The sequence below is a fragment of the Phoxinus phoxinus genome (genome assembly GCF_949152265.1).
Source record: "Phoxinus phoxinus genome assembly, contig: scaffold_60, whole genome shotgun sequence".
Taxonomy (NCBI): Eukaryota; Metazoa; Chordata; class Actinopteri; order Cypriniformes; family Leuciscidae; genus Phoxinus; species Phoxinus phoxinus.
The window spans coordinates 22,043-94,131 of NW_027639374.1; the positions used below are offsets into that span (position 1 = coordinate 22,043).

The 72,089-nt window shown below is 39.8% G+C and overlaps 1 protein-coding gene across 2 annotated transcripts; it reads right to left on the minus strand.

The window, feature by feature from the left end:
- Positions 1 to 5,127: 5,127 nt before the first annotated feature.
- Positions 5,128 to 55,047, minus strand: LOC306994288 (hydroperoxide isomerase ALOXE3-like). Of its 2 annotated transcripts, XM_079639898.1 has the most exons (16): positions 54,943 to 55,047; positions 54,790 to 54,835; positions 54,519 to 54,669; positions 54,052 to 54,253; positions 46,376 to 46,457; positions 46,132 to 46,254; positions 35,875 to 35,972; positions 35,183 to 35,352; positions 34,927 to 35,070; positions 32,814 to 33,017; positions 22,612 to 22,698; positions 22,089 to 22,258; positions 21,465 to 21,607; positions 19,196 to 19,296; positions 6,794 to 6,964; positions 5,128 to 6,443 (listed from the first exon to the last, which is right to left on the minus strand). In XM_079639898.1, the coding sequence occupies exons 3-16, from the start codon at positions 54,660 to 54,662 to the stop codon at positions 6,264 to 6,266; spliced, it is 2,019 nt and encodes a 672-aa protein (XP_079496024.1). In that variant the 5' UTR covers positions 54,663 to 54,669; positions 54,790 to 54,835; positions 54,943 to 55,047; the 3' UTR covers positions 5,128 to 6,263. The 2 variants fall into 2 exon arrangements, with proteins under 2 accessions (XP_079496024.1, XP_079496025.1); XM_079639899.1 differs by lacking the exon at positions 54,790 to 54,835 and having other exon boundaries at positions 54,943 to 54,986.
- Between the last annotated feature and the right edge of the window lie 17,042 nt (positions 55,048 to 72,089).

The following is a 72,089-nucleotide window of genomic DNA, read 5'->3' on the forward strand; positions in this document are numbered from 1 at the left end:
TTCTTTGGCAATTTACAGATTTGCTATGGCGGGTATCAATGTCAGTCATCTCAATTTCGTGGATCACAAAACAATAATTTAGCAGATTAAAGATAGCTTCGTCATTTTCATTTTCTGACGATCGGCTGATAATCTTCCTTCATCAGGTTTTGTCGTCTGTGCAGCGGCTCTACTCGTATGTACCAAATGTATGTTGAAATGTGCCATTGATAATTAAACAAAACGCTTGACTTCAATAAACAGTTACCTATCTAAGCATCAAGAATGGTAAAACATTTAACGCTGTCAGCCAAAGCTAGAGAGATTCGATCTCGCATCGCTTGAAGCTCCGTGAAGCTCGTGCTGTTGCGTTGTCCACTGCGCTATCGTCGGTCCGCTGATAAGATTACACTCTTGCAAAGCCTCATTGATGTAGCCTAATATTTTTCTATTGCAATGTTTTGTGTTGAAATGTTTTCATTATTTATTAAATGTATTACATTGCAATCACTCTCAATGAGCCGCGGCAGATTACGCAATAGAGAGAATGAACTGACACTTTTCAAAGTCTGCGATTGTAGCGCCTCTTAGCGGTCAAAGGCAGCAAATACACACCCGCAATTTTACCGCCGCTGTAAAAGTATTATTCTGGTTGAGTACCATCTGTAGGTGTGTAAATGTAGAATTCTGTATTCGTTAGTCTCATTTTATTAAATACTTTGTGCATTGATTGACTGTGACTACGTTTACATGCAGCCAATAACCCGTTCAAAACCGGGATATTAGCAATAACCCGGTCGCGCACGGCCATGTAAACACCGGCAAAAACCCGGATATGCTCATATCCCGGTTTTTAAAAAACGGGATATTATACCTGGGGTACCCCTTTTCTAACCCGAATATTTGGTCTTGTAAACGCGTTTCGGCATATCCCCATCAAAATGTGTGTTCTGTGCATGTTCTATTCGCAAGGAATCTTGGTCTTTTGAGTAGAGACGGCGCATAAACAACCCCGCGTGCAGTAACTGTTATAGCGGAAGTAAACAAGTCGAGGTTAACATGGCGAGACGCAGCACAGCACAACACTTTTGGAGCGAGGAGGAGACCAATTTCTTTATATGTGTGGCACAGCTCCAGCTACATTTCCCATCTCTTGCTCAATTTCTCTCCTTCTATTAATAAAGACCATGAGGCACAGTAGTGTCAGTGCTGCTGGTGGATCAGTACCAGCGCCAAAGCGCAAACAAAGACTATCGCTATCTGCCCCAAACTATTCATTATCCGCCTGCTGCTGCTGTTGTTGTTGTTGTCTTTGGATACAGGAAGAAGAATCGGAAATGACGCATATTGCGTCTTAATGTTGTCCGTACGTCCAGACGCTAACCGTGCGTCGCCGTTTTCATCGGGATATTGGCGACTGATTACACATTCCATGTATACAGGAGTAACTCTCTCTGCTCACGCATGTAAACGGGTTATCCCGAATGTTTCAGAAACCCGAATAGTGACCTTAACCCGACCATAAGGATGCCAATAACAATAAACATACGGAGGAAACCCAAAACAAATTTGCTAATCCAAGCTCATTAATGAAAACAAACAAATAAACCAATCAAACTCCAACCCAACATAATGTAACAGTACTATCTAAACACTGCAACACAAATAAACCAAAACAAGCAAAATGAGGTATGGAGATGTAACTGCAATATGAGGAAAGAAATACAGTCTGTAATGCAAATCTTCTTATCTGAATCGTCGAAAGTCCCAGTCTTTGAAATGTCCCAGCGAGCAGTGAAGATGTGCACCAACTTCAAATAATTCCACCGGCGTAATCCAACACAGGTAACATAATCCAACACAGGTAGAAGTAGATATCATTACACCTCTTGTTTTCTCCTAAAGCCCCATTATAGAGTCCTCCTTGAGCTTCCATGCAAAACATCATTAAACCCCCATCACCATGCTTTCATCTCTCTTCCTCTATGCTACCTCAACATTAAATACATCTCCTCTCTTTATTGCCCTCTTGAGGCCATGATGAACAATTTCACCCTTGTAACAGGGTAAACTGTTACAAGCTTTACAGATTACTATCGTAATATAAATTTTATAAGGACAGAAAAGTTATTTTTCGTTGCCAGAAAAGTTACTCTTTCTTGTGTTTATAAGGAGGTTGATTTTTCTTGAGAATTGATAGAAGTAGTCGTACATCTGTTTGCTGGACAAACAATGGTTCGATAATTAAATTAATTCCAATAAAAGTTACCTCATATGATCGATCTGTAAATGGGACTATTAATATATTAATGACGAACAATAATTTATTGGGGTGATCATTCCTATATAATCGACCTATTTCCAGCTTCGATAATTTAATGTAACATTAATATGCGATATATATTAATCATATTTCTGATTAAAATATATATATAATTCCCCTCATGTATTATTAAATGTATGTTAATCTGATTGTTACATCTATTATAATTCATCTTCCAGAATCTGACAGTAAGTTTTGGGAGTTCATTTTTTGTCCATCTCTGCAAAACGGACTTCAGGGTAGGAGATGGACTAACATTAAACTCCTGAAACTTATTAAAATGTATTCTGGAAGATGAATTCTTCAAACAGTGGTAGAAGAGGATTTGGTGCTGGTCCTTCAAGAGTAACTCTCAATCTGTCTGTCTATTAAGGCTATAAAAAAACAGTCTTCATGTATTTTACTACACTTCAGCTTGTGATTCTTATTAAGTGGGGGTCATTTTTTAGGATTCTTTACCACTTCTGGAGACTCCAGGTAGGTTGGAGTTCTGGAAAATGGTGGCTCTGGAGGCTAAAGGGTTCCTGATGGTTTCACACTTAATTCTTCACCTTAATTCTTCACCTTAATTCTTCATTCTTTTGCAGTTAACATGTGTCTTTTCTTCTCCACCTGTTTTTGTCTGACCCTGCTGACCCAATGAGCATGCCTAAACTGTAATTTCTAGTAATTTCTTCTCATGTGTTTGGAATTGGTAAAATGTGCCTGGAAAAAGAATATGATCAGAAACTCAACGTACCTAATAATTCTGCACGCACTAATATATATATATATATTTATATATATATATAGTACATTTTAAATAGCAATTTTAACCAGAAAAATCTCAAATGTATTCCCAAAATCGTGCAGCCCTATAGTTTCTCTTAATATCAGCATGTTTACAGTTTTATTGTGTTTTTTTACAGGAACCAGATGCCACTGATGAGTCCTGCTGACTTCAATATTGACATGAGTCTCTGTACATGAACATGGTAAAGAGAAAAGTCAAAAACCTTGGAAATGACAGGTATGTACTATGTTTCAGGAATGGCACAAATGTGTGTGACTGGTTAAGTCTCTGTCTTTAGTTCAGTGTGTTAACCCTCTGGGGTCTGAGGTGTTTTCTGGGTCCTGGAGGTGTTCTGACATGCTCTAACATTTGTGCTTATTTCTGTTACTTGTGACATTTTCATGACTAAAGTATTATTACACTGCATTCATCACAAACTCTGCTACAATAATATGTCAGCAGCATGTATGTAAAAGTTTGTAGTTTTGAGATAATAACATTTATGCGTGGTTTGTGAAAATGACCAAAAAAAAAGTCACTGAAATAATGTCATGAAACACAAACTAATTATTTATTCGCAAGGCTTTTGAAAATTGTATCACGTAGCCTAGAATATTTGCTCCAAAACTATGTGAAAATCATCCTGAATACTCATTCAGATAAGACAATATATTGATTTAAAATGTGTAAGACATGTCTTGTGTAAGAAAGCTTTATGCGAGGAGGCGTTAACCATCATGAATATTGAGTGTTTCACACCTGAGAGAGACAAAGAGCCTCCCATAATGGCCCTGTTAGCTCTCAGGCACTATCATTACATTACCTTGCACAAAGAATGAGGAGATTTAAAAAAAACGGCTTTTTGATTGTTTGAATTTATTTACAACACAACATCATCCAAAGATACACAACAAATGGCAAAAAAGCACATTATTTAACACACTGAACTAAAGACAGAGACTTAACCAGTCACACACCTTTCCTTTCCTGAAACATAGTGCATACCTGTCATTTCCCAGGTGTTTGATTTTTCACTTTACCTCCTCATGCTCATGTTGAAGTCAGCAGGACGGGTAGCTACCTAAAAAAAAATATATATATATATATAAAAAAGCTGTGAACATGCTGATATCAAAAAGAAACCAGGGCTGCATGATTGTGGGAATCCATTTTAGATTTCTGGTGAAAATTCCTTTTTAAAATACACACACACACACACACACACACACACACACACACACATATATATATATATATATATATATATATATATATATATATATATATTTGTTGTGCCTTGTAGGCATATACCTGCAGGGCTGAATCAAATAATAAGAACAATAGTATAGCAGGCATAGTTAAAAAGGAACACTTCAGTAACACTACACTAGAGAAAAATATATTGATTATCATATGTTACTTCAAATGTTTACATCGATATGACGTTATGTAATGAGATTGGAGTAAAATCATGGTGCGTTTTGCTTTTCAAACGCACGTCGCGCGACTGCGTTTTCAAACTCTCACAGCGCGTGCAGGGAACATTCACTGAAGCATCGAGCAACAGTTCAATGGCAATATGAAGTTTATGCAACAATAACACTAACTAATATAATTCAGGATTATTTCTTACCTCAAAATCGTTCTTGTCTTCAAATCGCGATCTTCTTCTTCAGATGTAAACCCAATAATCTCACAGCATGTCTTCCAAACTCGACGACAGCAGAGGACTGATAAAGTTTGCCGCTTTGTTGTTGAGGTAATGGGGGCGTTCGCGCGACACATGGACGATTTGCATCTCTATATGTTTTGCGCGTGTGGGTGTGGTCACATTAAAACTAATGAGGAAGGGTTAGAGAAACTGAATATCTTGTTGGTTTTATACAAATTACTTAAACAGATAATATTTGTTTTCGTTTTGAATCAGATAATTTAAAACTACACACTTAAATGTTTATAAAGATATAGAGCTCATAAATGTGTGACAAGTATTCGCTGAGTTTTTTAAATGTTTAGAGACGTGCTCAAGAAAAAAAAGTTCACGAGACGGAGAGGCAGAAAGCACACCCTGTTTAATTTCTTTATTTTACAAAAGCACAACGTTTTGTTTTGATTGTAAGTGGACACATACAAAAGTAGACATCTCACAGATTATTTTTTCATTTTTATTAAGTCTGTATGACCACAAATGACGGAGTATTTTAAGTTTATTCAGCTGCTATTTGAAAAAAAACGCGCAAATCACGCCGGGACCCCAGGGGGTTAAATAATGTGCTTTTTTTGCCATTTGTTGTGCATCTTTGGATTATGTTGTGTTGTAAATAAATCCAAACAATCAAAAAGCCATTCTTTTTTAAATCTCCTCATTCTTTGTTCAAAGTTCCTCATAATAATAGGGCCTTATCAGCACCTGATAGGGACATTATGGGAGGGTCTTTGTCTTTCTCAGTGAAACACATCAATATTCATGATGATTCACGCCTCCTCGTTTTACAAATTTTAAATTATCATATTGTCTGATCTGAATGAGTATGCAGGATGATTTTCACATAGTTTTAAAGCAAATATTCTAGGCTATGTGATACAATTTTCAAAAGTCTTGTGAATAAATAATCAGAATGGGTTTCATGACCTTATTTCAGTGACAATTTTTATTTATTTATTTTTTCACAAACCACGCATTTACGTCATTATCTCAAAACTACAAACTTTTACATACATGCTGCTGATATACTATTGTATCAGAGTTTGTGCTGAATGCAGTGTAATAAGACTTTAGCCATGAAAATATCACAAGTAACAGAAATAAGCACAAATGTCAGAGCATGTCAGAACACCTCCAGGACCCAGAAAACACCTCAGACCCCAGAGGGTTAAGTATAGTTCTGGGGTAAATTTTTCCCCATTACCTGACGACCCTGCCACATATGCAATGTTTAATATTGCAGGATTGTATTGATTAATGTCACTAGATAGCAGCACAGCTGTAAAAACGTATCACAGAACCCACAAGTAAAAAAAAAAACCAAAAAACACACATTAAGCAGTGCCTTTCACATTATTTATCTCATTCTCCCTGAAAGGCAACATCCATGGATCACTTTTATTTATTTTTGCTTTGGTCTTTATTTTTATTGACAAAGCTATTAATAGAAAGAAAAATGTATTAAGAAAGACTACTGTATCCTTTCAAATGGCTACACTGTTGTCCACATTTTTTGGGTTCAGGTAGGTGTAGGGAAGCTCCAACTTCTTGTTCCGATGCTCGATTGAATCTGACAACTCCTCCAGATCCTTTTGAAAATCTTCAATGAGCTTGGAAGGGAGCTCTTCATCATGCAGATGTTCTGGGAAATGTCCCAGAGGGTACTACGGATAGGGTATCAAGATTGTAATTGTAAATAACATGTTGATAAGAAACATGTTTATGACAATGTTTAACACACCGTGTATGACAGCACACTAATATTCTGTAAGAGCCCACTGCAACACTATGCTTACAGTTTGCTTTTATTCCTCTAGTTTGCATTACCTGACTGTTACATTAGAAGGAGATTTAGCAGTGTAAGTAAGCCATTGTCATCCAGAGTAATATGATGGCATACACAAGAACACCAATCAGATTTTCACTTTTTTCACAGCTAAATTGAATTGCAGTCTTTTAACATGGGTTAGGGTTAGGGTTAGGGTTAGAAAACTCTGATGGTGAAAAAACTCACATGGTCTGCAGCGTCCTTGCTCAACAGTGTCAGGACAGCCATCCCATTCACTGTCGTGCCTACATCAGGAAGGGTCTCCAGGATCGCCTTCTCAGTGGTCTGGCCTTTCTCATTGGGAGGGGGCTCTCTAAGGGCAGTGGGGTAGTTAGGCATCCAGCCACCAAAGTCATACTGGGGGGAAATAATTGGTGAAAAATGTGATAAGCGAAATATTCATAAAGTATAACAAGAGCACATAATTAACATTACTTAGGCCATGGAAAGTGCATATGGAAAGGTTTTTCTTGTCGTCATGGGCTACTTGACGGATATTAAACAAAAGCAGAGTGAATTTCAGGGAAATAAGTGATGGAAGAATAAGAGAAATTAATATTAATAATGAAATCGATTAATTAAAACTATTAATTACTTGAGTTATAATAGAAGCTGCAGGTCTGTCAATTCCTAGGCGTAAAGGAATTAGCAAAAAGAAGATTGTTCCATAAATGTGGGAGAGCAGTAAAAGAGCGATACAAAGCATTTAAAAGACTTAAAAAGACTCATAACTTTGAGAACCTGATCATGTATAAAAGGATGCAAGCAATGGCAATCTAGGGTCTGGGGTGGCCAAGACTGGCGTATGACACAAAGCCTCCTTCAGGCTTTCAAAAGCCTGCTGCTGTTCTTGCCCCCACTGGAACTGCTGTAATTTCTTTGTCAACTCATGGAGGGGACCAGCATCAGTGGCGAACCCAGGGACTAATTTCAGATAATAAGACGCTAGTCCTAGGAAAGCCCGCAACTGCCTGAGGCTGCATGGGACCGGCCGTCTTCTGCTCATCAGTGGCCACCCCTGCCGCGCTCACATAGTGGCCCAGGAAGGTCATGGCTTTCTACATCAGCTGGCACTTCTCTGGATGCAATTTCAGACCAGCCTGGACTATTCTGGTCATGACAAGGTCAAGGGCACTCAGGGCCGATTCAAAGTCTTTTCCATGCACTAAAATGTCGTCTAAATAGACCAGGCACACCTCTCTTGGAATACCCTAGAGCACCCGTTCCATCAGCCGCTCAAATGTTGCCAGAGCATTGCACAGACTACAGGGCATGGTATTAAATTGCCAGAGGCCTGTCCCTGTCATGAAGGCAGTCTTCAGTCTTGCGTCAGCACTGAGAGGGACCTGCCAATACCTGCTATGCAGATATAGCGAAGAGACCCACCTGGACCCAGCGACCCGATCCAGGGACTCATCAATCCGCGGAAGCTGGTAAGAGTCCTTGACAGTCACTTCATTCAGGCGTCTGAAGTCGATGCAGAAACACCAGCCGCCATTCTTCTTAGGGACCAATACAACTGGCGAGGCCCACGGTCTTTCCGATGGCTCTATAATTCCCACAGCCTTCATCTCTTCTATCTGCAGCCGAATGCCTTATGGGAGGTAACCGGCGCGCACGTTGCATCCCCCATGTTTATACAATGCTATACCAACTTCGTCTGCCCGACATCACTGGCTGAGGTGGCAAAGAGGTTATCATGGCGTTCCATCACTCGCCATAATTTCTGCTTCTGGAGTTCTTCCAAACCCTCACTACTTCTCTCCCAAACAGCTTTTGCCACTTGCATCAAAACTGGGCTCTCCCCAACTTGACTGCAGTTCCCACTATTAGAGACAGCAGGGGGTGGAATGGTATAAAGCCCCGACCGCAGAGCCAGGAAATGGTGTCTCTACAGACTGTAACATTGGTGACAAAATGGAAGAGGGACCCCCTGGGCTTGTGAGCTAGGATTCAGACGACCCACGTACCGCGACTGAGGACCCGGCCATATAGAATTAAAGTGATTTGGCACTGAACATTTTCCAGCTAGCGTTAGGGCCCCTGCCCTCAAGTCCAAAACCGTAGCTGCCTGGTGTAGGAAGTCGATACCCAGGAGGCAATATTCTGGAATCTCAGCGGCCCAAATCCACATAACTGTACTAATTTCCGCCTCACAACGGCCCATCAAAGTTGCCTTCTCACCCATGACACAGGGTTTCTGCAGGGTTTAGTCGGTCAAATTTAAGACTTTTAAGACCTTTTTATGACCATTATGATTTAAATTTATGACCTACACGAATTATGAAAAATAACTTTTATATTAGTCGATATAGATAATTATCACGATAAATGTCAAATGTTTATTTCTTTCAAGTTTAAAGGCATATTTTTGCTCCTAAGTGAAAGTTGTAGAGCGTTAATTGTGGTTTTAAACTACTCTTTATTGTCAGAACATATCATGACAAACACTTGCCAAACAGGGGAACATTCACAAATCTAAGGTTGAACATTCAAACATTTGACATTAGGTCCTTAACAAAATAAATATCTTTATTGGAAAACTAATTTCTTAGTTTCTGCATGTGCTAATGGGGGTCAAGTCTTGAAACAGGTTTGTGTTGACTTTGATATCTTCATGAAATGTATGAAATACATTAAATACTGTAATTATATACCATTAGTCCTTTAATACATTGTCTACAATAATAATATAATACAATTCAATATGTATATCCCACATGGTGCAGTTAATATTAATAGGCTAACGTTACAGTAAAAATCCATGGTAAATGATGGGAATTTGTAGACGGAAAAGCTTTAGACTGTATCGCTGCGCACAGTGTTTCTCCTGTTCGTCAGCGCCGCTTCATCTGCCTTTAAACTGGTTTAAATCACTGAGACATTTGTGTTCTTCACTGAATTCAAGCGCTTCTCACTGGATCTCGTGACTGAGACCGATCAGAGTAAACGCATCTGCTCTAGTGAGCTCGCGCTACGCTGCCTTTTGGACTTTGAGCTGAGCGGATAAACGGTCCGTGAGGCGCGTGGTTCAAATTAGTTTTTTCGTTCCGCTTTTAGCACATTTAACATTATGGCGCATTTAACATTATGCCGCCAGCGCATTTTCGGGGGGAAAATGCAATGATAGAACCAATGAATGAACGAGCATATGAATTTAAGACGTGACTAAATGTAATTTATGACCTTGTACGGAAAATCTGGACGTTTTTATGACTTTTTATGACTCCGCGGAAACCCTGCATGACAGTGACCAGGAGAACACGAGTGGTCTGAATGACCCTCCTTGTCAAGAATTTAGGATGAATAATGATGACTGTAGAGCCAGAATCCAACAAAGCCCGCACCAGTTGTCCATCCACTTTGGCCTCTATTCGGCAGTACTCTACTGGACAAACGAAAGCAACAGACGATCCACAGGGAGGTTCTGGAATGGCTGATGGGCCGAGAGCACCTCCCTCTACTCCGGCCCCTGTCCATTTCTAAACGGCGGAGTGGACACCGCTACATTGCATTGGGATTGGCATTTAAAGACATTGTAAACTCAATTGGAGTTAGACAATATGTGTCAGGACCGACTCATTGCTGTATTCATACTCTAGATCTAATACGATCACATGGAATAGATGTTGATGCCGTTGAAATACTGCAGCAGAGCGATGACATCTCAGATCATTATCTAGTCTCGTGTAAATTACATTTAGCCAAGGCTGCAAAGCCGACTCCGTGTTATAAATATGTTAGACCGATCACTTCTGCCACTAAAGATTGCTTTATCAATAATCTTCCTAATCGGTTTCTTCATCTCAGCATCCCGGATAGCTTAGAAGAACTTGATATTGCAACAGAAACTTTTAACTCTCTCTTTTCCAGCACTTTAGACACAGTTGCTCCGCTGCGCTTAAAGAAGATTAAAGAACATAGTCCAACACCGTGGCACAACGAGCACACTCACACACACACACTCACACACACACACTCAGGCCCTTAAGAGAGCAGCCAGAAAAATGGAGCGCAACTGGAAGAAAACAAAACTAGAGGTGTTTCGGATTTCATGGAAGGAGAGCTCGATTGCTTACAGAGAGGCTTTAAAAGCTGCTAGATCTGCTTATTTTTCAACCCTATTAGAAGAAAATAAACATAATCCTAGGTATTTATTTGAAACAGTGGCTAAACTAACGAAAAAGAAAGCTTCAAGCCCAGAAGTTTCCAAGCAACACAGCAGTAATGACTTTATGAACTTCTTCACTTATAAGATCGATAATATCAGGGACAAAATTATAACTATGCAACCGTCTAATACAGTATCGCATCAGGAAGTGCATTGTAGTCTTCCTGAGGGAAAATTTGATTCATTCATTGCTATAGGAGAGGAAGAATTTTGCAAACTCGTCAAATCATCTAAATCGACAACGTGTATGTTAGACCCTATACCGACTAAGCTGCTGAAAGAGATGCTTCCAGATGTCATAGATCCTCTTCTTAATATCATTAATTCATCTTTGTCTCTAGGATACGTACCAAAAACCTTTAAGCTAGCTATAATTTAACCGCTTGTTAAAAAAACGCAACTTGATCCTACAAAACTAGTCAATTACAGGCCGATCTCTAATCTGCCTTTTCTGTCAAAGATATTAGAAAAATCAGTATCCTCACAACTGTGTTCCTTTCTTGAAAGAAATGATATCTGCGAGGATTTTCAGTCCGGATTTAGACCGTACCATAGTACCGAGACAGCTCTCGTTAGAGTCACAAATGATTTGCTCTTATCATCCGATCGTGGTTGTATCTCTCTATTAGTATTACTTGATCTTAGTGCTGCATTTGACACCATTGACCACAACATTCTTTTAAATAGACTCGAACATTATGTTGGCATTAGTGGAATTGCACTAGCATGGTTTAAATCATACTTATCTGACCGTTATCAGTTTGTAGCAGTAAATGAAGAGATGTTTTATCGATCACAAGTTCAGTATGGCGTACCACAAGGCTCAGTACTAGGACCGCTGCTGTTCACTCTGTATATGCTACCATTAGGAGATATCATTAGGAAACATGGAATTAGCTTTCACTGTTATGCCGACGATACTCAGCTGTATATTTCTTCAAAACCTAACGAAACCTACCAATTCACAAAATTAACGGAATGCATAGCTGATATAAAAAATTGGATGACTAGTAATTTCCTACTACTAAACTCAGAAAAAACAGAAATTCTAATTATTGGACAAAAAACTTCCACACGTAATAACCTAGAGTACTGTCTAACACTTGATGGCTGCTCTGTTAAGTCTTCGTCGTCGGTTAGGAACCTGGGTGTGCTCTTTGATACCAATCTTTCATTTGAAAGTCATGTGTCTAGTATCTGTAAAACCGCTTTCTTCCATCTTAAAAATATATCTAAATTACATCATATGCTCTCAATAAATAATGCAGAACAATTAGTTCATGCGTTTATGACCTCAAGGCTAGATTATTGTAATGCTCTACTGGGTGGTTGCCCTGCACGCTTAAACAAACTACAGCTAGTTCAAAACGCAGCAGCTCGAGTTCTTACCAGAACCAGGAAGTATGACCATATTAGCCCCGTTCTGTCAACACTGCATTGGCTGCCTATTAAACATCGTATCAATTTTAAAATATTGCTGATCACTTACAAAGCACTAAATGGTTTAGCTCCGCAGTACTTGAGCGAGCTCTTAACGCATTATAGTCCTTCACGTCTACTGCGATCTCAAAACTCCGGCCAGTTAATAATACCTAGAATATCAGAATCGACTGCTGGCGGTAGATCCTTTTCCTATTTAGCACCAAAACTCTGGAACAGTCTTCCTAACATTTTCCGGGAAGCAGACACACTCTGTCCGTTCAAAGCTAGATTAAAGACACATCTCTTCAGCCTAGCATTCACATAACACATTATAGACTTCTATAACTCAATGTTAGGCTGCATAGATTAGGTCAGCCGGAACTGGGAACACTTCCCTTAAATCCTGATGTACTCGTTACATCATAAGAAGAATGGCATCTCGCTAATTTTAGTGTCTTTGTTTATCCCGAGGTTTTCCCGCAGCCTGCCGGATCCAGATCTGACGAATCATCGCTCTGCTGCAGTATTTCAACGGCATCAACATCTATTCCATGTGATAGTATTAGATCTAGAGTATGATTACGGCAATGAGTAGGTCCTGACACATGTTGTCTAACTCCAATTGAGTTTACAATGTCTTTAAATGCCAATCTTTAAATACACAAATATATATGTGTATATTAAAATCACCAACAATTAGCACTTTATCTGCAGCCAATACTAATTCTTTGATAAAGTCTGTATGGTGCCCTGGTGGCCTGTATACAGTAGCCAGCAGAATTTTCAAACGTGATTTATGGTTTACACTATATATTTTTACATTAAGCACCAACACTTCAAAATAATTATATTTACAACTAGATTTCTTAGTGGTTTTGAAAATATTACTATAAATTACAGCAACACCTCCTTATTTGCGTTTCAGACGAGGTTCATGTTTATAACCGTAATCTTGTGGGGTTGACTCATTTAAAGCAATGTAATCGTTTGGTTTTAGCCAGGTTTCTGTTAAACACAGCACATCTAGGTTATAATCTGAAATCATATCATTAACTATTAGCGCTTTTGAAGTAAGAGATCACTTTATAATTTGCTCATCTGTTTTATATCTGTTTTTTATTTGTTAAACATCAATTAAATTTTTAACCTTAGATGGGTTTGAACGTTTTTTGGATTTTCAAGTTCGGGGAACAGACACAGTCTCTATATGATGATATCTAGGTGAAAGAGGCTCTATGTGATGGGATTTATCTGACCTTGGTGACGTGAGGCCGCTAGCAGACGGTCGGTTAAGCCAGTCTGTCTGCTTCCTGACCTGAGCCCCAGATTGTCATGTTTTATCTCTAAGACTATGAGCCAAATTACTAGAAAGAAGAGCAGCACCATCCCAGGAGGGATGAATACCATCTCTTTTCAACAGGTCAGGTTTGCCCCAAAAACTTTTCCAATTGTCTATGAATTCTATATTATTTTGCGGACACCACCCAGACAGCCAGCCATTGAGTGAACAATCTACTAACTGCATTAGCCGGTTAGAAAAGGAGCAGCCGGTGGGTATGGGTTCTCTGGCTGGAGACTCCAAGGGCCAGCGGGGAGCGGTAGCTGATAAGGTCGGACACATGCCCCACACTGGCTGAGTTTCCATTGTTTGTCTCATATTACTCATCATTGGTAAAGTCAGAGTGCTTGTGGACACAGCTCATTTGTTGGGGGGAGTTATATGGCAGTGCAGTTGCCCACTGAACGTTTGAAGAGGGGGAGATTGAATAAGGTTTATTAATTTGTTCTGGTAAGCCAAATGGATAAGCTTGGCTGCCAAAAGAGCTGTACAGCTCACCAAAAAAACCCTCTGTGACATGCATATCAAGCGTAGTGCTAGTTCTGGCAGGTCACGTTAGTCAAGCTCGCATTAGCTGACTCTCAGCTGATCCACATCTACCTATAGGAATACGGTGCCTATCACTGTATACATATATAAGCTCCTTCAGTATTATCAACAGCTATCACATTTCTCAGGAGCGAATTAGGGTGTATGCTTCCCCTGCCAAACTACACTAGTTTTAGCAATAGTTCCGCGATTATACAACATGCTTTTTGTATCAGATTGTAAGGTGTATCAGGGTGTAAGCTTCCCCCAATAGACCCCATATGGTTCAATTGGCTACAGCAACACGCTTGTTGCAATATGTCCTTACTTGCTCCAGCGTGGGGTAATGCTTTCCCCATAGATTGGATCTATAGTGCTCAACATATGACGCTAACAGTAGATGTGAAAGATATTAATAAAAATGATGTTAATTCAACAAGCGCACAGACCTGTATTTAGTTCCTGTTTTCGGTGGAAGTCCACAGTAGTCGACTGTCGAGTTCACGAGCGTGATCATCGGTAACTAAGCAACAGTGGAGACTCAGACTGTCAGCCGAAGACGGTGTTGAATGGTGTTTTGAGAATATCAGCTCTGCTGGATATTTGTAAAAAAAAATCATCTTAGTTACCTATGATCGCGCGTGAACTCGACAGTCGACTACTGTGGACTTTCACCGAAAACAGGAAGTAAATACAGGTATGTGCGCTGGCTGATATAACATAATTTTTATTCATATCTTTCACATCTACTGCAGTCAGATTCACTCGTGTTCACTCTGAAGGAATCACTCAACATGGCTGGGCACTTGTAATGACACATCAAGGATGATAAGAGAAATAAAAGCAGGTTTAAAACTTGCCCCATTGAAGTCAATAGGGTGTAAATTTTAAAAAGAGGATAACACGGTGTAGGCAACACCGATTTTTGTCATTGTTCTCTGTATTGACAGCACTCCAAATTGACTAAAAATTGAGCTCAATGTTAAAATTGACCGGAGATCTCCTTTAAACTTGCCTACTACAAGCAGTGGGTATCGGCCGTGGCGATTTAATACATTACTACTCTCAGATACTGAGTTTGTCAAATTTATTTCTAAAGAAATACATGAGTTTTTAGAGCATAACCGGACCCCAGGAGTGTCCTACTGCCTAATTTGGGAAAAGCCCATCTCAGAGGCCAAATCATATCGTATAGTGCCCGTGTAAGGAAAAAACAACAGGAAAGGCTTAAAAAGATAGAAAGTAATATTCTGCAAATCGATGGGGTTCTCTCACACTCGCCATCAGTTGATTTATTTAAGGAACGATTAGCTCTTCAGACAGAATTCAATCTGTTATCTATGAAACTTATTGAGAACCTTTTGAATAAATCCAGACATAAGTCTTATGAACACGGCGAAAACATAGGAAAAATCTTAGCTCATCAACTACGGCAACAAAGTGGCAACCAGTCAATCCTCGAAATTATTGATGAACACGAAAAAAATTAATTGATCCATTAGAGATTAATAATAGGTTTATGGAGTATTATTCACAATTATATACATCTGAATCCAGTAGAAATGAGGTACTGTTTGACAATTTTTTTTAGCAAATTCACTCTGCCCACTATTGATGAAAAACATGCCTCAGATTTGGAAAGACCATTTTCAAAGGGCGAAATATTGAAAGCAATTTCAACCATGCAAAGTGGGAAATCGCCGGGGCCAGATGGTTTTCCGAGCGAATTTTTCAAAAAATTCTCCTCAGAACTTTTCCTCAATCTTACTCGCTGTCTATGATGAGTCCTTCATCTCAGGGTCGTTACCAGAAACCATGAGACAAGCAGTAATTTATTTAATTCATAAAAAGGGTAAAAGTAAATTAGATTGTAGCTCATATCGACCTATTTCGTTGTTAAATGTTGATAGTAAAATATTTGCCAAACTTTTAGCATGTCGATTAGAGATTGTTATACCTTCAATAGTGTCTGATGATCAGACTGGCTTTATCAAAAATCAATATTCATTCTACAATATACGCAGACTTTTGAATATTCTTCACTATCCCACTCCACCCGACATACCTGAGGTGCTTCTGTCACTTGATGCTGAAAAAGCATTTGATCGGGTGGAGTGGGACTACCTCTTCTATACCTTGAAGAAATTTGGCTTTGGTGCCAAATTCATTTCATGGATTAATGTTTCATATTCTTTTTCCTGTAGCAGCAATTCGGACAAACAATAACATATCATCCTTTTTCCAATTAGGCCGCGGGACTAGGCAGGGCTGCCCACAATCCCCCTCATTATTTGCACTGATGATTGAGCCCCTGGCAGTGGCAATACGGACCGATAATACTATTAAAGTCACACTGAGGGGTGAATCCGAACATAAAGTGTCCCTTTATGCGGATGATACCCTCTTGTATGTGTATGAGCCGCTTAAGACCCTGCCTTGTCTACTGTCATTACTTGGTAGTTTTGGGAAAATATCAGGATATAAAATAAACATGCAAAAAAGTGAACTTAAGCCTGGCTGCAGTGTTAATCGGCATATCACATTTAGCTCCTTACCATTTAAATTGAGTAAAGATAAATTTAAGTATTTAGGTATATGGGTTACTAATAATTACAAGAACCTCTATAAAACAAATTTTGTTCCATTGATAGATTCTATAAAACAAGATTTTGAGCGTTGGGGTACACTACCGCTATCACTAGGAGGCAGGATAAACACCGTCAAGATGAATATCCTACCTAGATTTCTATATCTGTTCCAGTGTATCCAGATATTCCTAACCAAATCATTTTTCCTACTGATAGACAAGCTGATATCAGCTTTTATATGGAATGGGAAAAATGCACGCATCCGTAAAAGTGTTCTGCGGCGGCATCGAGAGCATGGAGGACTATCATTACCCAATTTTCAGTACTATTACTGGGCAGCCAATGCTCGTTCTATGTTATATTGGTTCAATTCGCATGCTGATGGTCCTAAGTGGCTCTCCCTTGAGAATTTGTCATGCCATCCTGCTTCTTTACATGCAGTTATCGGCTCAACATTGCCATCACCTCATCCAATATATAAATACTCTCTGAATCCAGTGGTTAAGCACTCCTTCAAAATATGGGGACAGTTTAGAAGACATTTTTCACTTAATGATGTATCAGTCTATGCTCCCATAGTAAGAAATCACATGTTTACTCGCTCTATTATAGATGATTCATTTGGTGGCTGGTCTGTAAATGGCCTTAGGGTACTAAAGGATATGTATATTGAAGGCACTTTTGCAACCTTTCAGCAAGTGAAAACTAAATTCCAAATTCCAAACACTCACTTCTTTAAATATCTTCAACTTCGCAGTTTTGTTGCATCATCTGTTAGTCACTTCCCCTCATTACCACCTGAGACGGTTCTAAAAGTGAATCCATACTCTAAGGGGGCCATTGGTAAAATCTATAGTGCAATGAATACTCATAATATGGGATCTCTGGCCCACGTGAAAAGATTGTGGGAAGAGGAACTGGCTATTGGAATCTCTGAGGATGTATGGGAATTTATATTGAAAAACATTCACTCATCTTCAATATGTCAAAGATATCGAGTGATTCAATTTAAAGTTGTTCATAGATTGCATTGGTCTAAAGTAAAACTGGCAAAATTTAAATCAGATATAGATCCTCACTGTGATAGATGTAAAGCCGAACCAGGCACTCTGTCTCACATGTTCTGGCTCTGTCCAAACCTTGAAGACTTTTGGAAGTCTATATTTAAATTTATTTCCGACACATTGGGGACAGTCATAGAGCCTGATGCCATGATCTCTGTATTCGGCATTGTGCTGCAGCATTATCACTTAAATCCGAACAACAAAAGCCTCATAGCATTTACTACTCTTTTAGCTCGGCGGCAGATACTGCTTAAATGGAAAGACAAGTCCCCTCCAACTTTTAAAATGTGGCTCATTGATCTTTTATACAATCTGACAATGGAAAAAATAAGGTATACGTCTGCAGGCTGTGCCTATACATTTTTTTATATCTGGCAACCGGTTCTGGACCATATTAGGAAGCTGGATCCCTCGCTAATCTCAATTGCAGAGGAGTAATATACTGTACATACTTGTGCTTTTTTTTTCTAAAACATGTTAATTTTAGTTTTTTTCAAATTAATATGTTTATTGGTGCAACAGGTGGGGATTGTTCTTGGGTGGGTTGGTTAACATAAAAGAAAATGTATTGTAAAGTGTATCTTATGTTTGATAAGATGTTCAATAAAAACACTCTGGGGAAAAAAATATAATCTAGTATGTGTGTGTATATATATATATATATATATATATATATATATATATATATATATGGAATGGTATTATGGGTGATGCCATATTGACCCACACTTCTAACTAGCAGGCAGCGGTAATGCACCTAAAAGTTGTATGCCAACCGCCATAAACAAGCAAGAAGAAGTTGCTTGTCAGACTGTACGAACATGATCCTCGCTGTAAGCCATGTCACACTGTAAGATCTCAGTTGTCACAAATATCAGACTGTACGACAGTCAAGACGAGTTAAAAACGGACAAATGCAAGAAAACTCGTCAGGAGATTTAAATCATCAATCACTGACACGTTCAGTGACAGAGATGTGTTACACGCAGGATTGAAATGGTGGCTATAAAGAAATCGAAGACAACTGGACGGCCGTCGTTGGAGAAGTCACACTGCAGGAATGTGAGTCAAATCTTCGGACACCGACAGAATTCCGTCTGAGGTCAAATGTGATCGCAACGGTCATTAATCGGCTGTCGGTGAACATGTCAAACTAACGGTCAAAGACTTCAGAATTTAGCCAAAGATCAGAGGAATCTTTTGGGATTTGATCAATTTGTCTCAGACGGCCAAATCGTGGCCAAAATCCCACAGTGTGCGCTCGGCTTAACACACAGAACTAGAAACACTAGAACAGAACTATACACATGAATCAAAACACATGAACACGTGACACTGAACGTACAGCTAGAGGAATGTGTTGAGCAATTCGCTGGATTTGAGGAATAGTGTATGAGATTAGGACACACGGACTGCAGCTTTAATGGCTCTGTGAGATTGGAATTCATTCAATTGAATTAACTTGTACTAACTGACCTGTCCACTGTTTACAGCGGCATGTTGTGCTGATGTAGTGAAGATCACCATGGTGACAAACTTGATAAGCTCTTGCAATGTCTGAAAAGATGATGGTATTCCTGGGAAGAAGAATGAAAGGCTGTTTCAGTGAGGAACTCCGTTTAGGACACACACACACACACACACACACACACACACACACACACACACACACACACACACACACACACACACACACACACACACGGTGATAGTAGAAAAAAATCCTGAGCCTGAACTTTTTTCCCTGTGAGGTAAGCGGGCCCCTAAGCCAAGATATATGCCCTGATCAACATAATTGTCAAGCGGGATCCAGGGGTGTGCTCCCCTGGGAGAACATTTTGATAAATAGTCCCTTAAATTATTTTGATATTAAAATAATTTTTTCAACAATTTTTTACAAATATTTTTAATTAGGGATGCACCGATACCAGTTTTTGCAGAACGAGTCCGATACTTTCATTTTTGATTCTCTCCGATACCGTAACCGATCCCTGCATTTTCACTACATTTGTCATTTTTAAATGTATTAGTAGATAAACAAATTAAGCCAACTGATATGATTTATATTATTTTGGTTTATCAAATATATATTTCTTTCAGTTATTTTCCTGCTTAATTAAGCCTGCTAAATTGTATGAGCTTCTGTTACTTTCACTCTTCATTCTATTGCTCTATCATATTTTATCTTTCATTTAATAGTACAGCACATATTAAGAGCTGCTCCAGAAGGGCTCAGTGCTGAGGATTGGGTCAGTGGTACACATTTAGACACCAGTGAAATGCCAATTATTTAATCCAATTTTGATACTACAACAAAAACTACCAGCCTAATTAATGTGAATTAAAAACATTATTAAAGACAAGTAAGCAGTCAGTAACAAAATAAGAACAAATAATCGAATTTCAAATAAATACAATAGAACGAAGGCAGGCTACAAATGAATTAAACAGTGTTTTTAGAGTTTTTCGGGTAGATCTAACAGGTAGAGACATTTTAATAAAGTAATCAAATGTGAAAAAAATTGCATATTCATTACTGTATAAATTATATATAGATGTATATTTTTGTAAAGTTGAAAAGGGTAGCCTAGTTAGTCAAGAGCAGCGAGTAATTTATTTGACCTTTGTTTATTAACATTAAAACACAGCAGCAGGTTTATTAAACTGCGGCCCCTTTAAGACGAACGCACGGACCCCGTTTGAACATGGCTACGTTCACTGGAGATAACCGACTTTGTTTACTAGGATACTCACCAAGACGGGCGTTTTTACATAATTTTGAGTGAATTCGTCCGTACAAGTGCAAGACGTGAAAGACAATTTAATTGAGTATTTGAGCGCTGAGACACTGGTTTGCGCGGCGCGCGCTTTGGATGTTTGCGTTCATGGAAACAAACGTCCAGTAATAATGTAGGGAACCACTCGTTATACATAAATCAGGTAACCTTATTTTTTTTACTTTACTTAAGTTACACGATTTAGTTTTCATCCATATAACACGTGCTGAGTGTCAGCAATCAAGGGCATTCAACAGAATTGTGCGCGCGGGTTCTCTCTCTCGTCAGTTAACGTTAATAATAATCTACATGGCTCGTTTTGATGTCTGTGGGATGAGTTCGACCCTCTCTCGCGTCTGTTCCGCTGCGCGCTTAATCCACTGCACGGTTTTCTCTAATCAGCTCTCGCACCACAGCTATGTTACTACACACGCTGCATGGTCTATCGGTTGTTGGTATCGGAGCTTTTTTACGAGTGCGAGTACATGAGCTCGGTATCGATGCATCCCCGTTTTTAATAATTCAAGCACTTTTCAAGTAATTACCTCTTAAAAAATATGCCTATTTTCAAAGGTTTTACAGGACTTAAATTTAAAAAAGTCAAATTCAAGCACCTTGTACGAACTCTTGCACTCCATGACTTTGGCTACGTTTCGCGCTGCTAGTGTGGGAAACACATTCGTAGCGTATGGGAAACACAAAACAAATTTGCATGTGGAGTGACTGCTAAATTAATCTGATTGGCCAAAATCAGCCCCTACCCTATTACCGATTGGCTGAAGTAGGCTTATTGGTGTGGTTTAGTGAAAGCGCCTCTCAGATCTTGGGAATTGTCAGATCACGCAAACCTGATTTATTTTTTTCGCAGACACGTCTGTACGCCTACGCGCTATCAGGCACACACACACACACACTTAAGGTTGATGCGAGTAATTCATTGCCACAGACTCTGACAATTTCTGGCGTACCCAGAGGTGTAGTCCTCACAACTGAGGAATCGCTTCCCAGGAAGCCATTGGTAAATATCTCAGTGATCCAACACTGCAGCTCTGTGTCCTTCTTCACGTGTGCATCATGTTCATAGTAGTGTGACAAGAAAGCTGCAACAAACCTGTAAGCAACCTCACAGTCAGATGTTTTCCAGGTTTACATATTCACAGCTTAACTTGTTTTGCAGATTTGCTTTGCATTTATTTCTTAAGTAGGAATTTATTCAAAGCGATATACAACACAGTACATGTACAGCATGTGCTCACTAACTAATAAACCCATGAACCTGTATAATTGACACTGTATTTGTAGGGCTGAACTATGTCACACACACACACACACAGACACACACACACACACACACACACACACACACACACACACACACACACACACAGAGTAATAATACATTTTATTTAAAGGCGCCTTTCATGGCACTCAAGGACACCTTACAAAATTCATTAAAAAAAGACATTAAACAATCAAACCAGTTCAGCATCAAACATTAAATTACATAAAAGCCTGCCTGTACAAATATGTTTTAAGAGTAGAAAGCATAATGCCTATCAATAAAACACTAGACTAAACTCTACAAGTCATACTTGTTGATGATATCCCACAGTTTCCTCCCGTCATCTCTGTAGTAGTAGTTGGGCACAGTCTTCAGGCCTCTGTCAGAGATGTTGTCAGGAAGACAGAGGGCCCTGTAGGTCAGGGAGGCAGTAGCACGCTTCAGCAACTCTTCCAATGACCTTCCACCTACTCCTGTATACTAAGAGTGGTATCATTAATGGAGAGAAGACATTACATAAAGTTAGGTTAAAAGCTACTGTATAAACTAAGTTCTGTCACCAGAAATCACATAATAATTTCCTCAAATTTTAAATGAAAAATAATAAATTTAGTAAAAGCAATCTAGCAATTTTTTACTAGCAACCTTTAGCAATCTACTGCTCAAGAAGTCAGTCATCACAGAAAACATTAAAGAGCCATTCATGTATTTTTTTAACCAATCTTACAAGATATGTTTGCAGGTACATAGGATAGTGAACTGAATTCAACAAAAAGTGTATTGGATTATAATTGAAGACCTTTAGTGCCTCTTTAACCATGCCATATGCATACCGTTGCAAAGAACCCATCCTTGGATATCAGCTGACTCCGGGCCATGATGTTGATCTGGAGCGTGTATCGGATATGGGGGAAGAGGAGCTACAGAAGCAAAAGTATGTAAGAGATTTGCATTCACTGCCTTCACATTCTTTGAAGATATAAATATTTGAATGAAATAAAGAATGAATTTTAATTTCTTGTCTGTGAGTGTGTGTGTGTTATTGCACCTGCAAGCCTTCTTTTGTATGTGACTCCCCAAATTCCTTTCCAGTTATTTTTACATGAATTACAGAATGATTCTATTTTTTGAGAGAATTGTTAGAAGGAGGTGAATGGGTTTGAGAAAGACATTACTTGTGTACCTAATGTTCTGTGTAGTCTGTGTCCACAGGCAATAGATATCTCAGAGCCACTCTCCAAAGGCTAATAATGAAGGGCAGGCTTTTTCACTAAGCAACATCTCTGAGGTAAAATAGACAGCTGTGACTAGGGCTGTCACTTTTGAGAAAAATCAAATTCGAACGGATATCAAATACCAGCCTATGTATTCGAATATATTCGAATATCTATTCCCATCCCACCACCCACCCCACCCCGCGCGCGCGGAGAAAAAAAACGTCAATCGAAAATTTACTAACAGTTTGACAGTCATAAACAGGACTCCCAAAATTACACTTATAGGACTCATATCTGCAAATAAACCTTGCCTTTACATGTGCATCTGCACGGTGCCGACCGGTTGTGCAGGAAAGTATGCAGTCATACGATGTTGGACGCCTGGCGATGCTCTGGCCGTCTGCTGCGTTTCTGGGGCTGTTTAAACCTGGCCACTTCATGCGTTTTCTCAGATCGGATAGCTATCAAAACGATTCCATTTACACCTGGTCACACTCACAATAGGCCTAAATGTGGTTTAAACCGGATATAAATCCGATCTTCAATTCCCGCGCTATATGCAGATTTAATGGATTTAATGTCACCGAAAGCAACATATGAGCTGCATTTTATTGATCATCAGCTAACATCAAAGACTGCAATAAGAGAGAGCGGCAGGCAGCCCTGGTAAGATCATTTTGTTTCTTTACTTTTAATGAAGATTATTATTAGTGTGTGTTAAAGCGTCTGCGACTTATTTTCACTTTGATTTGCGATAGTTTGTTTGCAGCACGTTGGCTTGACGCTTGATGAATAGACCATCTGCGGTGATGCGTGTTGCAGCGCGCCGTCATATCTGACTATAACATAGCCTATATAGCATGTAACACGCTTTTTTAAATAAAAAGCAAACGGTCTAATCATAGACTGTAAAAAATGCGCTAGACATGGCACTTTATAAACCGAATAGTTTATTTGAAGTTCGATTACGGATATTTCACGTCATGTTCGAATATATTCGAATATCGAATAAAAAGTGACAGCCCTAGCTGTGACCACAGACTACAGCTGAAAAACTCCCCTGCTGTCAAATAGTATAGAAGTAACATACATTATTTAACTCGCTATCATGATATAATATATATCAGGGGATCTCTGGGGTCAGGGGATCTCTGGATAATCCGTAATTCGTTTGTAATTATAAAACGAAAATACGGTTTTTCTGTTTTTTGTTTCAAAACGAGAAACCAAATAACCGTTTTTGGTGTCAGAATCAAAAAACGAAAAACCAATTAAAAACGGGCCGTTTTTCGTTTTTGGCGATCATTTTATCGTTATTCCTTTTTGAACAAAGAATGAAGACAGTCTTTGAACTTCAGTCAATTCGTTTTTCGTTTATAAACCAAAAACGGTGGTCACGTGGTGGATAATCCGTAATTCGTTTTTCTGTTTCAAAACGAAAAACCAAATAACCGTTTTTGGTGTCAGAATCAAAAAAACGAAAAACCAATTAAAAATGGGCCGTTTTTCGTTTTTGGCGTTCATTTTATCACTATTCCTTTTTGAACAAAGAATGAACGAAAAACGGAAGTCACGTGGTCTATTCCTTTTTTGGAAGCGAAAGTAGGCTAACCCTTTCAAAATAAAAGTAACTATAGTTAGCGAGGTGATTGTAGACTAAAACTGAACTAATATAACGTTTTTTAGGACAACTAAAGTAGGCTAGCACTGGGTGTGAAAAAAAAACCCTTTAGTTAACTGAAATAAAAATTTAAAATAATAAAATAATAACTGGCTGTTAGGGAGAATTAAACATTTGTAAGACCATTTTGCCACATGCACAACCAACACCACACTTTATATAAAAAAGATTGGTGAACATTTATTATCTATGTAAAACACTACAAGGGGAATGTGTTGCTCTCAGGAGGAGGCTGTATTGGGACCTGGCTCTGGCTAAATCTACATCTGTCCACTGCAGAGGCTATAACCACAACCTGGAGGAGGAACTAGTATAAATGTATAAAAGTATAATATAACATTAACATTATAACATTTACAGTAGGTTTTAGTCTTCACTCACCCGCTTGTAAATCATTTAAGGGCATATATGCAAGTGAAAGAGTTGCAATTCAGAGCCCTGCTTCACTGTACCGTTGTACATTATGATGTACATTTGTATTTAAAGACATAAGTTGATATCATCCAATTCCACAAAAGTAGTGCCACAATTCAAAGATGTGGCTTACCATAAACCATGATGTAAATATTTGAAAGTGACAACAAGGCCCTTTTATGGTGCCGGAGGAATGAGTGGTGTGCTGCTTTGTCCTGCCAGTCCAGCATTTATTTGAAGAGAGAGTGATGGTAGGTGACTGCATGGGGCCAGTCTTGCTACTATCATCAGTCCTTAAACCCTGCACACAGTGCACAGGTATTGTTCCTCCAGGTATTGGGGAAACTCTGGGAGGCCCTGACACGAGTACCAGGGAGAAAAACGAAATGATTTAACTTCACTTTTATTTTACTTTACACAAGTACCAAGAGTACAGAGCACTGCCTTTCCCTGGTGGTTCATCAAACAGAATTAAACCTAAAAAAGCACTAAAAGATCTGAAAGTCCCAGAGCTAGAGATAATTTTTGACTGAGTAAGGCTAGGTTTCACACACAGGTCTACATAACTAATGAGAACTACAAGCTGCATAAAAAATATTTCATCTACTTTACTAACATAATAAGTATATTACACTGGAGAAAAATGCAAAGGTAAATAAAAAGTATACAACTTTATAGATTTGTTTTGGAAGAGTTTTGTTTTTTGACACAGAAAGTGGTAACAGATGGTGGATGCTGAGAGTTTTTAGCAGCTTTAGTGCCATAGAAAGAGGAGCTGGAAGGCAGGTGAAGTTCTGCACACCCTTCAAACTCAATGATTAGCTTCTGTTGGTAGCAGTGCTTGCCTTCTCTTTGATAAAAACACAAGTCAAAAGGTCAAACCCTTGTTGCCTGTTGTCGCCACAGAAAGAGTCGGTGCATGGGGGTAGAGTGACCACTGCTGGTTGAGCTTCCACATAGCAAGAAGGGCTATAAATATGTTACAAAACTAAAATGTGAATTAAATAATAGAAACTTATAAATAAATAGGCTACCTGCTATCCTAAGATACATATAAAATGAGTTCACTTGTCTTAATCTGAAGTTACAGGTCACCAATGGTCTTACAAATGTTTAATTCTCCCTAACAGCCAGTTATTATTTTATTAGTTTTAATTTTTATTTCAGTTAACTAAAGTGTTTTTTTTCACACCCAGTGCTAGCCTACTTTAGTTGTCCTAAAAAAACGTTATATTAGCTCAGTTTTAGTCTACAATCACCTCGCTAACTATAGCTAGTTACTTTTATTTTGAAAGGGTTAGCCTAATTTCGCTTCCAAAAAAGGAATAGACCACGTGACTTCCGTTTTTCGTTCATTCTTTGTTCAAAAAGGAATAACGATAAAATGAACGCCAAAAATGAAAACCGTACCGTTTCTAATTGGTTTTTCGTTTTTTGATTCTGACACCAAAAACCGTTATTTGGTTTTTCGTTTTGAAACAGAAAAACGAATTACGGATTATCCACCACGTGACCTCCATTTTTGGTTTATAAACGAAAAACGAATTGACTGAAGTTCAAAGACGGTCGGTCCGTGTATCATCCGATCATTTCATTTCCTATTTGGAATGGAATAACGAGAAATGAAAAAACAGCTCGTTAATTCGTTTTTTGTTTATTTAAAAAAACGAAAAATTTGATTTTGGCTCGATTTTTCTTTTTTCGTTTGTGGTTTACAAATCGGTTTATGGGTTCGATATTTCGTCCGCGCATGTGGGCGGCGCTGAAACGCCCCTTTCATCTGATTGGTCAAACCGCTCCGCCTTCAGTACGAGCTTTTCTTTCTGTCGGCAGAATAAGAGTCAGTACGAGTGCGGCACTAACATTATTGCACTTTAATCAAATAATGTCTGAAACCACCACTCACTTTTAAGTTACTATGCACAATATTTGAAGCAGAAGTATGTTCCAGCGCCGCATTAATGTGAGCTACAGTAGGTTAGGCTATGACAGATTATTTTAGCATGATGTATTTCTCATTGATAAATACAGTGCAAATAGCCTAGTTCCGTCTCTTTGGATAAAAGGGAAGTGGAAATAAAAATCAATAATAGGCTGAACTTTAGGCTACTATTATATGTAACACCATTATAGTGTGTAACATTTACCACTCTCGTCTTTTATTTACATCAAAAGGCAGGTTGGTGTGTGTGTGACACATGTAGCCTAAATAATTTTGAAAAATTGAATAGAAATAAAGTTTATATTTATGAATGTAAGCATGTGTAGCCTACTCAGTTCACATGAAAATAAAGAGAAAGAAAAGAGAGAAGCTAAAATCAGTGAACGTTAATACTGTCAAAATTAGCAGGGTTTGGGATTGATTAAAATCATGTCGGTTGAAGAGCACAGCATACCTTTAAAATGTTATTAGTTTTATTATAAAACGAATACGATTTTATTACATTCTGAATTGGTCGATGTTTCTCTGAGTTGTCTTCATTATGTTGACTTGAGAAAGCCATGCAGCATATTTTAAACATTATTATTATTTATTATGAGAAATTGACTTCACTTTAATGCTTCACCAAACTCAGCTCAGACCTCCAGACTGGTCTGACTCGCTTATATCATTTATAACTGGTCAGACATACTTTCCCAAAAAATCCATTGACTTGCATTATCAATGAAGGCCGTAATGGTTAATGCTCTCCACTAGAGGGGGCGACAGGATAATATGTCTTTTCTACTCTCTTTTCCTGTTTGCATCAGTTTAAATGACAAATAAATGCATGAATTTCATTCATAAATAGGCCATATCTGTGTATGCGAAGAAGCTTTACACTTCAAGCTGTACAACTAATTAAAACTTGAACCCTACTTCAAAGTTTGCCACTCTTTGACGTAACAAACTTTGCAAAGTTTGATGTTGTTATTCACACTGGTTTTTGCGTTTAAATTTGTCCATCTGGAACTTTTATTTGTCATGAGCTCTATATTTTAAGATATACTAGAAAAAATATGATTCAATAACACAAGCTCTGTTTTTACTCAGCAAATTTGTTTTCCTTTTAAGTAGGCTAGCCTACAAGTTGCCATGGCTTGCCATGTTCTGTTTAGGCTATTGTAGTTTGTAATACTTGTTATATGTGCCTAAATTTATATAGGCCTAACACATTTAAACTTCTGTCTGTCTGTCTGTCCATCTGTCCGTCTGTCTGTCCGGACATTTATGCACAAATATTTATGCACAAATAATCTGAAATAACAGTTTAAAAAAGGTGGTCTGCTATATTTCTCAAAGGAAGCAGTCGTTGGCATTATACGAGGACATTCTGAATATTATAGCCTATAAAATTAGCTGTCTTAAAAATGCGGATTGATCATTGCAGTTATTCCAGACGCCTCCTGGTGCTATTCGTAGCCTATTGAAATGGTATAATCACGGATTATGAACAGATGTTTTACACAACAAGGATATTATCCCATTGGGTTGTTGGGTTTTCATGTTTTATGGGAACCATGATGATTTTATTACTGTACAAACTGCGTTATCCCTGACGTAGCTAACAGTTATAGATCTACGGACATCTAATGTTAAGGACATATATGGTAGCCTACAATTCAGCCTATAGGCCTATGTTGATTTTTATTTCCACTTCCCTTTTATCCAAAGAGACGGAACTAGGCTATTTGCACTGTATTTATCAATGAGAAATACATCATGCTAAAATAATCTGTCATAGCCTAACCTACTGTAGCTCACATTAATGCGGCGCTGGAACATACTTCTGCTTCAAATATTGTGCATAGTAACTTAAAAGTGAGTGGTGGTTTCAGACATTATATGATTAAAGTGCAATAATGTTAGTGCCGCACTCGTACTGACTCTTATTCTGCCGACAGAAAGAAAAGCTCGTACTGAAGGCGGAGCGGTTTGACCAATCAGATGAAAGGGGCGTTTCAGCGCCGCCCACATGCGCGGACGAAATATCGAACCCATAAACCGATTTGTAAACCACAAACGAAAAATGAAAAATCGAGCCAAAATCTAATTTTTCGTTTTTTAAATAAACAAAAAAAAACGAATAAACGAGCTGTTTTTTCATTCCTCGTTATTCCATTCCAAATAGGAAATGAAATGATCGGATGATACACGGACCACGGTCCGTGTACGTTTTGATAGTTTGTTTTTTCGTTTGAACCAAAAAACAAAATAACGAGAAAACACCTTATTTTCGTTTGTCGTTTGAAACCAAAAACAAAGAAACGGTCAAAAAAGAGCCGTTCTCCCGTTTTTGGTTTCTGAATCCAAAAACGAAAAACGACTAAACCAAATACAAATAACGGTCCGATTTTGTTTTTTGGAAATTCCTTTTTTCATTTCTCCGTTTGAAGATCGCCTTAAAAGAAAGATAGGTTGGCCACGTGACCCGAAAATAATAGTAAATATAGCCTATCAAAATAAAAGCCAAAGATTTTAGAGCGGTCATAATATGCAGCACCAACGTTATATACCAGAGTAACGTTGGAAGAAGAAAAAAATCAATAAATAAATAGGCTTATATAAACCTGAACCGAAAAAAAATATGTTAGCAACAGTAGTTTATTACAGTGGTTTAATATCGTGCCTATAGGCTACACGTACACATCACCACGTTTAATGAGCGCATTGTTTGGTTCAATACAGTTGGTAATATATAGGTTAAGAACTTATTGTGTGTGCAGAGTTGTTACTGTTAGCGCTATATTATATAATTAAATTAATATTTATTGTGGTTTCCACCGTAAGGGTGGGAAAATAACAAAATATAATATTCAGACGCTTACTATAGGCTACGGTGACGCATTGCTGTCACATAAATATAATTTTTTCCCCTAAGGACATGTAGTCATACAAAATATGCATTTATCTCCTATGATTTATCCACATAAAACTGATCGCCTATCATGTCTTTATCATACATCTACGTTCAAAAAGCTTTAAAATCAAATAGTAGCAGCCCCCAATCAGGCAAAATTAATCAATGACGCCCTTTTTTTTAAAATATATTTATATAGGCCTAGCCTATACGTTTTTTTTATATATAATTTATTTTTGTTAATAGGCTATATTACCTAGAGATATAATTAAACAAAACACATCTAACAAAACATAGCCTAAGTTGTTTATTTTCTACAACATTGTGTTCTTATTTTGTTAAATTAACGAAATAAATCTTCGTCTTTATAACAGAAGATACAATACAATACAATAATCTTCAAGATACAGCCTACAATCTTCACGTAGGCTATAACGGTCACCTTATAAACAGTCCTTTGTGTGGTGGAATAAGCAATGTTATATATGGTTAGTATCTTAATTTAAACTTTATTTTATTATTTTATTAGTTCACTAATTATACTCAACTAATTTAATGTAAAGAGCTGACTACTTAATGTCAAATATAAATATTAAATGTAGGCTATTGATTAGAGTTGCCATAGATAGACTAAAGATTTTTCTAGTCATTAATTTAAGCAATTAGGACTAATCGCGCGTTTTTTCAATCCTAGGTGCATGTAGGCTATAGCCTATATTCCGCGCTCAAGCGCATGCATAAAACTTGCCACAAAGCACCGGCAAAAGTATAGGCTAATGATAATAAATGAGTCTGAAAAAATAACGAAGCATTTTAATTGGTTATTAATGAACTAGTCTATTCTAAATCAGTGTAGGCTGCCTGCAAACATATCTCCATACATCTCCGCTGTAATTTAGCCTATGCGCCTTTCAAACGGACAGGATTAGCCTACATAATCAGATGGTAGCCTACCATGTTGCCTATTTGCTTTCGATTGGATTTTTTTCCTTGGTGGACATTTTTTTATAAGCTTTAAATATAGATAGCTATATTTCTCATGTCTGTGAGGCTTGTCTATACGGTCTATACTGTTTTTCAGCTCATTTTTGAGACACGCTCTAATTCACAAAGATCATGAAAGCGCGCCCTGTTCGTTTTATTTTATTTTACAAAAGCACAACGTTTTCTTGTTCTTGTGAGTTTACACAAATAAAAGTAGTTACGACTGATGTATTATTATTTTCTGTATGAGCAGAAATTATGGAGTATTTTAAGTTGTTTCCACTGTTGATAGGAAAATGCGAGTGATGGCACCGGCGCCTCCATGTCATGCAGTGCGTGCTCCACCTTTATTTTCTGTATAATAAAGGGTTTCTAAACGCTTAATGTGTAGGCTAATTAAATGCATTGCGTTCATATTCTGGGCTCGTCTGCTTTTCTGTAGGATAGTTTATTAATAAGGTGTGTACAGCATTAGATATTTATCACTGAAGTTGCCAAGCCAAGCTTTTTCTTTATTATAAGGATTTTCTTTGGGAGGTAAACGCTTAGCCTAATGTGCAATTAAACGCAATGTTCGTATTCTGGGCTCATCTGCTATTAATAAGGTGTGTACAGAATTTGATCTTTTAACATGAATGTCTATTGGGTGCTGCTATTTCTTCAGCTTTTTGAACGTAGATGTATGATAAAGACATGATAGGCGATCAGTTTTATGTGGATAAAGGCATAGCCTATTTTATACATGACTACACATGTCCTTATAAGGCCAAGAAAATATGACGTTTTAACGACATAGCATCTCGTTATTACGAGAAAAAGATGTCGTTTTAACAACATAAGATCTCGTTATTATGACATAATTGAGCGGAAAAAAAACAATATTTATGTGACAGCAATGCGTCACCGTAGCCTACGGTATAGGCGTCTGAATATTATATTTTGTTATTTTCCCACCCTTACGGTGGAACCACAATAAATATTAATTTAATTATATAATATAGCGCTAACAGTAACAACTCTGCACGTACACAATAAGTTCTTAACCTATATATTACCAACTGTATTGAACCAAACAATGCGCTCATTAAACGTGGTGATGTGTACGTGTAGCCTATAGGCACGATATTAAACCACTGTAATAAACTACTGTTGCTAACATTTTTTTTCGGTTCAGGTTTATATAAGCCTATTTATTTATTGATTTTTTTCTTCTTCCAACGTTACTCTGGTATATAACGTTGGTGCTGCATATTATGACCGCTCTAAAATCTTTGGCTTTTATTTTGATAGGCTATATTTACTATTATTTTCGGGTCACGTGGCCAACCTATCTTTCTTTTAAGGCGATCTTCAAACGGAGAAATGAAAAAAGGAATTTCCAAAAAACAAAATCGGACCGTTATTTGTATTTGGTTTAGTCGTTTTTCGTTTTTGGATTCAGAAACCAAAAACGGGAGAACGGCTCTTTTTTGACCGTTTCTTTGTTTTTGGTTTCAAACGACAAACGAAAATAAGGTGTTTTCTCGTTATTTTGTTTTTTGGTTCAAACGAAAAAACAAACTATCAAAACGTACACGGACCAAAGACTGTCTTCATTCTTTGTTCAAAAAGGAATAACGATAAAATGATCGCCAAAAACGAAAAACGGACCGTTTTTAATTGGTTTTTCGTTTTTTGATTCTGACACCAAAAACGGTTATTTGGTTTTTCGTTTTGAAACAAAAAACAGAAAAACGGTATTTTCGTTTTATAATTACAAACGAATTACGGATTATCCAGAGATCCCCTGACCATATATATTCTCTCTCTCTCTCTCTGTGTGAATGTGGCATGTCTGGAACACGCCCCTGTTGTTCTATGAGCCCTCCTCGTTGACATGCGTCAGACAGATTCCATACCTTGTGAAGAGGATGTGGAGAGGGAAGATTGCGCAACGTTGCCACGGTGAACACCTCTGCCAGCAGGTGAGTCCTCAGCAGGTGAAAGTCAATCTCGTGAACGCCAAACTCTGCGTTTCGGACGAAAATCTTGGCCAGTGTCCAGTCAGCCTTTGAATCCGTCGGGAGGAAGATGGGGTTGTCTTTGCTCGGCTTTTGCATTAACTGTGCAGATTAAGTTTGAACATACGTGAAAATGGTACAAACGGTTTCTGAGGGAATCAGAGTATTATTTTTCTCTCTTTTAAAGGTCCCATGACATGAAATTTTCACTTTTTGAGGTTTTTTAACATTAATATGAGTTCCCCTAGCCTTTATATGGTCCCCAAATTTCTAGAAATTTCAATCGGTGTAAATCGAGCTTTTGCTCTCTTTCTCTGCCTTTGAGAAAGTGGAAGCTCAATCGGGCTGATCTTGAATCTCCTCCGTATGACGTCATACGGAGGAAATGTTACCTCCCCTTTCGCTGCTTTGCCCGCCCAGAGAATATTTCCCGTCTATGAGAAAATGAGCTAGGAAGTAGGAACGCGTGCGCGCGATTTTAGTTTGTCCACGAGAGATATCATGGCTTTTGAGCGAGCGAAGCATAATAATGGCTCAACAATTGGATGTACAAATGAACACCGAAGCCTTTTTTTAGTTCCTTCATCCCCAGAAGAACCAGTGGATTCATTTCATTTTCTCTGGAAATGCGCCGACACAACTCCCCAAAGTTTTGCATGTCTGCGACATACATTTCACCGATGACTGTTTCCTCACCTTGGGCCAATAATACAGAGCTGGCTTCGACGAACGTCTGAAAATAAATCGATCGAGCTAACGTTACCAAGCAACACTTTCTGATGTGTAATTGTTCAAGTTCAGACAGGTAATCTTTCTCTCAAATCGTTCAATACTGCTGTTTATGCCTCAGTAAGTCAAGCCAGTGACTAAAATATCAACTTCACATCGTTTCTTTTAGTATGAAAATAATCGTATTTAAATTGTGAATAAATTAACTTATAAACAGAAAGCGATCAAGGAACAATCTTTGTAGGAATCGCGCGCACGCGTTCCTACTTCTAGCTCATTTTCTCATGGACACAGCACGATCGAGTTTATCTGGACACTTGCCAAACTCGTTATGAAATTATCAATGACGCACGTTACACTGCACATGAAGCTCTTACTGTATTTACATCATCGTGTTTGCATTGGTGAAAGCAGAGAGAGTGCAGAAACTGCGTTGCAATGATAAGATCTTCATTCTCGCGATCAACAACAGACTGTCATCTGCTCAATGCTCATCACGGCAACATTTTATGTGATGGGAATAGATCTAAATACTTTAAAAACTTCTGACGATTTGTTAATCTCGATAGCTGTAATAGTAAAAACGTATAATAACTGTAGTAAAAGTATTCGAGAGTTTCACATGTAATAAGTAGCTATTTCATATGCAAGCATGTCAGCCAATCACAGCAGTGGGCGGTTACACCGAAGTCTCACACAGACACGCCCCTTCAAACAGAGCGTTCAAATCAGAGGCTAAAACTGGGCTAGGAAAAATGCCTTTTGTTTCTAAATTATGACTATTTTCTATCTAAAAAACATACTAACATTATAAGGGCAACCCAGGAAACATTATAAAATAATATAATAACCCCATGTCATGGGACCTTTAAGAAAATAAGAAAGGATTTCCACAGCATCTGTCATAATTACTCTATAAAGACATTGACATCTTAAAAAAAGGTTTATTTAATGTTTAATCATTCAGACATGTTTGCCTACTCATCAGTTGTACATTATATATCACCTTTTCTTTGTTTCTTTGTAATAATTTGGTTATTTACCTCATCTTTTAAGATTTATTCATCTGTATTTAATTTAATAAAGACTGACCAGGTAGTTCTGTTTCAGTTGAAGCACTTCGACGTCACCCTGGGATATCGCTTCTTGAGCATTTCCCAGCTGAAGCCAATTCTAATCCTGCTACATGCTCATGGAGCGATATTCTATACAGGGTGATGTCTTGTGTTCTCCCTCAAAGTGCCGAGGTTATATTCATAACCCGTGCACTTTGGAGACGCACCTGAATGGCGATGGGCAGCATCATGCCATGAGGATTGCAGTACAGCAGGACCAGGGGAGCCGTGAGATACTGCTGTCTGCCACTGACAACATTTCCCACCAGCCCGTCCAATATCTTATAGTCAGACAGGAAGATGTTCCCTTTCTAGGTATGACGGTAGATCACACCAAATAATGAAGAAACACCGGAAATTAGACAAAACCAAAGCAAACCAGAATCAGTCATTCCAAATTGTTGCCAGGAGCAAGTAGTGTACCTTCATCTCCTGCTCCAAGCTGCTGCCTTTTAGGGAGTCTTTGACCATATCATCTGTGACGGGGAACTTCTCGGGCAGAGTTGAGCAGCGCTGGATCATCATGGGATTGAGGCCATTCAGAAACTGGTAGCCAAAGAACTCGTCCTCATCCCAGTGCTCCCGACAGTACTCTGCAAAGCATGCTGAGTCAGAACAAATCCCTCACGGAACGAAAATATATTTCCCATATATGAATGATCAATATATTAAATGGTTTAACAGTATATTTGAAAATATACTGAATACTATATTGTGTTAATATATTACAATGTATTGAATAATACATAAGGAATTTCCGCTTTTTATATATATAAAAAAAATATGTGACGATATATTTACTAATATATCATAATGTATGTAACTTTATATTCAGTTATACACTTCATACTATATAGATGTATATGTGATTAGAAAAAGTACTGCATGTGTAATATATTGCAGATATATTATTAATTACTCATACAATATGACTATGACTATGATATTTTCAAACTAGTTAACAAAGCACAAGCACACCTGCATGTACTAAAGTATTCAGCCAAGAGACTCACTGCGCTGAGGAGGATTTTTTATAAGTTTTTATGCTACAGTACAGGCAGTACTTTGTTTGCAATACAGTCATTTTGAACAGTTCATTCATTTAAGATGAGTACCAATTGTTTTCGATCTGTTTTCACAAATGTCCAGTTGCTGGATGCTTTCCCATGAATTTCTGCAGTCAGCATATCCAGTTAGCTTCAGAACAACTAACCTGCACACAAAGAATACACAGGTACACAGTGCAAACATTAATAGTGTAACTAGCCTTGATATACTACCTATGGTCCATCCTAGCTTTAGTTGTGAGCATCTTTGTAGTTACTATTAGATATTATATTATTACTGTCTTCGAGAAAACAAAGCTATTTTGCGAATGCCATCCACTTTCATGCAAAATACACTTAATATACATGGATCATGTTTTTAAATCACCAGTTAAATTTTTAACTAAAGCATACTTAAAATTAAATCTAGCTATAAATATTCAGCATTTCCACCAGTGCAATCTATAACTAAAAACACACCATATTTAGGCTAACCTACAAACAGAAAACATTGATACAGTCTATTGTCCTAACAATAATGGTGAAATGGTGAAGCTTGCTGTCGTGGGCCAACTACTTGTGAACTCTCTAAATGCATCTCTCGAGTTACCATTACATTGGGTACTCTCTTAGAAAATAAAGTACATAATTGTACCTTTAGGGGTACAATGGCTTGTCACTGGGGCTGTACCCTACAGCTTTTGTACCCTTGGCATAGGCTTGGGAACATATATGCTCTCTGCACCTTCATACACAAACCAAATTTCTACTTTGAACGGTTTATTTTTGGAAATTGTTGACACTTATAAATACCTAGGTATTTGGTTAGACTCATCTCTCTCTTTCCATACCCATATTAACAAACTCCAGTCTAAAATCAAATCCAGGATTAGTTTTCTTTTTCGTAACAGAGCTTATTTCACCCTCCCTGCTAAACATGCTCTTGTGAATATGACTATTCTTCCCATCTTAGACTTTGGTGATGTGGTCTATAGATCTGCTTCTAACACTCTACTTAGAAAGTTGGACGTACTATACCACTGTGCTATACGCTTTGCCACCAACGCCCCATTCAGTACTCATCATTGTTATCTCTACACACTCATGGGTTGGCCTTCCCTTCACATCCGACGTCAAAGACACTGGTTCTATTTCATCTATAAAATTATTTTAGGCAAAGGCCCTACCTACTTGAGAAACCTAATTTCGGTAGCTTCTCCCTCTCGCAATCTACGCTCAAGTAGGTTCATCTCATTAACCAGTACCAATGCCCGCACTTCCTTCGGCCGTTTTTCTTTTCAGTTTTCTGCCGCCAATGATTGAAACGAACTCCAAAAAACTTTAAGGCTTGAATCTATTGTTCCGTTATCCACTTTTAAACGATTGATAACTAACCTATTGTCACACCATTGCTCATGTTAGCATTATCATTTTTCTCCTGTGTAAACTGGAGCCATTATTATTTATCATTTTCTCTATCTGCATTGTTACTTATTAATAATGCAAACTGCACTTTATTTTTATATAGTTTATTTACCTAGTACGTTCTTAAGCACCGATTCCTAGGAATTGTCCAGTTATTGTATTGATTTATTTTGTATTTATTTTTGTATGATGTGCTTCGACTGAACAACTGTTTGTAACCTGTACTACACTGTCTTGTCTTTTATGTGTAACTTATGTTGTCTGCACTATGACGCTTTATCTTGGCCAGGTCGCCGTTTTTAATGAGAATGAGTCCTCTATGTGCCTACCTGGTTAAATAAAGGTGTAAAAAAAAAAAAAAAAAAAAACATATGCAGAGGTGGAAAGGACAAGCGTCAGTCTGCGTGTAGAACGAGAGCGCAAGTGGTTTTTTCTTAATATTCAGTTCTCTTGTTGTTTAGTGTATTATTTTCCAGAAAGTAGGGCTATTTTCGATTCTGTGGTTATTGTACATTTTTACCTTCACACAAATCTGTATTTTAATTAGACGCGTGACTACTTTATATAACAGCCGCGTCTGAGAAGTGGGCTATTGCAGTTTAAATTTTATAGCACTTAAGTGTAGCTGTCCATAGAGACAGTTTCGATTTTCTCCCATTTTCGGATTATTTGATTTGCCTGTGTTAATTGCTTGGACTAGCAGCTGTCCTCACTCAGGCGTTTGAAAGCACTATATTTCTGTAATAAGCGTCAGCGGAAGCGTTCAGCTCTCCTCTTGTGAAGACCGACTCGGGTAAAGACCATCGACTCTACCTGCACGACTCCACTGAGCAAGGACACCTAAAAGGCACTTAAGTATCCTATTTTCTCCCTCTTCCTTTCACACTGGTATAGTATTTCCCTACTAAATATGTGCTTCCAATACATTCCTGTTGTCTCTCGACGACGCTCTCTCATCACGCACAGAAGGCAGCGCAATACTGCTAATCTGCGTCCCATTCTCTCATCCTCACACACACCTCTCTCTATTTCTATGGGTCTATGGAACTGTCAGTCAGCAGTCAACAAAGCTGATTTCATTCCAGCCTTTGCATCTCACTCTACTCTTAATATTTTAGGCTTGACTTAGACCTGGATTCGTCCAGAAGACTCAGCAACCCCTGCTGCTCTCTCTAACAACTTCTCCTTCTCTCACACTCCTCGCCAGTCTGGGAGGGGTGGGGGCACTGGTCTTCTCATTTCTAACAATTGGAAATACTCAACCCTCTCCTCTCTCTGCAATAACTACTCGTTTGAATATCATGCTATTACACTTACAACTCCCATTAAGATCCATATTGTAGTCATATATCGCCCCCCAGGTCAACTGGGAAGCTTTGTAGAGGAGCTGGATGTGCTGCTGTCTTCTTTCCCTGAGGATGGCACCCCACTTGTCGTCTTTGGTGATTTCAACATTCATCTAGAGAAGCCGAATGCAACAGACTTCATCTCTCTCCTAGCCTCATTCGATCTCAAACAGCTCATCACCTCAGGTACTCACAAATCAGGCAACCAACTGGACCTGGTTTACACACGCAACTGCATCACAGACAACATTTTGGTGAAACCTCTCCATGTTTCTGATCATTTCCTCATTACATTCAATCTTCAACTCACTACCCATGCTCCACCAACCCCCCTACCAGTTACTTTCAGACGAAACCTGCGCTCACTCACTCCCTCCCATCTTTCCTCTGCTGTGTCATCTTCTCTTCCCTCACACTCACACTTCTCATCTCTGGATGTTAATACCGCAACAGATACTTTATGCTCCACTTTAACTTCTTCTTTAGACAATATCTGCCCTATCTCCTCCAGGCCAGCACGTACTACTCCCTCTAACCCCTGGTTATCTGAGGTTCTTCGTGAACACCGGACTAAACTCAGGGAAACAGAGAGGAAATGGCGCAAATCAAAAGACACAACTGACCTTAGTATGTATCAATCTCTGCTCTCTTCCTTTTCTGCTGATGTTCATGCTGCAAAATCTTATTTTCACAACAAGATCAACAGCACCGCTAACACACGAACTCTTTTCAAGACATTCAACTCTCTCCTCTGTCCACCTCCACCACCACCCACCTCCTCTTTAACTGCTGATGATTTTGCTAACTTCTTTACCAACAAAACAACAACTATCAGCAGTCAGTTCTCAGCTCCACACACACAGGAACCCAGTCCAACCCCTCCCACTCCGAAACACCTTCTCTCCTCATTCTCTCCACTGACCGAGGAAGAAGTATCTAAACTTCTCCTCTCCAGTCACCCCACCACCTGCCCTCTAGATCCCATCCCCTCACACCTTCTACAAGCCATTTCTCCCACACTTCTACCAGCACTCACACACATCATCAACTCATCCCTCCACACTGGCACTTTTCCTACAGCATTCAAGCAGGCTCGGGTAACTCCACTGCTTAAGAAACCCACATTAAACACATCACTCTTAGAGAATTACAGACCTGTCTCTCTCCTACCTTTCATTGTGAAAACACTTGAACGAGTTGCCTTCAACCAAGTAACATCCTTCCTCTCTCTGACCAACCAACTAGACGTAAACCAATCTGGCTTCAAGAAAGGGCATTCAACCGAGACTGCATTGCTGTCAGTCACAGAAGCCCTACGGATCGCAAAAGCTGCCTCCAAATCATCAGTTCTCATTCTCCTGGATCTGTCTGCTGCCTTCGACACCGTGAATCATCAGATCCTCCTGTCCACCCTCTCATCACTAGGCATCACAGGAACTCCTCTCCACTGGTTTGAGTCCTATCTCACAGGTAGGTCCTTCAGGGTCGCATGGAGTGGCGAGGTATCCAAAGAACATCAACTGACTACAGGGGTTCCTCAGGGTTCAGTTCTTGGACCGCTCCTCTTCTCCATTTACACCACATCACTGGGACCCATCATACAGGCACATGGCTTCTCTTACCACTGCTATGCTGATGACACCCAGCTCTACCTCTCATTTCAACCTGATGATCCCACAGTAGCTGCACGTATCTCAAGCTGCCTGGCGGACATCTCGGCATGGATGAAGGAACATCACCTGCAGCTCAACCTACAGCACGACTTCACTATCCAGCTAGATTCAACTTTAATCACCCAATCAAGGTCGGTCAGAAACCTTGGAGTAACATTTGATGAGCATCTGACCTTCACAGACCACATCACAAAGACAGCTCGATCATGCAGGTTTGCACTGCACAACATCAGGAAGATCAGGCCCTTCCTAACTGAGCATGCAACACAACTTCTCGCCCAGGCCTTGGTTATCTCTAGGCTGGATTACTGCAATGCTCTTCTGGCCGGTCTTCCATCATGTGCAATTAAACCTCTACAAATGATCCAGAATGCTGCAGCCCGTCTTGTCTTCAACGAGCCCAAAAGGGCCCACGTCACTCCTCTGTTCATCTCTCTGCACTGGCTACCACTTGCTGCTCGCATCAAGTTCAAGGCATTGACGCTTGCTTACAGATCGACCACAGGCTCAGCTCCCTCCTACTTTCACTCGCTCCTACGAGTCTACATCCCTACCAGAATGCCAGAACTTTGTATTTTGAGCACTTCTTGCGTTATTTTTGCTTCTTCACGATGACTCGCTTGTTGTAGTCCTCAGTTGTAAGTCGCTTTGGATAAAGGCGTCTGCTAAATGACTAAATGGAAATGGAAATGGAAAGTCCTGAGGTCAGAAATTCCTGCCATACGTTTATTCCACCCATGAACTCACAGCAAAAACTCCAGTGTTAAATTAACTTTCCTGGGAGTTTTATTTAGCTCCATACTCAAGAGTGTTAAAGCTAATGAGCTAATTAAGTGATTGATTGAGTGATGATTGAGCATTATTCAAGACATCTGATGTTAACAAGCAGAATCACCAATGGAGAAAATCTAAAAAAAAAAATTTACGTCGCCATTATGGTGGTCAGTGTTTGCTTTGACCCTTTGAAAGATTTAGTATTTTCAGTCATCAGATTCATTTACATTGTGACTGTGCATCAGATGTAATCAACTATATCTGTGTATGTAAAGGTTGGGAACCAAATGGCCCATACAGATGTATGGCCCATAAAAACTTGATTGGTGTGAATGACAAAGACATTGAGTGGACAAAGAGTGGATTAGCAAGTTAGATCGATCTCCTGTGGGAGGCCCTAACCCTTTCTATTGTTTGTAGCCCATTTCTCACAGACAGAACTTTGGGTTAAGATCATTGAAGGGTGACATGCTAACATCGCTGCTGAAGGACTGCTACACTACAAACCTACAAATTATTCTCCCCACAAGAACTCTGGTCAAGCTTACTTATTTTATGTATTGGAGAAATCTAATACATTGGCGACTCACCCATACCACTGGTCGGCCAAATACAGCAAAATCTAACACCTTAAACTATTAATGTTAGATTTAGTTTGGCTGCTGTAACTGAGTTATGAGTGTCAGATAAACAAAGAGAAAAGCTGATCAGGTTGTGTTGGTTATGTTTTGACACAATAATCATTTGACCCGAATCACAAATTTTATTTAGAGAGTTAGGTTTATCTTGTTGATTACAGCAGCCTGTGATTCTACAGTATACTATTTTCAGCATTTTCAATATAGTCCAAAAGATTTCTTAAAAGTTGTTTTGATCAAAATACTTTTATTTGGACACACAGACATCAAGAATCAGCCTGTGATTCTCAACAATGGTGACAATAATAAAGTATGTTGCAGAGCATTCTGGGTGCCACCAATCAAAACTCAGTTATGGCTCCCATCATGCATTGCGGTATGTATTAATTATGATCTGAATTGTCTTAGTAATTTCCTTTTCCTAATTGAATATTCTTTTTGCACCATTGTTGAGATTCATACACTGAATCTCGATATCTGTGTGTGCCTGAAAAAATTTATTTATTATTTTATTTTATCAGAAGAACTTTTAAGAAATCATTTTGATTATATTGAAAAATCTGGATCTTATGCTGTAGAATCACTGTGATGCTGTAATAACCAATATACATTTAAGTCAGAGATTAGGCTCTAAATGAGTTCAGTGATTCAGATCAAATCAGGGTATCTGCACATTTTTTAAAGTCAAATTTAAGGCTTTTTAAGACCTTTTTAAGACCTGAAGAAATCAAAATTAATACCGTACATTAGGGGTTTGCAATATTAACAAAAATATATCTAGATATTTTCAAAGTTTTGTTGATAATAATTCAATGATATTTTACTGATTTTGTACTGGTACCATGGCTGGTTTAGGCCTGTTGTTGACAGCAGACTCACAAAGATATTCATATTTAACATATTCTATCTGCAGTGGTCAGTTCACAGTAGTGACTGAAATAAAAAAAATTATTAAGGGGCAATATTTGCCACCTTAAATTGATTTCCAGGGCCATTTTCACCTAAATATGGAAATTATTTCTAAACGTATTTAGAGGTATGCATCACCTTTCATGTCAAATTCTAACATTCAAATTCAATTCTATTAGAATAAGACCGTACCAAAATCATCCTTGCAGTGCAGAGGTGACACAGAAAAGCGGTATCCGAACTGGCATTACTATATTTACACTTAATTTGCAATTGCATAAATAAAGCTATTCAATATTTAAATATGAAATTATTTATAATTTTAACATTTTAATTAAAGGGTACTTTAAATATGCAACTAAACCCGCCAGTAGGTGGCAGTAAGTCACTGTCTTAATAAGCGAGTTGTTGGAGATTTATTCAACCGATTTGTTCAAACGGCCGATTCATTCATTGAATCAAATGATTCGTTCAAAACGCGGATTTCAGTTTTTAAAATAGAATCGCTGTCTGTTGGACTACAGTTTCATTATGAAATTCTCGTCGGCGAAATAAAGGGGGAAACAAACAATATTGACAATATAAAAAGTAACACACATTGTTAATTTAACTGTTGTATAAAATAAATAGCACATTTGCAATTGTGCACAGGAAAACGGCATTCTTGCTCGTGATATTCTAATATAACAACATAACATGATATAAATATAATAAGACAAAAACTCATTTGGGGACATAACTGCACTGACACATCACGCAGGGAAAGCAAGCATGAGAGACAAACGCGATGTCAGCTCGAACTCGCGGTGCCTCGTACGTAGTTAAAACAATGATTACAATATCATCATAGTTCATAGACAATCCTAAGCACAAAGAATGAACTTACTATTGAACTGACATTTACTCGTTCTCTTATCCTATCCTCTCGCGTGCAGGAGACAGACGCTGCCGTAAATGACGCGAATTGTCATGTGAACAAGCAAATCCACAAAGATAGAACAATAAAAATAATATAGCCTACGCTAATTAGATAGTTTTCATTTGGAAAGCATTTAGATACGTCGTCAAAGTGTCATCTAAAATTTAAGACCTTTCATAGGTAAAAATAAGACTTTTCATAAGTAAAAATAAGAATTTAAGACTTTTTAAGGCCTTAAATTTTAAATATCGAATTTAAGACTTTTTAATACTTTTTAAGGATCCGCGGGGACCCTGTCAAATGATGACTATTTTAAAACATAACCAACACCACCTGATCACATTTTCTCATGTTTATCTGGCTGTTATAACTCAGTTACAGCAGCCAAACAAATTCTAAAGTTAACTGATTGTCAAAACATTTGGTAACTAAACAGAATTTTATTAGGTTTAGTGACAACATGTTACAATGTTTACATGGTACAATGACTGGCTACTGTTTTATTGCTTAACACAATTTTCACAATTTCAATTAAATTCTTGGGATTTGATTTCAATCTTGATTCAATAATGACTCATTTGGATAGTTAGGTAGGCTACAGTAGATCGCCTACATGTTAATTTTTCGCAAGAAAAAAATACATCTCACATAATGCTGTAATTAAACATACAGAGAGCCCTATCAGCTGGTATTATTAAAGGTTAAAAATAACAAATTAAATATAATGCAGTTTATTATAATAACAATTATGTAATGACACAAGTAAAAATATAATAAATATGTAATAAAGTGCACATATTTAGCAAAATACTCCTCTCTATAGCTATGGTCATTAAATGGCTTTTCCTGAGGTAAATGTAACGTTATGTGACATCATTGTTCTCCTGCAGTTTTATTGACCTCTTTCCGTGCTTAAAAAACACTGATTTGATCGATATTATGTATGAGGCATATATACCTTTCGGTAAGTTGTACTGTATCTTTAAATAAAAAGTAACAGATGATCGGTTTACTTGAACTGAGGCACTACAGCGATATGTCCCGTCACATTTAAAAGCGTCAAAATGGTATTTATTGTCTGAATTTCATAATAAAATGGACAGAACCTGAGAGCTGATAATTTGTTTCATATCCAAAGTAACTTTCTGTCTTGTCTGTCGGTGTCAGCTCCACGATTTTTCTCTGCGTGAGAAAGATGTGGGGCGTGAGAGCATATGAAAAGTGTCAAGGGGGATAGGATAGGAAGGGGGATAAATCATCGGCAGTGTTCCTCCTTCCGCCATGCTTCTTCTCCATGTGAGGATTGTTTACATTACACTAGAGTGCGCGCTGTGCCGCATGTACACAGTGCTTAAACATGTGGGGATTGTTTACATCAGAGTGCGCATGTGTTTTGCGCAGCATATACGTAGTGTTGTTTTAAGCGGTTGATGGAAAATAAGCTAATGTGCGTTCTAAAAATCTAAATTCAGATCTATTATTTTTCATTGTATTTTGAAGTGCCCGCGATAACAATATTGTACAAATTCATTACCGCGATTTATCGCATTACCGAATACCGGCACGTCTAACCCGGATGCAACAGAAATGTGTAAATCATAGGTTGCAACAGTGATATATTTTAAAGACAAGAATCTCTTTTCCCTCATGTGAAACTACACTGATGGGAACCTGCTGCTGCTACCAATAATCGCGATCTGGAAGAGGAAGCCTATGTGGCAAAGATTAACCATGAATAGGGCTACTGTCCATATTGCTTGTAATTATTGTAAATAGAGTCGACATCTGTTAAGTTGTTTCCCTACATTCTTACTGTGCGTTCACACCGCCGCCGACTTGAGCTTCCAAAGTTACCGGAAGTCATTCATTTTTAATGGAAGCTGGCTTCTCTCAGCTGCAAGGAGCGGCAAATCCCTCGGCGTCGCGTTTTGAGCGACCAGAGTAGCTCAACTTTATGGTAATGAGCTATGACGCGGTGCAAAACGCCACCAACCAATCGGAATATAGACGTCCTTCGCGCTGGCTGATTCCGGAGAAACATACGATGTAAACTTTCGTTCCTACCAAAACATTAGTTCCGAGAAAAAATAATGAATTGCACAGTTTAACCATCAGAGTGAAAGTGTATCATTTGCATGTGTTTTTAAGTCCTGTCAGTTCAACAGGGCGCGCTTGACAGGGCATATATAAGAACGAGCAGAGAGAGAGAGACTCACCCGAGCGCTGTCTGCTCTCTCTCTCCCTCGCGCATATTAATCAAAATCAATTGGTGTCGGGAAAAAAAACTCTCCAGTGATGAAATGTTTTCTGTGTTGACAAATCTTGTGCGATATCCTAAACTGCCGAATGCATTGCTTGTTTTTTCTGTTTACATTTCATGGTGTGACACTTCTCTTCTCCTGAATGCTGCTACGTCAGAGCGGCCAAAGCGTCAACAAGCTTCCCCGTACTGTTTGACAAGCGTCCTTGACAGGGCGGCCAGAGCTTTTTTGCTGCTCAAGTCGGCGGCGGTGTGAACGTACAGTTATGGTTGTGCTGTTCTAAAAACCCAATATTGGATCCAGCAGACCCGTGAACACTGAACAGTGTGTAACAAAGTGATGAACACTACAGGAGGGTTAAAAAATGACTTGGTCACTTACTGCTGTGCTGCGGTCAAGTAAAACTCGTTTTCCTTTGTAAAAGAGAATTGGACTTCAGGCGGCAGAGTGGTGGCAGAGTCGTGATCAATAACTTGAGGTGTGCCCTCAGCATACACACGCCACCTGGGGGAAGAATATTCAGCTGTATTTCAATGGAAGAAATTTAATTTCTCTGAATTTATTTTAATATAACACAGACACTTCACTGTTACTCCCGAATTGTATTGGCGTGCTGCCCACCAACCTAAATGACTTCTGTTGCTCCACTAGATGCCTCATCCTTTGTCTTTGGGCTATTAGCTTCACGTCCTGGAACACAAGTGAAGCTGAAATGCAAATGCAAACATTAATTCACAATGTAAATTTGTTTTTGTTTGCATTCAAAAACTTTTTTGAAAAAAAAGAAAAGAAAAGTAGGCTAGGCTATATTTTGTATATATATCGTTTCTTGACCATAGGACGATGACTTGTCATCCATGTACTTTTTTTATTTATTGACACTTTAATTTGATTACAAATGTGCTTTATTTGCAAAAGGCTAATAGTAGCATTAGTCTATAGCTACAGTCTTCTGAGATACATAAAAGAAGATGTCTTTGTAAAAAAAAAAAACATGAATGACAACTACACACGCAGTACATCTGCAAGCCATCACCCAATGAACATCGTAACAATGACAGCCAAGTAATCTCTAGTCCTGACCCTGTGCAGGAGTTATACTTTATTACAGCATCTGACACTTTTGACATTATCTCTCCGTCATATGAAGACACAAAGGTTCGCTTAAAGGATTTCTTCAGCAATATACAAAAATGCGTCTATATAGCACGCAGTGTGTTTATCGTGTAATATATACGCAAAAATGAGTTTTTACGCGCATAGTATACGCATGGATAGCACATGGGTAGGTTTAGGGTGGGGTGCGTGTGTATTATACGCTTGGGTAGGATTAGTGGTGTGGGGTGCGTGTGTATATCACGCAATATAGTGCGTATCATATGCACGCGCAAAACTGCATATCATATCCACGTAAAAACTGATTTTCGCGTATAAATTGCACGATAAACACACTGCGTGCTATAGAGACGCATTTGCGTGAGAACAGGCTGGTGTGTGTGTGTGTGTGTGTGTACATGTTTTTCTATCCTGGTGGGGACTTAAACCGCACACAGACTCATGGGGACTCGTGTATTTGTGGTGAACTAAATTGAGGTTCCCATGAGAAAAACAAGCTTATAGAGCACAAACAAGCACCAATGCTACATTTTTCTAAATGCCATAATCATTTGTTAACAAACTGGTATTTTTACTTCAGTGTTGCTTAACTTCAATTCTGCATAAAATTATTACATTGTTTAAATAAATAAAAAATTCACTAACTGTGATTTTGTATACATTTCTGAAATACATAACGTTAGTTAGACAGTTTCCTCTGGGAACACATCACTAAATTGTAATATGGACTCATGCACTTTTACACCATGTCCTAACTACACGCGCACGCGATAAAAGCGTATTTTCCATGTTAATCAGAGTTTTTGTCCAAGCCAGCCGCGACGGCGACACGCGACGACTAACGATTCCTATTTCTGTGAGGTCGCGCTGGAACAACAAACACAAAGTGTGGCAATGATAATCTCAGGCACTGTTTATGTGCTTTATTTCATGTTAAAAGTGTGTCATGTGACTTTGAATATCATTTAGTGCTCCTAGCTTTGTAGCTGTAAAAGCAACAATGAATAATTCACCCCAGATCTTGAAATTAAACGAATCAAAACGAACCAGACTCTGTGTGTGTCTGTGTGTTAGTGATGTCTGGTGTTAAGGATCAACTGGGGATCATGTTAACTGGGGACGCGCGCGTGCACGCAGACAGTTTTACCTGGATTTCCAGCAGATGTTAAACAGTGACAGATTCGTCCCAGCAAAATTTTCACTGAGCAGATTTAAAAGCTTTCCATGTTATGTTTATCATATTAAGTCAAGTCACCTTTATTTATGGCGCTTTTCCACTGCATGGTACGGCTCGGTTCGACTCGGTGCGGAACGGTTCGGCTCGCTTCGCTTTTCCACTGCGTGGTACGACTCGACTCAGTACGGCACGGTTCGGTTCGCTCGGTTGCTTTTCCACTGCAGTTAGTACCGCTTCAAAGTGGGTGGGACTGATCGTTAATAGTTGCCGCCTCTACTGGCTCGGTAGTCACTTTTTATTTATTTTTTATTTTTAAGTTTGTAGGTCCGGTGGTAGCCGTGTGCGGCTAAGAGCTGTGCTACTTCTTGGAACACTTTTTCATTCCGTGTTGCCCCATCAGCTCTCGCTGGATCCGCTCCTCGGCAACCAACGAGAGGAACGTCGGCACCTCGTCCACTGACCACGATTCAGCCATTTCTTGTTTGATTTTTTTTTACTTTTTTTGTCAAGTAAATACTCTAAAAACAGGTGCTACCGCGTTGGCTGTTGTCTGGCTATTTACATCTAGCGGGTTTAGTGTCTCGTGTCGCAAATACAATGACGCTGAAGTGACGATTCTGTCTGACCAATCAGTGATCTGCAGTGTTTTCACGTCACGTTTAGTATAGGTACGGTACGCTTGGAACCTCAACAGAGGTGGTACCATTTAAAGCGAGCCGAAGCGAGCCGTGCCGTACCGTACCATGCAGTGGAAAAGCGCCATTATATAGCGCTTTTTACAATGCAGATTGTATCAAAGCAGCTTCACAGTGATAACATGAAAATAATACAAAAACAATTTCATCATCGTCCACCTTTAAGGCAGATCTATAATATTGTTGAATATTAAATGTCCCCAACTAAGCAAGCCAGAAGGTAAGGCAACTAGCCTGGGTTTCCCCATACTGCTTTTGCGCAGCGCGATTTTATTCACGCTGAAAGGCAGTCTGGAGACCATGGACCAGATTTTCGCCTCATCTAGGGAACCAATCACAGAACGGGGAGGGAGCAGCAAGACGATGACGACATCTATGCGACACAACTAAGCAGTTTGTTTATATCCATATATACCTTCGACCCTCATGTTTATCTTGCACAAACGGCAATAGTCGCTGAAAGTCATTGTTTACACAAAAATATCTTACCCATCGTCTTCCTTGTCTAATTTCTGTCACTCTACATACGTCCTCTGGTATAATGGAAACGATTGGCTATGAGCGTACAGGCGCATTTGATAGACATTCTTAGCACCCAATAAACGGCGCCGGGCATTCGTAAACCACGCCTCAAATACGAGAAAATGTACATGTGGTTCCCAGACCCAAGTCTCAACGAAAATTGGGTCTGGCGTTAGCTGGCTACAAGGCAACAGCAGCAAGGAACCAAAACTCTATCAGGTGACAGAATGGAGAAAAAAACCTTGGGAGAACCCAGGCTCAGTCGGGGGCCAGTTCTCCTCTGGCCAATGAGTGAACAGCGTATGATTATGATTCAGGAGCATTACAGGTCAGAAGTTCAGAATGAATCAGAGAATACGGATCAACTGGGGATCATGTTAACTGGGGACGCGCGCGTGCACGCTGATAGTTTTACCTGGATTTCCAGCAGATGTTAAACGGCGACAGATTCGTGCCCTATTTTACGGATCACCGATTAAAAACTAATATTTCACCAGTTGTATGCGAATATGCGCTGGTATGCGAATAAATATGCTTTGTTTTTGCAGTGTATATTCCTGCGTATTTGACGCAATTTCAAAGAAGTTTAACATACTTTAGTGTCAAGCTCAGAAACCACGCCTATGTTAACATGGGGCATTCGGTTTCATTGGATGAACAGACTTGTCAGCGCACTTCAGAAGACGTGTAAAGAATTTTCTTCTCAATATTAGTGTATCATATTTTCTTTAGTGTATTGTCATGATTTCTGTAGCAACAATGACATCCGGTCAGCTGCTTTTCAGATTAGTGATCCTGATCTCGCAAACATCCTTCATTGCCTGAAAAGACAAGAGGTCTCTGACAAGAACACTCTCTCTCTCTGTGCATGCTAACACACGTAACCTGACACCCCAACATTCCTCACACAAAGAAATGCACACACACCAAAACGTGTCTTCAAATGAATCCTATTTAAGACATTACCAAATGTATATGATACTTTTCTGTGTTGCCGTTTATGTGCCACATAACATTGGGATTGTTTACAATATTAGTATATATATTAATCAAACTTTAAATGCTTCTAATATTTATATCTTATGTAACTTTGTATTCCTATAATTTAATATGACGTGTTTGATATCTCTGTAATTAAATCTAACGGAGTTGAATTCCGATAGCAGAATGTAATGTACATTGTTTTACACATTTCATATTTCTGGAGCCGAAAGGTTTAAGTCTAACACTTTTGTAACTCAAGCCAGAAGGATGTTCCAAGCAAACAAAGGAATCTTCCCGCGCAAATCTCGGCAGATGATTTGCCCTTCCCGAAAAACGGGGCGGGGACAGGATTCCCTCAAAAGACGGACAGGTCTGTGATTTTGCTACAGAGATCATTTGCTAGAGAGAGATCATTCTCTCTCTCTCTCTCTCTCTCTCTCTCTCTCTCTCTCTCTCTCTCTCTCTCACCTCCGCGCATACGCGCGCCCCTGCTTTAAATCGCTCATTCTCTCTCTCTCTCTCTCTCACCCTCAAACCTCCGCACGAGTCATCCTAAATCGCTCTCATTTTCTCTCCACATCTCCCTCTCTCATCTGTTATCTGTTTTGCCTTGTATTGTTTAACTAAGTTATGTACATAGACATATAATCAGTGTATATTGTGTAGTCCGTATATTCTGTAGTTTTGCATTTATTAAAACCATTATACCCATGACTGTTTCTGTTTAAAACCACACCGCGGAACTTTCACGTCTAGCGCCCCTAGAGGCCACAAGCGCCACAGCACTGGCGCAAAAGTCTAGAAGACATCCACTTAATAAATGGACGGCCGTAAAGCGATACGTTCTCCAGGTCACATGACCTGGCCAACGATGGTCCGTCTTCTCCAAACTTACATAGGCGGTATTTCAAGAGGGCAGCCCCGCTCGGAGCATTGATAGTGTCAAGCGCTGTATATTGGCCTGAGGAATCATTTAATATAACTCGTATGCGTCAACTTTTTAGGTCACAAAGTGTGTGGATTTAAATGCTCATAATTACAAAGTCAATGAGATTTGCGATCCAAGAGCTACCAGCTCTTATTAGTTACTACATTAAGTAGTGTTAATTTTATAAACACAGGACAATTAATGTTCACGGCCGGAAAGTTAATATTTCTTGGAGTTTATAAGAAGGGATAACTTTATTGAGAAATTGATAGGTTAATCTTATGGTCGTTTGCTGGACAACACCGATTTGATAATTACATTAATATCCCTTAAGGATTACCTCATAAACGATCTGAAATAAGATTATGAATATATGAATGAGGAATTATAAGACGTTGTGATTGATTATTCATATACTCTATCTATTTTCAATTTTCGATAATTTAATGTAATGTAATATGCAATATATTAATCATATTCATTAGTTATTAAAATTCCCTATAGATCATTTGAGCTAATGTTCAGGTATGACCCAATGCCGTTACAGTTCTAATCACAATTAACAACAGATGTAGATTACGTTAAAATAGCTAAGCTACCTAAAAAAAAACATAAATTGCAAAGTCATTAAAAAAAAATGTTTCAACAAGTTGCATTTATTTATCTGCATATATAGCCTAATTTATAATGGATCTATTATTTTTATATAAAAACACTTTTCAGGTTATTTTACTCTGCTGATTATGTAGGCTACGACCAGCTCTGACACCTCCGCATCCTTCCCCTGGACATAAAGCAGCGATAGGGTCACGCAGTTAATGATCTCATCAACATGTTCAACAGATTTATAAAATAAAAACTAATTTTGACTCCTCTTCTTTCAGAACAATTCTGTAGGCATATAATACTGCATCTTCTCAAACAGTAGAGCATTAGTGCTTCCAACACCACGGTCATGAGTTCGATTCCCAGGGAAAGCAAGAACTGATAAGAAATTAAAATGTGTACCTTGAAATGCAATGTAAGTCGCTTTGGATAACACTGTTGTGTATCTAATGTCTTGTATTGGACATGTAGAGAACACAAAAATGCTGGGTTGTTTCAACCCAATTTTGGGTAAAATATGGACAAACCCAAACGTTGGGTTAAAAATGTAATGTAAAAATTCAACCCAACGGCTGGGTTTGTCCATATTTTACCCAAAATTGGGTTGAAACAACCCAGCATTTTTTAGACTGATTAAAGTCCTGTGAAAAACACTGCAACCACAAATTGTATTACTGGAATAAGCAGAACATATGATAGAGTGATGATGAATTATTACAAATATATACTGATATTCTCTATGGCTAATATTCATACATCACTGACCTCTTAATCACGTGTCACCTCACATGAATAGCATGACCCTCTCTACAATAGGAAATGCTTTGTGTACTTTTTTGTTGACCTCTTTAACAAAATAAATATGACACATTGGTATATCAGTTTTATAAATAAAATGTAGTGTTGGGCCTCTTTTTATGTAATATAAATTTGAATTATGAATGTGCTTTACCATGAATCTCATTAACATATTCTCTTTACTTGTTATTCATCACATCATGTGCTTGTTGTCGTCTGCTAACCGTTAGGAACAGATTAAACATTTGTGCAATTAAAGTTAGACAAATCAAAAACTTTGCAGGATAACCAATATAATAGCTGCTCAAGAAAGGAACACTATTATATAAAGAGGAGATGTGGAAGTTTCACAATGAAGGGTAATAGTGTGTTAAGTTGTTCTTACTATAAAAAGGAAATACAACTGTGACATTTATTTACTAATATGACATGGTTAGATGGAGAGCAGCGTAGGTATGAAGGCCAAACTGGCCAATGGGTAATAAAAATGTATACATATACATTGCAAAACAAGAAACTGTTCTTCATTAACATGTTATTCTATAGTTTATTCTTCCTTCCTTAGATTGAATGTTCAGAATGTGGATGGTGGGACTGTGTGGTCAGACCTTCACAGCAAATACAGCTGTCCTGCATGCATACACATTTGTTTGCCTATTTTTATTTTGTTAGTGTAGCTTTCATACCTAATATCTAATGAATATGTTTGTTGAACATTCCCCTAAATAAATGCTGTGGGTAATTCACGGATCCATAAGCGATGGCTTATCAATTTTCACCACTCTTTAGGAACATTTATGGATTGTACTGTATGCTTTATGCTTTAACTCATTCCTCAGCAACATTAAAATAAATAAATAATAAATAAATAAATGCTTGACATGTCCCTTTAACCACAGCAGTATTGCTGCTCAATTTAAATTAAGCCACAAATTGGCATCACACAACAATCTGCGACTACACACGCACTGCAAAGACACATTGTCAATAGCATAATTTATTTAATCTACTTACAGTTGTCATCAGATACGAATTTCATTGAAACGAATGTAACAAAATAATATGGGCGTGGTGTGTCGCGAAATTAAAACACATTAAAACTTCCCTTCAGTGCGTCTGAAACATACAGCGGGACAGTGACAGAGTAAACAACAGAGCCCTAGTATGATACAAACATTTAACAATAACGTGGAACGCTTTTAAATCTGCTCAGTGAAAATTTTGCTGTGACGAATCGGTCACCGTTTAACATCTGCTGGAAGTCCAGGTAAAACTGTCTGCGTGCACGCGCGCGTCCCCAGTTAACATGATCCCCAGTTGATCCGTAACACCGGACTTCCCATCACTAGTGTGTGTGTGTGTGTGTGTGTGTGCGCACGTGCACATGCAGTATATTTGCAGGACATCACCACTAAACTTTCAAGTACACCGGTAAATGTAAATTTTTGGCCATGACTTGAAATTGGAGTGCTTACCTTTAGCAGGTCTTAAATAGAGCTTCTCGTTCCAGTCCAGCCAGCAGTAGCACGGGAAAAAAATCTCATCACCTTCTGGCGTGTTGATCCTGATCTTATCGCAGAACCACTGGTCGCAAAGACCCATAAACGGCTTGGAGAAGAGCTTGACTGTTATGAGCTCTCCCAGGGATGCTTTACAGTCTATCTTAAATTCTTGCTCCTAAAGAGACATATGTACAATGGCGTATTAGAGCCATTGTAGGTAAAAACACTAATAATATGCAGTTGGGGGAGGGGGTTTAAAATTCAGAGAAGAAACTCCAGAATTTCCATGAAAAAACATAAAAAAATAAAATAAAAAAAAAGTATCATTACTCCATTCAACTTTTATACTCACTCTTTCAATTATCTTCCATTAAATGTAGCACTGACTGATAGTTTTTAGTCCAAAACTCCTTACTGTTGGTTTAATTGGGTGTACTTACCGATCCTGGCCAAAACCCCTGCATGCAATATAGATTCTGTTCCTCGCTCTCATCCTCTGTGCCACGCAGTTTGATGTAGATAAAATTATTGGTGCCCGCCAGATGCCTATTTCCTGTGTACGTCGTTACTGTGTAGATCACCATGGCTGTTCTGCAAAGTAATGGACAATGATTTTAAAGAGAAAATACAAACATGATGAGACCACCAAAGAACATCACCACGTCCAGAGAGGGAGAGAAGAGAGTACGTTAGTGAAAGAGAGAGTCTCACCTCTTACTCAATGTTACTGCTGTAAGAATTGCTACAACTGTTGTAACTAGATTGATTGTGAAGAGATAGCAGTTTATGTCATGGAAATTACAACAAAAATGAAATAGATTTTAATTGAACTCTCCGTTGCAAAGATCTTCAAAGTTTTATTACCAGTTTTTTTTTTTTCCAAAACAACGACCTTGTTCCTTTCCAAATGACCTGAACAAGAAGATGCCAAGCATTTTATAACTTCCTTCTAATGTATTCATTTTCGTCAGTGTCATGACACCCGACCTACAGAGTAATACCCTTTTCTGTAGAAATGAGGAAAGCTTATGATGATTGGTTGTAATGTTTCGTGATACTGACACAGGTGTTTTCTGGGATCTGGAGGTGTTCTGACATGCTCTGACATTTGTGCTTATCTCTGTTACTTATGACATCTTCATGGCTAAAGTCTGACTACACAGCACTGCATGAAAAGGGTAAAATCCGGAAATATCTGGCCATGCTAAACTGCAGTGTAATTTCAGGTTTGCTGGATGTATGTGGAAAAATCCAGCATGAGCCAAATTACACATAGTGTGGAACTATGCATCACTAAATAATTAAGGACAACTATTAACACATACTAACTGTATATTGTGGATCGTGAGCACTCCATTATCTGTTTATTTTGGGGTCAGAGAACGTCCTTAGCTCATTCATCTCTTTAATTCTGTGCTGGATGTTGAAGTGTTAGTTAAAATAATAAAGGTATTAGTTAATAACAAACAAACAAAACTTTAAATCAATGCGAAACCATAATATAAATAAATAAAATATGGTATAATTACAGTTTGAAAATGGTTTCCGTAGTATTTTCTTTTAGTGAAGCTATGCCTGGATCACCCCAACACAAAGTTTTGAGACCTCGCAAAGATTACACCGATAGTAGCTTTCTCGAACATTGCATGTTTGCACTATGCCTGAAAACCAACATGCATTTCCATAGGTCTGTCAAAAATAAATCATCTGGTTTAGTTGTATTTTAAAACGCTGCTTTTTCCTAAAAACATTGTGTCCATATTAAGTCCATATTTATAGGGGTGATATTTGTAGAGATAAGAAAAGTCAACTTATAAAACAAAAAGAACCAGTTAATGGTCTTGTGTCGGAACACAACAGGTATGAAGATATGTTTGGTTTTAACTTTTTTCGTAACTTTAAAGCTAGATTATCCTTTGAAAAGTGTAATACAGTATTTGATTTTGGGTAAAATCTGGAAAACTACCCTACACACACCATGGTTTCACCCATCGTCCATCCTTAATGATGTCATTGTGTTGAACTGTTTGGAGTATTGCAGTACCTATTTCTTTGCAAAACATTGCATCAGACATATCATATCAGCAAGACTATCCTTTGAAAAAGTGTAATACAAATCGTATAGAGTATTTGATTTTGGAGGGAACGGTGGTGTCATTTAGCTTAATCTATGGTTTTAGGGAAATTACATATTCTCAGGAGACCCATTGAAGAAACGACTTCTGAAGACGATTGAATAATGCTGTTTTGTAATTTACACATCTGAAATTAGAGGTACAGTCGTTTTTTAAAGTATTTTATTAGCTAAAATCAATGTCTTTATTCATAAATATATCATCATTGGTGTAAAATTACCTCTGCCAATGATTTGACCTATCGTAAGCAAAGAATTTCTTATCTGTATTTTTACGGGACAGGTAAGTCCATGGAGGGTTCCATGTTGTTCCGCCATCTTGAAAAAAAAAAATAATAGCAGAGAGGGGCAAAAAGCACTAGCCTACCTCAACGCGTTTCCAAAACACGTTTTCGTTCAGAGCCGGCTGACTGAAACCAGCTGATTCGTAAGGAGATCAGTGAGAGGCAAATTTGAATGGCTACACTGCACGTTATAATGCAGGATCATACTTATGCCGAGCCACAGGAGAAGGTATCCTCGTAGCCAAAAAGCAAAATGATATATATATATATATATTTCAAAGGAAACATGACCGGTGAATTCAAAAGAGGGTAGATATCGCGATAGCTTTTCCCAGGTGGAAAGAGTTAATGAAGGGATGCTGCTATCTTCTCGACAGGTAATTCAATGTTACGGTCTAAATTACAAGCTTTTTTTTCATTACTTGGTTGTGCAAGTCATTATTTAGTCTGCATAACAGTAGAACATGTTTAGTTAAACTCGATGATGTGCTACTGGAAGACATGTTCATAGCTTCTTGGCTCATAACGGCTAGCGCAGTTGCAACACGCATTTGAAAAGCGAGGCCCTAGAGAACACTAGTCGTTTAAATGCAAAATAGAATTTCACCGCTAGATGGGAGAAATTCCTACACAGCGTACCTTTAAAGACTAACTTGTAGGGTCTTTAACAAAAAAAGCCTACAAAATGGAGGAGGCCAAAGGGCATGATTCCTGATATAGTATCATGCGGCCAACAGACAAACTGTCGCAGCAACAAATGCTAACATTTAAAAATTCTACATATATTTCACCCTGTGTGTTTCCACACAGATTAAGGATAATTCGGGAGATACACGATAAGTAAAAAATGATATATTCATCTTATACGTGTAATAGATCATGCTTTGAATTAAGACGAGTAAAATGTAATATTCGCTCAAGACAAACTTTACTCGTAGGCCACAGAGGCACAACGCGTCTCTGAAAATATGTGGTGATTTTCTAAATGATACAACTTAATCTAAATAAGAGCAATGTAGAGTCCTGGGATTTCTTAAAAACATTGTGACAAACTTTGACAGCATGTTCCATGTCGCATGGACAAAAGTGCTGATTTAATATTTTTTATAAATCTAAGACGCCAAAGCACAGTTTTTGCTTTAAAACATTTTTTTTTTTTTGACCAGACGCTGTTTAGTAAAAATACCGTATTACCTTATATAGGCTATATATCATACATCATAATAATAATAATAATAATGTTTATTTTCTATAGCGCCTTTCAAGAACTTAAGGTTGCTTTACAATGTTATACAAATAACAACTTCTAAACTTAACTTAAATTATTTGTTAAAAATAACGTTAATAATAACATCATACAGATACATATATCATACAGAAGTCTTCTAAGAAGATATATAGAAGATACGATTTTAATAAAACTTTAAAGATTTGATCTAATTAAATTAAAAATCTAATTTAACCTTTTAAGATTATGCTTTTAAATTAATTTAGTATGAATAAAACTCTGGAAAGCAGACTAGCTTTACTGAGACATTGTGTTTATAGGTGCTCATGTGTTATCTGGTCTGTAACTGCCCCCGTCTCTGTGAGGGTCTGAAGCTTCGTTTCACCCTGCAGTTTATCACTGAAGGATCCGGGAGGGTTTTCTTTATGACAACTTAAACTATTTGCTTTTTGGATAGTTTTTAATCATTGCATAAAGAACTACTTCAGCTCTATGAAAATATAAAGTGTTTATATATATATATATATATACACTTTTTTATTTATATATATATATTAATTTAGCTAAAACTATGTTTCAATTGTTTGAATACATTAGTACAATATTTGTTATTATTCATTAAGTTATATACTTTATTTATATTCAATTCATTTAAAAATAGAGATTAGTTAATTTATGGAACCAACTGAGTGTGTGTGCAAAACAGCTTAGAAATTATATTAAATGATTTATTTATTTATTTTTGGAATTTTTTTGTGGTGATGACAGTGTTTAGGTGTAAGGGGTAGAATGTGCTGTTACAGTACAAAAATCATTATGGCTATGGTTATATTGATGACATTTTTACTTTAGGTCACTGTTAAACAAAATCATTACAGTAATCTTCTAAAAGATAAATAGATTATACATGGGGATCGGTTTGAGGCATCACAGATTCTAAATGTCTTCATTGTTGCTCTCTCTCTAAAGTTAGGACTATGTGGTGATTTTCTCACAGATACTTAAAGCTGCAGTCCGGCACTTTTTTGGGTTTAAAAATATCAAAAAAGACATTTTTGAAAAAAAACGTAACCAGCCAGTGTTCAAAACGATCTGCTTGCCTTACCTCGATTCAAAACGGTAAGCTTGTAATAATGATTTTAATTCCAGTGGTACTGGTGGATTTCCGCGGGAATTTCGAGCATGTCTTTGCGTCATTACGTCACTTCTGTACACATAGAGAAGGAGTCCCGGCTAGCGTGTGTGGATGATGGAGGTGGAGATTTAGCTTAGCACTCGGTATGGCGGATCCCGAAAGTTTAAAGCGACAATCACCAGTGACAACTGGAGATTCACCAGTTGTAAAACACAAAGACTTCGGACTTCAGAGTGGCTACAGAAAAAATATTTTTTTCACGTTTTGACGTGATATAAGCAATCGTTAGATTTAATCCGCATGATATAGCTTACTGCATTGCTTCCCCCCACCCCCCGAATTTGGCCAGAACAAAAGTGAATGTTTCTTACTTGTTCAGATGACATTTTCCGATGAAAATTCTAATGTTGACACTTTCAAAAAGTATACTCTGAGATTGCTGATGATGACAGTACAGTATCCACAGCGACGCGGCAGCGACATGTTCTCCTCAATACATTGTGTTCATCCGCGCTGTTTCATGCCGATTTACTACCGACGCACAGTTAATAATTCCGCGAATAACTGCAATTGCAGATTTCGAACAGAGATGGCGACAAAGAGGAAAAACGACGGACTGCAACTTTAAGGAATTATTGAACATTTCACACAATGTGTGAGATGACTTGTGAGACCCATAAATTTCAAAGTTCTTTACATGAACCTGATAAATAAAAAATAAAGGCCATGTCCACACGGACACGGGTATTTTTACAACCGGAGTTTTCCCTCCTGCGTTTTGAAAAAAAAATCCCGTCCACACATGCTCGGTTTAAAAAAAATCTACGTCTACATGAAAACGCAAAAACACGCTATCAAGCGCTGTCAAGAGCATGCCACACCAACAGGCGGTGATATAACCCTACCCGTAAAGGCACATTGGCCAATCAGAAGCCTGACAAAAAGTTATTACCGGTTCCGGTAGGCTAACAACATGGCGCACAGAGTAAAGGGAGAGTCGTATGTTTGGACTGATTATGAAGTGGAATTGTTCCTTAATGTCACACGTGAATACAAAGTGAGCAAAACTCAGGAAAACGTGGATTGGGAGTCTTGGCAGTCCAAGTACGCCGACATCCTAGCGCTGTTCCTAGAGCAGTACCCTTCTGAGACGTCCCAAGAGTTTCCTCATAGTAAAGAGGATATAACCAGGACCATCATCACCAACAAGCTTAAGGCGATACGGGGTAAATACAGGCAAGCGGTGGATTCCGGTCGGAAAAGCGGCCATGGCAGAGTGGTTCTACTTTACTTTGAACTATGTGAGCAGATATGGGGTGGTTCTCCTGCAACGACTACCATTCCATCCGGTATAGAAACAACGGATGTTGATACGGCCTCTCATCGCACATCAGATTCGGCATCTTCATCTACACTTGATCTCTCGGCTGCGGAAATGTCTCCTTTGTCCGATCAACTTCAAGACTCTGATGGCAGCAATTTGGCCCCCTCAGTGGTGAAGGAGAGGAGAGCTCTACTTAATGTATGTATCCTTAATCATTGACCATTAAGAAGTGCATTTGTTTATAAAAAGTAGAATGTAGATTAATTTTATATACACACTGGTACCGGTGTGTCTGTTCAATTCAATTCAATTCAATTCAAGTTTATTTGTATAGCGCTTTTCACAATACATATTGTTTCAAAGCAGCTTTACAGAAAATGCATTTCAAAAATATACATACAAAAATACAGTTAGTTAATCATAAAATTTAGGGCATAACATATCGCCGGCGTTGGGTCGTCTCTTCACAGGCGTCGAGTCGTCTCATCACAGGCGTTGGGGCATCTGAAGTCTCCATGAGAGGCTGGATACATAACTGGAGCTGACGAACTCTATTTGAGTTATAGGGACAGGCGTCCCGAGATAACAACAAAAAAGGCAGATGGGAAATAATTAGCGTAGCTGCTGTTCATAATATGAATGCATTTGATCTGATTTAACTGTAGTATAAAAGGTATGAGATGCATCATGTGAATGCTTGGCTAAAGAGATGCGTCTTTAATCTAGTTTTAAACTGGGAGAGCGAGTCTGAGCCTCGGACAATATCAGGAAGGCTATTCCAGAGTTTAGGAGCTAGATGTGAAAACGCCCTCCCTCCTTTAGTGGACTTAGTTATCCTAGGTACGACCAGAAGCCTCGAATTTAGCGATCTTAAAGAGCGCGATGGAATATATGGCGATAGAAGATCTCTTAAATACACAGGAGCTAAACCATTTAGGGCTTTATAGGTCAGTAACAATACTTTGTAGTTGATACGGAACTTAATAGGTAACCAGTGTAGAGATGATAAAATTGGTGTTATATGATCATATTTTCTTGACCTAGTAAGAACTCTAGCGGCTGCATTTTGGACTAACTGTAGCTTGTTTACGGAGGATGCAGGACAACCAGCTAATAAAGCATTACAGTAATCTAGTCTCGAGGTCATGAATGCATGAACTAACTTTTCTGCATCAGAAACTGATAGCATGTTACGTAGCTTAGCAATGTTTCTAAGGTGGAAAAAGGCTGTTCTTGTGACATTTGAAATATGATTTTCAAAAGACAAGTTGCGGTCTAGTATAACACCCAGGTCTTTTACTGTAGAGGATAAAGTAACAGGACGTCCATCTAGATTAAGGTTGTATTGTAAGAGGTTTTGTGGGCAGTTTTTTGGACCAATCAGTAATACCTCCGTTTTATCTGAATTTAATAGAAGAAAATTACACGTGTGTTGCAGTGGTGAAATATGTACCGGATCATTTACTTAAAGGGATACTTCACCAAAAAAAGAAAATTCTGTCATCATTTACTCATCCTCAACCTGCATGAGTTTCTTTCTTCTGCTGAACACAAAGGAAGATATTTTGAAGAACGATTAGAACCAAACAGTTGTTTGGCACCATTGACTCCCATAGTAGAAAAAAAAATACTATGGAAGTCAATGGTGCCCCACAACTGTTTGGTTCTAATCGTTCTTCAAATGATGACAGAATTTCCATTTTTTGGTGAAGTATCCCTTTAAGTAAAAGTAGCAATAGCACAGTAGAAAGGTACACTTTTACAAGTAAAAGTCCTGTATTGTAAAATTGTAAAAGTACAAAGGCATAAGCATATAAGTTTCAACAAAAGCATGAAATGATACTAAGTACCAAAAGAAAAAATGCTGAATTAATTTCAGAAAAAAAATATTTTATTACTGGATACCTTATCAATGTGTTAATGTGTTCATCATGCTAATGTTGCAACTGGTTGAGGCAGGGATCATCTTATACTTTATATACTGTTGGGTATTGATGATCTGAAACTGCAGTACTAGACATTGGAAATACTCAAAACATAAGTTACAAAAAACTGTACTTAAGTACAATGTGAATGTACTTAGCTTTATTCCACCAATGGTGTGTTGTGATGGTCATGTGGCTAACTTGGTTGTAACATTTTATCATGTAGTTGAAACTTTTTTTATGTAAGTTTGAAGTAATTTGTTTTAATCTACTCTTTTCCAGGCAAAACTCAAAGGACACAAACAGGACAGACTTAAAAGAAAGATTCCAGCTGAGACACAGTTGCTGAATGCTGCCGAGGAAGACATCCAGATGAAAAAAATAATTCTAGACATGATGGAGACGTCAGAGAAGCAAGCATCTGAAAATTTCAGGAAATTATCTGGCAGTCTTGAGAGTCTGACAAGCTCAATTAGAGATGGATTTTCACTGCTGAGACAAGTTATAAGGCATCCACCACCACAACCATTCAACATGTCACCATACCAAACCAGTGGTCCTTATGGACACATGTATGCATCTGCACCACCACCACCCAACAGTACACCTGCCAGATTTCCACCCAACACATTTCCACACAACACTACCATAAGTTCCCTTTCGTTGTCACTTCGAGTTACGTCGAATGACGACGAATGGGGGTTCGCTTAGAAGCCTATCCTCTTCGAATATTAATAAAACGAGCCAATGGCAAGCAAATGCCATGGGTCTGCTGAATTTGCATAGCGTAACTCCGCCCCACAGTGTGGGTATATAAGGAAGTGAGCCGGCAACATGCAGATATGTTTTCGCTTTTGGAGCCAAGGTTATTCTTCACTCCACAAGCCATCCTGAGTTTCATCTCTGCATTCCTCTTCGAGACGAGCTTCCCTCCAGGTGTTGGTGTGACAGCGAGTTCCAGCGAGTGCACATTCCCTGCGATCTGAGCAGTGATCTGCCAGTGTGTGTGTGTTCTCTCCCTGGTCGCTTCAGCATCTGCGGGGATTTCTCCTTCTCTCTAAAAGAGCAAAGCGCGTGGCACGTCTTTTTAAAGATGCATCGCCCGTGCCCTTCTGGTTGTGGTCACTGGCTGTCTGATTTAGATGGGCACAATCGTTGCTTTGCGTGTTTGGGCTTAGAGCACGCTAAAGCAGCGCTTGTGGATGACTCATGTTTTCATTGCGGAAACATGACCATCGCGACACTACGGTCGAGACTCAGTGATCTCGAAAGAGTGAGAGTCCCCTCATCCACACCACGATCTACCAGCTCTAGTGCAAATAGAGCTGGTACTTCGGCTGGTGGCCAGGGTGACCTGAGGGTGACGGTGTGGCAACAACAACCGACGATTCGTCCTTGGGCCACATCCCCCTCTCAAGTGCCGCAACCCGCGAGCCGACCAGATGATGCGCTCGATCAGTCCCGGCCAACGGTCGGCGGCGGACCGGGCGCGCCGTCTGGCGCTCCTAATGACGATGCTATGTCGATCACAGCATCACAAGGTGGGCAGGAGTCCTCGGGAGATGAGGGGTCGGCTGTGCTGCCGCCTTCGGGCGCGTCAGCATTGCCCGATCCTGATCCTGAGCTGATGGCCATGCTTTCCCGGGCGGCCGCGAGCATCGGGTTAGAGTGCAATCCGCCACCCTGCCCCGAGCGCTCGCGTCTGGACGATTGGTTTTTGGGGGCGGCCGCCGATTCACGTCGGCGTCCAACCCCAATGCCTTTCTTCCCGGATGTGCATGAGGAGGTCTCGAGGTCCTGGAAGGCACCCCTGTCTTCCCGTGATTGCTCGGCGACCTCCTCCGCCTTTCCTCCTCTCGATCAGGCGGCTGTTTACGGGTACACTGGGGTACCTATGGTTGAGCGTTCTGTTGCGATGCAACTGTGTCCTCAGAGCGCTTCTTCCCGTGGTGATCCTAAGCACCCCTCCAAGGCCTGTAGGTTTTCGTCGACCCTGGTGGCGAAGACCTATAGAGCTGCGGGGCAGGCAGCCGCCTCTTTGCATGCCATGGCCACTCTGCAGGTCTACCAGGCCCAGATGCTCAGGGACATGCACGAGGGGAGGACTGACCCAGGGCTCTTCAATGAGCTGCGTGCCGCCACTGACCTCGCTCTCCGGGCGACGAAAGTGACCGCACGCTCCCTGGGCCAGGTGATGTCCACTAGTGTGGTCCAGGAGAGACACCTCTGGCTCAACCTGGCCGATATGAGGGACGCTGAGCGGACTCGTCTGCTCGACGCCCCCATATCCCAGGCTGGCCTCTTCGGCGGAGCGGTTGAAGATTTTGCCCAACAGTTTTCAACCGCCCAGAAGCAGACTGAGGCTATTAAACACATTCTGCCCCGACGGCCCGCTGCTGCCTCCACCCAGCCGTCGGTTCAGACGCCTCAGCCTGCTCGCCGCCGAGGGCGCCCTCCCACGGCTCCCGCCCCTCCCGCACGGCCCCAGCAGCAGCCTTCACCCGGGCCGCGTCGTGGAGGACGCCGCAGGCAGGCGCCACAGCCCTCTCCAGCCCCGCGCCCCGCTAAACGCCAGGCCAAGCGGCGCTCCTGAGACGGGCTGCTCAGAGATGGCAATCAGTTTTTCACAGGAGATGGTAGCAGGACCACTCCTTCCCCCGGTGGAGGGCCGGGGGAGAATCTTTTGTTCTCCACTCCACGCTGCTCACCCACGGGTGGGCAGCACCCTAATGTGGTTAAAGAAAGAACTGATATCCCCATCTCTGAGCCCCCAGAAGGGAATGACAGTGCGCGCCGCCCACGGGCCCCGCCGCTCTCATCCCCTTCTGTCGCCAGACCCCTGCCAGAGCACGCCCCCGTGGAACGCTGGTCCTTCCCTGGCCTCCTCTGGCAGGATGCGGCTAATGACCGTGCCCCCACACCGGGCCGCTATGCCACCCACGTCCGGGCCGGTCATTCCGCTTTGCTGCACCCCCGCGGGGACGTCTGTCGTCCGCATGACCCCGCTGGTACAGTACTTGGGAGCCTGGTTAGAGCTTCCCAACCTGTCCCGCTGGCTCGCTCGGCTATGCGATTCAGTTCGCGCGGTCTCCTCCCCGCTTCAGGGGAGTCCGCTCCACTATGGTCGGTGGCAATGCCCCTGTCATGAGAGCGGAGGTCGCCACCCTGCTGGCGAAGGGTGCGATCGAGACTGTCCCTCCAGCCGCAATGAGGTCCGGCTTCTACAGCCCCTACTTCATTGTCCCCAAGAAAACCGGTGGGTTACGACCAATCCTGGATCTGCGCGTCTTGAACCGTTCCCTTCACAGGCTTCCGTTCAAGATGCTCACGGCCAAGCGCATTTTCGAATGTGTGCAGCCACAGGATTGGTTTGCAGCGATCGACCTGAAGGACGCCTACTTTCATGTCTCCATTCTTCCTCGACACAGACCGTTTCTACGGTTTGCTTTCGAGGGGCAGGCATACCAGTACGCGGTCCTCCCATTCGGGCTGGCCCTGTCTCATCGCGTCTTCACGAAGGTCGTCGAGGCAGCCCTTGTGCCGCTACGGCAACACGGGGTTCGCATCCTGAATTATCTCGACGACTGGCTAATCCTAGCTCACTCCCGGGACCAGGTTTGCGAACACAGGGACCTAGTGCTCCGGCACCTAGCCTGTCTGGGCCTTCGGGTCAACTGGGAGAAGAGCAAACTTTGCCCTGTGCAGAGGATCTCTTTTCTCGGTATGGAAATCGACTCGGTCGCCATGTGCGCGCAGCTTACGAGCGAGCGCGCGCAGTCACTGCTGACTTGCCTGAGACAAATCCAGAGCAAGAGTGCGGTTCCACTGAAACTTTTTCAGAGGCTCCTGGGGCATATGGCATCTGCAGCCGCGGTAACGCCGCTCGGATTGCTTCATATGAGACCGCTTCAGCACTGGCTTCACGATCGAGTCCCGAGGTGGGCATGGCACCAGGGCAAGCTCCGAGTACCAGTTACTCCGACCTACCGTCAGACCTTCTCCCCGTGGACGAACCTCAACTTTCTACGGGCCGGAGTGCCCTTAGAACGAGTTTCCAGGCATGTTGTTGTGTCAACGGATGCCTCCTCCACGGGCTGGGGTGCCATGTGCAATGGACATGCTGCCGCGGGCTCCTGGACAGGACCCCACCACCTATGGCATGTCAATTGCCTCGAGTTGCTGGCAGTACGTCTCGCTCTGCACCGCTTCCGGGCGCTGCTCAAGAACCAGCACGTACTAGTCCGATCAGACAATACCGCGACAGTAGCGTACATCAACCGACAAGGTGGTCTACGCTCCCGCCGTATGTCGCAACTCGCCCGCCACCTCCTCCTATGGAGTCAGAAGCATCTGAGGTCGCTTCGAGCCATTTATATTCCGGGAGACCTGAACTGTGCAGCCGACGAGCTCTCACGGCTTCAGCCTCTTCCTGGATTTGATTTGATTTGATTTATTCAACAATAATCATAAACTTATACAATCATGCCAGAGGCAGTTCATATACATTTGAGTACAATTTGTTGAGGATAAAATACACAAAAAAGCCTCAGGCTTATTTCCATTGTGGTCCTCTACATGCATAAAATGAAACGAACAGTTCAGTGGGAATAAAATCAAAACAAGCAACTCACACCTTACAAATTCTTATGGGATCCTAATTGGAAAGCCATTTTTTAACTTCTCTTCTAAAGGGCCATGCCTCTTGTAATTGTTTTAAATGATCTGGCAATTCATTCCAAGCAACTGCACTTGAGTACAAAAACGAATTCTTCCCAACTACACTTTTAAACCGGTACAAATATATATTATTTATCCTTGCCCTTGTAGAAATACAATGAACATCTCTCACAAAAACATAGTAGTCATACAAGTATTTAGGGACAGTTATCTGAATAATTTTGTACACCATCATAATTTTAATAAACATTACTCTTTTATCCACTTTTAAAATACCCAATTCCCTGAAATGGTTATTATTAAGTTGCATACGAGGATGCAACCCCAGAACGATTCTGCACAACCTGTTCTGAGCCGTCTGTAATTTATTTTTAACATGTTTTTTAGAGCCACTATACCAAAAAGTTACTGCATAGTCGAAATGAGGTTGCACTAATGCACCAGCTAACATTGTCATTGTTTGTTTATCTAAATAAGCAGCCTGTCTTGCTAAAAATTTGATTCGATTATTTATTTTCGATAAAGCTACAGCTGCCATGCTATCTCCAGTCATTTTGTTATCAAGAATACATCCTAAAAATTTCACTTCTTGTTTAAAAGTAAAATACTCATCTCCCACCCTTATTTCTGAATTGGGACATTTCTTCAATTTAGCAGCAGAACCGAATAAAATAACCTCGGTTTTCCCTAAGTGCAAAAATAGCTTATTTTGAAAACACCACTTAGACACTTCTACAATTTCTCTTCTTAACTTGTTTTCTATTGTTTCTTTATTTTCATCAGTAACTATTATTATGGCATCATCCGCATATAATGATAGTGGCTAGAACAGGCCATCTTTAAGTCATTTATATAAATTAAAAAAAGTAAGGGCCCTAACACACTACCTTGTGGTACTCCACAAGAGATCGGCAAAGAGTCTGAGCACACTCCATTTATATCGACCAATTGACACCTATTTGTAAGATAGGATTTGATCCACTTACATGAATTAGAGTCAAAACCCATAGCATTTAATTTTAGCAACAGAATATTATGGTCAACTGTGTCGAAGGCTTTTCGTAAATCGAGCAGTACCATCCCACTTAATTTACCTTTGTCTATTCCTTTCTTTATATAATCCGTCAAATATAGAATAGTTGTCTCTGTGGAATGCAACCTTCTAAAACCAGACTGAAATTCATATAAAATATTAAAATTGGAAATATATTCTTCAATTTGGTCAAATAATATTCTTTCAAAAATTTTAGATAACGAAGACAGTATTGACACAGGCCTATAATTAGTACACTCTAGCCTACTCCCTTTTTTAAAAAGAGGAAATATTTTAGCTTGTTTAAATTCAGCCGGTACCTTATTCTGGCAGATAGAGAGATTTAAAATGTGAGTAACCATGGGAGTTATAAAATTAGCAGCGTCTTTAATAAACTTAGCCGGAATATTATCCAACCCTGTGGCTTTATTGCACTTCAATTCACTTAGTTTCTTATAAACTGTCGTCTCTTTTACTTTATTAAATGAAAAACCTCCTAAGGCAACACCACAATTATCATAATATTCTTTAACCAAATTATCATCATATAAATCTGATTGTGCTGGAAGCTCTTTTCCAAAATTTTCGCCCACCGTCGTAAAAAACTCATTTAAACAATTAGCTACCTTTTTCTGATCTGTCATCAATTGTCCATTAATTTTGAGACTAATTTTTGAATCTTTATTTTTAACCTTTTGCCGATAGCCTAAACCACTCAAGATTCGCCATAGTTTTTTAGAGTCTTGTTTAGCTTCACTGATTTCGTTCGTCAAAAACATTTTTTTGGCCTCTTTAATCTTGCATCTTATCTAATTTCTTTTACGTTTAAATTTGTTATAATTATCATTATTTCCAACTTTTTTGAATAATTTTAAGCTATTATTGCGTTCCTTGATATCTTTTAAAATACTATCTGTCATCCAGGGTTCTGTTCTTTGTTTAATTCTTATTTCTTTGCAAGGTGCAACTTTATTCAGAACTTGCCCAAATCTCTTTTTAAACCTGTCCCAAACTATATCCACATCATCAAACTGCATCACTTCTTTCCAATTAGCCTTGCTAAGTTCTTCAACTAAAATTTGTGGACTGGATCTTTTAAGCGATCTAATTTTTAAAGTATTATGATGACTTATAGCCTCTCTCTTTAATTTCCTAAATACATATACCATATTATGATCACTTAAACCAAGCTCCAAAACACCACTTTTATATATCCTAGAAATGTCTGAAACCAATATAACATCAATAATTGTACTGCTTTTCGAAGTAATTCTGGTTGGGTCACTGATAATTTGTTTCAATGCATATGATTTACAAAATGAACTGAACTGCTTAAACACTGATGAATCTTTCTTCAACATATCTGTATTTAAATCGCCCAAAATAAGCAATTCTTGACCTAAAACATAATTAGACATATTTAAAACCTCATCCAGACTCTCATAAAAATCACTTTGATCCGGAGGACGATAACAAACACCAACCAAAATCGGTTTACTCTTTGGCAACAAAACTTCAAGCCAAATCGCCTCCACTGTAGGGTTTATAAAATCTCTTCTCTCATTACACACCAAATCTGACCTAATATATGCACACACACCACCTCCTTTCCGATTTCGATCTCTTCTGAACAAACAATAATTGTCAATTTGAATCTCTGCATCCAATATTGAATCATCAAGCCATGTTTCGCTGCAACTGAACAACGCCACTTTAGACTCTTGACATAAATAACGTAGTTCACTTATCTTTGGAAGAAGACTTCTAACGTTGAGGTGAGCCATATGCAAACCTTTCATTGATCTAAAAGTTCTATAATCACTTATCATGGACGTCGTCGCATCCTTGAGTAGCGTTTCTTCCTCATCCTTCACAGTAGATTTAGTCAATTGGCTCCTCTGATTCGTTCCTTCTTTCTCCGTGATCGAAAAAATCTCAGACACACCATAGTCCGTTGATACACATCTCGTGTTTCTTGACAAGGATGCAAATCACTCCACTGATCCGCCATCAGGTTCCATGCAGACACAACTTCCGAACGCCGACATTGCTCCATAGCCGTGTTCCTACGATTCTCCGCGACAAACATCGCATTAACTCCTTCACCGCCTTCACATGACCCCGGCCCTGGACATTGATGTATGTCTCCCGACACCAGCAAACACATTAAAATGATTAACAAATCACTCAAGTGTCTTTTATAGCCACGTCTATGGCTGCGTCTTGATTTTTTAGAACATGTGGTCCAAGGGCGATAGATCAGTGTGTAGATAACGTTCTTTCCAAAACCAAGATGTTTAAATCCTGAGGTAGGTTGTTGAATTTCATTGTTTAAAGTAAAAAAGCGATTTTCAACTTCATTAAAATGCCATAAAAACGTATAAAATAGTGTGAAGATGCATAGTGTGATAAGTACTCCACACCTGCCTGACGCCATCTTGGATGACGTCAGGAGAATGGAGACTCCATCCCCAGGCGGTCCAGCTGATTTGGGATCAGTTCGGGGACGCACAGGTAGACCTGTTTGCCTCCCACGACTCGTCCCACTGCGCCCAGTTTTTCTCCCTGACCGAGGGCATGCTCGGCACGGACGCTCTGGCGCACAGCTGGCCCCGGGGCCTCCGCAAGTATGCGTTTCCCCCAGTGAGCCTTCTTGCACAGACCCTGTGCAAGATCAGGGAGGACGAGGAGCAGGTCATATTGGTTGCGCCGCACTGGCCCACCCGAACCTGGTTCTCCGAACTTGTACTCCTCGCGACAGCACCTCCCTGGCCAATTCATCTGAGGAAGGACCTCCTTTCTCAGGGACGGGGCACCCTTTGGCACCCTCGTCCCGATCTCTGGAACCTCCACGTGTGGCTCCTGGACGGGACGAGGCAGGTTTGAGTACCCTACCACCAGCGGTGGTGGCTACCATCACTTCCGCTAGAGCGTCGTCCACTAGACATGCCTACGCGTTGAAGTGGAACCTCTTCGTCTTTGGTGCTCTTCTCACTCAGAAGACCCCAGATCATGCCCGATCAGTGTCGTGCTTTCCTTCCTGCAGGATGGGTTGGAGCGAAGGCTGTCTCCCTCCACCCTGAAAGTATATGTTGCCGCTATCGCCGGACATCACAACGCAGTTGATGGTAAGTCCGTGGGAAAGCACGACCTGGTCATCAGGTTCCTGAGAGGAGCGAGGAGACTACAGCCTCCTCGCCCTCCTCTCGTTCCCTCTTGGGACCTCTCAGTGGTACTAACTGCCCTGCAGAGTGCTCCCTTTGAGCCTCTGCAATCAGTGGAGCTTAAGTTCCTGTCAATCAAGACAGCGCTCCTGGTTGCATTGGCCTCCATCAAGAGGGTAGGGGACCTGCACGCATTTTCTGTAGACGAAGCGTGCCTGGAATTCGGGCCGGCCTTTTCTCACGTGATCCTGAGACCCCGGCCTGGATATGTGCCCAAGGTTCCCACCACTCCCTTCCGGGACCAGGTGGTGAACCTGCAAGCGCTGCCCCTGGAGGAGGCAGACCCAGCCTTGGCATTGCTCTGTCCAGTACGCGCCCTCCGTGCTTACGTAGACAGAACGCAATGTTTCAGGACCTCAGACCAGCTCTTTGTCTGTTATGGTGGGAAGCTGAAGGGAAAGGCTCTCTCCAAGCAAAGGTTGTCTCACTGGATAGTGGACGCCATTGCTTTGGCTTACCAGCAGCAAGGTCGACCGTGCCCCCTTGGTGTGACGGCCCACTCCACTCGGAGTGTGGCCTCCTCTTGGGCTCTAGCGCATGGCGCCTCGCTAACAGACATCTGCAGAGCTGCAGGCTGGGCGACACCCAACACATTCGCCAGATTCTACAATCTCCGAGTGCAGCCAGTGTCCTCCCGAGTACTCGCTTCAACCAGTCGGTGCTAGGACCCGCTCAGGTGTCTTCGCTTGCTCGCCATTCCACTCCACGGACTGGATACGTGCGATATTCCTCAGGTGAGCCTGATAAGCCCTGAGTTCCTCCAGCGCTGTTGACGTCAACGCCAGAGTTATGCCTCCGGCAGCTTTCGCGTTGGCTAGGTGCCACCATGTGCATGGTTCCCCCTCTGGGCGACCCCCAAGTGTGTATTTCCACTGTAAGCCTCTCTCGAGCATGTGTCTTTCCCTTGGCAAGCCAGTCTGCCACCCTTTGGGTTGAAATACTCCACCCTACGGGCTGGACACCCCAGTGTTCTCCGTATGCACCCCCTTCCGGGTCATATGTGTTTTCTTAAGTCCCCCCCCTTCGGGCGGGCACTGATTGCATATT

Coding starts and splice junctions, on each gene's coding strand:
- LOC306994288 (XM_079639898.1), bottom strand. CDS start 54,662: ATGGTGATCTACACAGTAACGACGTACACAGGAAATAGGCATCTGGCG. Junction 33,018..34,926: donor TGCTGCCCATCGCCATTCAG/GTGCGTCTCCAA, acceptor TAATCTGCACAG/TTAATGCAAAAGCCGAGCAA. Junction 22,699..32,813: donor CTCCACATCCTCTTCACAAG/GTATGGAATCTG, acceptor TTGCTTCTGTAG/CTCCTCTTCCCCCATATCCG.